This window comes from Homarus americanus, unplaced genomic scaffold, assembly GCF_018991925.1.
Source record: "Homarus americanus isolate GMGI-L3 unplaced genomic scaffold, GMGI_Hamer_2.0 scaffold53693, whole genome shotgun sequence".
Taxonomy (NCBI): domain Eukaryota; kingdom Metazoa; phylum Arthropoda; class Malacostraca; order Decapoda; family Nephropidae; genus Homarus; species Homarus americanus.
The window spans coordinates 86,016-158,104 of NW_024723245.1; the positions used below are offsets into that span (position 1 = coordinate 86,016).

The 72,089-nt window shown below is 45.8% G+C and overlaps 1 protein-coding gene across 1 annotated transcript; it reads left to right on the forward strand.

Annotated features, from left to right (window-relative positions):
* The first annotated feature begins 7,875 nt into the window (after positions 1-7,875).
* LOC121863380 (neprilysin-1-like) lies at positions 7,876-39,582 on the forward strand. The gene is given in 15 exon segments (XM_042361998.1): positions 7,876-7,884; positions 8,005-8,101; positions 10,614-10,775; positions 15,336-15,419; positions 16,517-16,722; positions 20,084-20,169; positions 24,310-24,404; positions 25,914-26,081; positions 26,084-26,126; positions 29,476-29,686; positions 30,421-30,600; positions 31,016-31,178; positions 33,038-33,224; positions 34,501-34,630; positions 34,869-39,582. Coding segments are annotated over 15 exon segments (2,094 nt in total). The 3' UTR covers positions 35,142-39,582.
* Positions 39,583-72,089: the final 32,507 nt, after the last annotated feature.

Sequence of the window (72,089 nt, forward strand, 5' to 3'; positions counted from 1 at the left end):
TAGATGAATAGACAGGAGAAGGAGAGGTGAAGAAGGTGGGGATAGATGAATAGACAGGAGGAGGAGAGGTGAAGAAGGTGGGGATAGATGAATAGACAGGAGGAGGAGAGGTGAAGAAGGTGGGGATAGATGAATAGACAGGAGGAGGAGAGGTGAAGAAGGTGGGGATAGATGAATAGACAGGAGGAGGAGAGGAAGAAGGTGGGGATAGATGAATAGACAGGAGGAGGAGGAGAGGTGAAGGTGGGGATAGATGAATAGACAGGAGGAGGAGAGGTGAAGAAGGTGGGGATAGATGAATAGAGAGGAGGAGGAGAGGTGAAGAAGGTGGGGATAGATGAATAGACAGGAGGAGAGGTGAAGAAGGTGGGGATAGATGAATAGACAGGAGGAGGAGAGGTGAAGACGGTGGGGATAGATGAATAGACAGGAGGAGGAGAGGTGAAGAGGTGGGGATAGATGAATAGACAGGAGGAGAGGTGAAGAAGGTGGGGATAGATGAATAGACAGGGAGGAGGAGAGGGTGAAGAAGGGGGGATAGATGAATAGACAGAAGGAGAGAAGAAGGTGGGGATAGATGAGACAGGAGGAGGAGAGGTGAAGAAGGGGATAGATGAATAGACAGAGGGGAGAGGTGAAGACGGTGGGGATAGATGAATAGGCAGGAGGAGGAGGAGAGGTGAAGAAGGTGGGGATAGATGACAGGAGGAGGAGGAAGAGGAGGAGGAAGAGGAAAGGAGAAGAGGCGAAGAAATTGGGGATAGATAGATAGAGAGGAGGAGCAGGAAGAGGAGGAGAGGAAGAGGTGAAGTTGAGGAGAGAGAAAGAGAGAGAGAGAGAGAGAGAGAGAGACAAGAGAGAGAGAGAGAGCAGTGAATCAGTAACATAACTTGACGAAGCTGTTCATCTTTTCTGTTCGTTTTGTTCCCCGTATCCAAGGTGTAAGCCGCCATTTTGAACATTTATTGTAGGCTAAACTATACATTCGTAGCACTTATTCAGTAAAGCCTCTTAATTATATGTAATCAGTCTTTAGCTTGAAATACTGTACCCGTAGTTCTGTAACCATAGAGAACCGGACTTGTGTTCATAAAATATTTTTGACTGGAAATAACCTCAAAAATAAACTACTGAGGTATTGACATAAACTCGTACTCGAGGGTTTAATTTCCGACACAACATTGAGTTATTTTTACCATAAACTACAAAAACTAGAATGTGTTAAATGTACCAAATGTTTGTTTGTTTTTACCGTGGGAGGTAGAGGCTGGGGAGGGGGAGGGGGGAGGGAGGGGGAGGAGGGGGAGGGGAGGGGGAGGGGAGGGGGAGGATATTTTATGTTTGGTCTTTCAGGTGTAGAAGGTCGAGGGTGATGGTGTAGCACATGATGTTCTTCTGGGCAAGATACGACTATAGTCTGGGTCTTGACACGTACCTGGCATTCTCTGTCTCTCTCTATCTCTCTCCTCGGGTCTTCTGGCCCAGGTAACAACGCTGGCTGTACTAGACCATGACGAAAGGAGTGATTAAGGGCCGCCCAGCCGCCCACAAACTAGGGCGGCGGGCGGGCAAGGCGTAGAAATAGGGGTTCGAGGTGGTCCCCTTTAACTGGTGGCTCCCGAGGGAGGAGGTATCAGCCCTCCCGGAAGCGGCCCCCCTCCCCCTGACCTACTCCTCCTGCTCCTCCTCTCCCTCCTGCGACAGGCACAGCTCTCGCCTTCCTGCTGTGTGAGACTCCGGGTACTAGGTCCTCATGCGACAGTCACTGCTCTCTTTCTCTTGGTCAGGTGTCGGCAGTGTACCACCACCAGTCCTCTTCTTCCTCCCCGCGACAGATATGTCTCCCTGCCCCGTGTTGGTAAGCCTGAGTACTGTATGAGGTTCCTCCCCCAACCTTCTACGTTAGGCCTCCCCCCGCCCCCTCCTGCTGTTTGCTGTTAGCGAGTCACTGTAAAAACTCCTCTTCTTCCTTTCAACTTCTCTCCTGCTGCAGGGGACATTATTTTACTTCCTGCTGAGAAGGCCCTGCTCCTGCTGTGACAGGCGCTGCTCCCTTCACTAGTTGGGTCAGACACTCAGTACTGTGCCTGCCTCCCCCTCCATCTCCTCTCCCCCCTCCTGTGATAGACACTCCTCCTTCCTGTCTGCTGAGCGTGACTAAGAGCTTCAACAACTTCCTCCTTCAGGAACAGACACAGGCTGTCTCCCTCCTACTGGGGAGAGACTCGGGGTACCATCCTCCTGCTAAACACAGCTCTCGTCCTCCTCCTGGTGGGGGAGAGGAGGGGACTCAGCAGCGTGATGAGGGTCACCTAGACGAAGGGAGCTGCATGGTGCCCGAGGAGGGGGGCACCGACAACAGTGTGTGGACTGTGATGATGGTGGAGTGGTGGTGATGGTGGTGATGGTGGTGATGGTGGTGGATGGTGGAGTGGTGGTGATGGTGGTGGATGGTGGTGATGATGGTGGTGGTGGTGATGGTGGTGATGGTGGTGGAGTGGGTGATGGGGATTGGTGATGATGGTGAGTGGTGGGTGATGGTGGTGATGTGGGTGATGGTGGTGGTGATAGTGAGTGGTGGGATGGTGGTGGAGTGGGGATGATGGTGGAGTGGTGGTGGATGGTGGTGATGGTGGAGGGTGATGGTGGTGATGGTGGTGATGATGGTGGAGTGGTGGTGATGGTGATGGTGGTGGAGTGGTGGTGATGATGGAGAGTGGTGATGGTGGTGATGGTGGTGATGGTGGTGATAGTGGAGGGTGGTGATGGTGGTGGAGTGGTGGGTGATGATGGTGGAGTGGTGGTGATGGTGGTGATGGTGAGTGATGGTGATGATGGTGGAGGGTGGTGGTGATGGTGGAGTGGTGGTGATGATGGTGGAGTGGTGGTGATGGGTGGAGTGATGGTGATGATGGTGAGTGGTGGTGATGGTAGGAGTGGTGGTGATGGGAGGGTGGTGAGTAGGGTGATGGTGGGAGTGGTGGTGATGGTGGTGGAGGTGGTAGGATAGTGGAGTGTGGTGATGGTGGAGGGTGGTGGGATAGGGAGTGGTGGTGGTGGGTGATGTGGTGATGGTGAGTGATGGTGATGATGGTGGAGTGGTGGTGATGATGGTGGAGTGGTGGTGATGGTGGTGATGTGGAGTGGGAGGATGGAGGGTGGTGGTGATGGTGGAGTGGTGGTGATGGTGGAGTGGTGGTGGATGGTGAGTGATGGTGATGATGTTGGAGTGGTGGTGGTGGGTGGTGGAGGGTGGTGGTGGTGATGGTGAGTGGATGGTGATGGTGGATGATGGTGGTGATGGTGGAGTGGTGGTGATGATGGTGGAGTGGTGGTGATGATGGTGGAGTGGTGGTGATGGTGGAGTGGTGGTGATGGTGGTGATGGTGGAGTGATGGTGATGATGGTGGACTGGTGGTGATGGTGGTGATGGTGGAGTGATGGTGATGATGGTGGAGTGGTGGTGATGATGGTGAGTGGTTAGTTTTAGGTCTGTACGGTGTGTTGTGTATGTACTGTGTGTTGTGTTGCGTTGTGTTGTGTCTGTACTGTGTGTTGTGTTGCGTTATGTTGTGTATGTACTCTATGTTGTGTTGTGTTTGTACTGTGTGTTGTGTTGTGTCTGAACTGTATATTGTGTTGTGTCTGTACTCTATGATGTGTTGTGTTGTGTTGTGTTGGCGACAAACACGATGTAGGTAGAGGAAGTAACCTGAATCACATTAAAGTAGCTGGTTATTGAAGTATCGATTCAGTACCTAGACGGTGAACGCTGGTGGATGGATGGATGGATGGATGGGGTGTAATTGAGTGATGGATTTTTGATAAGGTGGATTTCATGAGGGTGGATTGAGGTTCCTGCACACACACACACACACACCAACACACACACACACACACACACACACACACACACACACACACACACACACACACACACACACACACACACACACACACACACACACACACACACACACACATGATGAACTTATTTAACATACCAAAAGTACGGTTACGGGAACTAATTTTAGACCCCGTGAAGCGAGAATGTAGTCTATTTGTTCATTTGTTCAGCTAATTACCGGTGTCTAATTTTAGCATAATTGGTGGTGGTGTGAGAGTGAATCAGGCAGCACATGTGTCTCAGGTGTGGTAAAGAGATAATACACACCTGGATGCACATGTGTCTCAGGTGTGGTAAAGAGTATAATACACACCTGGAAGCACATGTGTCTCAGGTGGTAAAGGATATAAAACACACCTGGCAGCACATGTGTCTGTAAGGTGTGGTAAAGAGTATAATACACACCTGGCAACACATGTGTCTCTGTGTGGAAAGTATATAACACACACCTGGCAACACATGTCTCAGGTGTGGTAAAGAGTATAATACACACCTGGCAGCACATGTGTCTCAGGTGTGGTATGAGTAAATACACACACCTGGCAACACATGTGTCTCAGTGTGGTATAAGAGTATAATACACACCTGGCAGCACATGTGTCTCAGGTGTGGTAAGATATAATACACACCTGGCAGCACATGTGTCTCAGGTGTGGTAAAGGATATATACACACCTGGCAGCACATGTGTCTGTAAGGTGTGGTAAAGTATATGATACACACCTGGCAGCACATGGCTCAGGTGTGGTAAGAGTATGATACACACCTGGCAGCACATGTGTCTTGTGGTAAACTATATGATACACACCTGGCAGCACATGTCTCAAGTGTGGTAAAGTATATAATACACACCTGGCAGCACATGTGTCTCAGGTGTGGTAAACTATATGATACACACCTGGCAGCACATGTGTCTCAGGTGTGGTAAAGGATATAATACACACCTGGCAGTATTGAGGAAGACGTGGAGTAAGGTAGATATAGAGAGCCCTCCCTCCTGGTGGTGCCACGGCCCTCCCTCCTGGTGGTGCCACGGCCTCCTCCTGGTGGTGCCACGGCCCTCCCTCCTGGTGGTGCCACGGCCCTCCCTCCTGGTGGTGCCACGGCCCTCCTGGTGGTGCCACGGCCCTCCTCCTGGTGGTGCCACGGCTCCCTCCTGGTGGTGCCACGGCCTCCTGGTGGTGCCACGGCCCTCCCTCCTGGTGGTACCACGGCCCTCCCTCCTGGTGGTGCCACGGCCCTCCTCCTGGTGGTGCCACGGCCCTCCCTCCTGGTGGTACCACGGCCCTCCCTCCTGGTGGTGCCACGGCCTCCCTCCTGGTGGTGCCACGGCCTCCCTCCGTGGTACCACGTCTCCCTCCTGGTGGTGCCACGGCCCCCTCCTGGTGGTGCCACGGCCCTCCCTCCTGGTGGTGCCACGGCCCTCCCTCCCTGGTGGTGCCACGGCCTCCCTCTGGTGGTGCCACGGCCCTCCCTCCTGGTGGTGCCACGGCCCCTCCCTCCTGGTGGTGCCACGCCCTCCCTCCTGGTGCCACGCCCCTCTTGGTGGTGCCACGGCCTCCCTCCGGTGGTGCCACGGCCCTCCCTCCTGGTGGTGCCACGGCCCCTCCTGGTGGTACCACGGCCCTCCCTCCTGGTGGTGCCACGGCCCTCTCCTGGTGGTGCCACGGCCCTCCCTCCTGGTGGTGCCACGGCCCTCTTGGTGGTGCCACGGCCTCCCTCCTGGTGGTGCCACGGCTCCTCCTGGTGGTGCCACGGCCCTCCCTCTCTGGTGCCACGGCCTCCCTCCTGGGGTGCCACGGCCCTCCCTCCCAGGTGCCACGGCCCTCCTCTGGTGGTGCCACGGCCCTCCTGGTGGTGCCACTCCCTCCTGGTGGTGCCACGGCCCCTCCTGGTGGTGCCACGGCCCTCCCTCCTGGTGGTGCCACGGCCTCTTGCTACGTTCTCTTCCTTCCTCCCTTCGTAGTCCTTTCATTTGCCTCGCCTCACACTGATGATTATCACAACACACACACACTATATTTCTGCTCTAATAATTATCGCCTCTCTTTATCTGTGTCTGGGTCAGGTTAGTGTTAGCTTAGGCAGATCACCTTGTCCCTGTTTCGCCTCCCTCCCTTCCACCCCACATAACCTTCTTGAACCATCTTGGTGATTACTACTGACACGTTCACGGCCCTGCGCCACCTCCACCCATCTTACCTAGTGACTTGATCTTAGCCTTACTTTTCCTCCTCCTTATTCTTCTTCTTCGTCCTTTCCTCCTCCTCCTCCTCCTCCTTCTTCTCCTTGTTTCACTCATTATTATCACTATTCTTATGTTGTGTGGATAGTGGCAGGAATTCTTTTTAAGCACATTGTTGAGTGTCTTGTTTGGTAAGTAGTTCCTGTTTCATCTTATTATCTTCCTCTTCCTGTCTTCTCTCCTGGTCTTCCTCTTCTCCTCTTCTTCTCCTCCTCCTCCTCCTCCTCACTCCCTTCTTCTCCTGAACGTAATATTAGGACGAAACAATAATAAAACTGAACGATGCCAAGTGATAAATATACGTAGCAGTGAGTTGTGTCTTGGTCATCAAACTTGGAGACGACACATTTTTTTTTTTTTGGGGGAGGGATATTTTTTTTTACATAATTTCAATTAATTTAAACACTTTAATGTAGGTTCAAGTTTTTTGTTGTTGTTGAAGACTTTGAACTTGGAGGGAACAGACAGTCCATACGAGTACGAACTGATCGCTATAAGAACAGCCCAGTCCTAACCGTCGTAAAAAATTATCAATAACTTGTAATCAACCAGTGTATTCACTCCCAGTCAATCTTACTTTTTGCACTGTCACTATGCTGAAATGTCCTGTAGTATGACCTTCTCCCCGCCTAGTTTATTATATATCATATTTGTATCACTTATGTTACTTGTATATTATTTGTAAATCAAGAGACCCATTCCCCAATTATGTAACTGTCTATTTTTAACCTTCCGGCTGCCATGCTCTTTCAATAAACCTTTAATTATTATTATTTATTATTATTATAGACGCTTTGCGCCCACACACACACACACACACATACACACACACACACACACACACACACACACACAATCCATCAGCGGAAGCATGAAATTATAGATATATCAAGAAAACAAAGAAACGGTAAAGAAGGTCACACGTTGAATGACATAAAACACAGGAAACATAACCGAGAAAATGGTAAATTATAGTCTTATGTAAACCTGTTGATTAAGATGAGAGAGAAGCATTCAGAGAGACAGAAGGGGTGGAGTTGTCTCTCTCTCTCTCTCTCTCTCTCTCTCTCTCTCTCTCCGGGGATGTTGATGGGGAGTAAGAGTCGACCTGACACGTAACAGAAGCCAAATCAAATTTCAGAGAGCAGCGCCATCACTCCCCAGCTGTTAGTAAACAAGACTCAGTTTATGGGCAGAACCACTCACCCTGTGTGTTGGTAATCATAAATCACCTGATTGGACACTTACCACCATGTGTTTGGTGTAAATATGGTATCAGCTGACAGGCAGATGGGCTCATCGCCTCTCTCTACAGTGTGTTTGTATATAAGTGTAGTATCTCTATCTCTTGCTGTTTCTTCATCACTATCCTCCTTCTGTCTGTCTGTCTATCTGTGTCTGTCTGTCTTTTTCGGTGTCTTTCTCTCTTATTTTAGTCTCTCCCAGCATCATTAGGGGTAACACACGCTGCCCGTCACCTGACACACATAATGGCCATTACCTGTATAAAAGGTAATCACAGCCTACTTACCTGCTGTACTTCCTGGTTTACGACCTACAGACTCTCCTGGTTCACCCTGGAGCTTCTTGGTGCACCCTGGAGCCTTCTGGTACACCACTGGAGTTTCTGGCACACCCATAAATTTCGTGGATACACCCTGAGCCTCCTGGTACACGCTGAGCCTCCTAGTACACCCTGAACCTTCTGGTACACACTGAACCTTATGGTACACGTTGAGCCTCCTCGTTACACCCTGGAGCCTCCTCGTTACACCCTGGAGCCTCCTCGTTACACCCTGAAGCTTCATGATACACCCTGCTGCATGTTTTAGTAATTAGGTCAAATATATCAGTGTCATTATACACCTATAATTAACTCGCTAATATATGTCTCTCTCTCTATTTCAGACACGTCAAGAATATGTCTGACGGAAGACTGTGTAAAGACTGGTGAGTGAGTTATCTTGTTATCTTTAGTTCACCAAGAGGACTGTGTGAAGACTGGTGAGTGAGTTATCTTGTTATCTTTAGTTCACCAAGAGGACTGTGTGAAGACTGGTGAGTGAGTTATCCTGTTATCTTTAGTTCACCAAGAGGACTGTGTAAAGACTGGTGAGTGAGTTATCCTGTTATCTTTAGTTCACCAAGAGGACTGTGTGAAGACTGGTGAGTGAGTTATCCTGTTATCTTTAGTTCACCAAGTGGAAAAAACAGGTAAAGCGAACTTTTACACAATTCTGTTATCCTTGTATAATCCTCTTATCATGATCACGAGTCTGTTATCCTTATAGAGCTCTGTTATCATGATCACGAGTCTGTTATCCTTATAGAGCTCTGTTATCATGATCACGAGTCTGTTATCCTTATAGAGATCTGTTATCCTTATAGAGATCTGTTATCTTGGTAGGTAACCTCTATTGATTTTATTATTAACTAGATAACACATGGACCTGATATCCTGGTAACTAATTTTCCTATTTAGTAGCCGAGTGATCTTGTTATCTCGGCAGCTGAGGGCTTTTGTTATCTTATGATAAAAGGTATTGATAACGTGCCTGTTATGTGAGTAGGAGCTGTTATCTTAATAGGGCATGGTATTTTAATTGGACCTGTTATCTTAGTAGGGAATGTTATCTTAGTAGGGCCTGTTATCTTAGTAGGGCCTGTTATCTTAGTAGGTGTTGTTATCTTAGTAGGGCCTGTTATCTTAGTAGGGTCTGTTATCATAGTAGCAACTGTTATCTTAGTAATTTCTCTTATCGTATTTGTGACCGTTATCTTTGTGAAGGAATAGAAGAGTTGTTATCGTTATAGAAGAAAGCTGCTATCCCTTTAGAGTAAGCTGTTATCGTTATAGAAGAAACTGTTATCTTAGTAGAGGAAACTGTTATCTTAGTAGAGGAAACTGTTATCTTAGTAGAGGAAACTTTTATCTTGGTAGAGGAAACTGTTATCTTGGTAGAGGAAACTGTTATCTTGGTAGAGGAAACTGTTATCTTACCTGCACGAGTTATCTTAGCTGGTAAAAATCATATTTGACGGCCCACCATTATATTACATCCGGGTTATGACCTTGATAAATAAGCTGGATTGATGGTTCCTAGTTAGCCTCGTGACAGCTGGCCGGATATTGTGCTGGGCTGGATATTGTTGGTGATGGATGGCCGGATGTTGTACTAGCCCAGATATTGTTGATGGAGGGCCGGATATTGTACTAAGCCGGATATTGTTGATGATGGATGGCCGGATGTCGTACTAGGCCGGATACTGTTGGTGATGGATGGCCGGATGTTGTACTTGGCCAGATATTGTTGGTGTTGGATGGCCGGATAATTTGGGTGACGGATGGCCGGATACTGTACTAGGTTGGATATTGTTGGTGACGGATGGCCGGATATTGTGCTAGGCCAGATATTGTTGATGGATGGCCTGGTATATAACTAGGCCGGATAATGTTGGTGATGGGTGACCGGATATTGTACTAGGTTGGATATTGTTGGTGATGGATGGCCGGATACTGTACTAGGCCGGATAATGTTGGTGATGGATGGCCGGATGTTGTACCAGGCCAGATATTGTTGGTGATGGATGGCCGGATAATTTGGGTGACGGATGGCCGGATACTGTACTAGGTTGGATATTGTTGGTGACGGATGGCCGGATATTGTGCTAGGCCAGATATTGTTGATGGACGGCCTGGTATATAACTAGGCCGGATAATGTTGGTGATGGGTGGCCGGATGTTGTACTAGGTTGGATATTGTTGGTGATGGATGGCCGGATACTGTACTAGGCCGGATAATGTTGGTGATGAATGGTCGGATATTGTGCTGAGCTGGATATTGTTGGTGACCGGCTAATGCGCTAGGCTAGATATTGTTGGGGATGGATGGCCGGATAATATTGGGGATGGATGGCCGGATAATGTTGGTGATGGATGGCCGGGTATATTACTAGGCCGAATAATACTGGTGATGGATGGCCGGATATTGTTAGTGATAGATGCCCGGATAATGTAGGTGATGGATAGCCGGATATTGTAGTAGGCCGGGCAATGATGGTGATGGATGGCCGGATATTGACTTTATACCACGGGTGACGGCCGACCGGATATGTTTATTACGTCATAAATAACACATACTGCCGGAGCCTATACTAACATAATTATTTTATGTTCTGGTTTGCGACGATTTGGCTGTTATGTTTATCTTTTATATATTTTTGTATACTCTCAAGAAGCAAACAAAACAAACAAACAAACATACAAACAAACATAAACAAACACACACAACCCATAGACGTAAACAGTGACCCCCCTCGGCACTAACAGGTCCTTGCCATGACCTCAGATGACCCTGAAGACTTAACACAGTGACCTCTCCTTCTTCAACCACTACTATGGCCTCACAACAAACCCCTTCCCTCAACACCCAGGCACTAACAGGTCCTGACCCTTCTACAGGTGCGTCACTGCTGGCGGCGATGGACCAAACGGCGGACCCCTGCACCGACTTCTTCCAGTTCGCGTGTGGAATGTGGAATAAGAAACACGTTATACCTGAAGACCGCGCCTCTATCAACACCTTCGAAGTGATGGCTGACCAACTGCAGAAAATCCTTAGAGGTGGGTGGATGACCTGATGGCTTGGCTTCATCCTTCCTTCCTTCCTTCCTTCCTTCCTTCCTTCCTTCCTGCCTTCCTGCCTTTCTTCCTGCCTTTCTTCTGTTATTCTTGTTGTTCTTATTTTTCTTGTTGTTGTTGTTGTACTTCTCCTTCTTCTTGTTATTCGTTGTTGTTGGTCTTCGCCCTTTTCTTTTTCCTCTTGTTCTTCTTCCTCTGTGTGGCCTCCGTCCTTCCCCTTTCTCCGCCGATTTTTTCTCAAGGGTGTTCTCTCATCCTCCTTCTTCTTTTCCTCCTCTTCCTCCTCCATCCTCTCCCGTAGCAATGTTTACTGTCTTCTTATTATTATCATCATCATCATCATCATCATCATCATCATCATCATCATCATCATCATCATTATTTATGTATACAAATGTATCTGATGCTGGTCAAATGATAACATTCTCAGACTAACACACTAACACACCGTCTAACACACTAACACACCGTCTAACACACCATCTAACACACCATCAAACACACCATCTAACACACCATCTAACACACCATCTAACACACCATCTAACACACCATCACACCATCTAACACACCATCTAACACACACACACATCTAACACACCATCAAACACACCATCTAACACACCATCTAACACCATCACACCAACAACAACACACCATCTAACATACTAACACACCATCCGACACACCATCTAAACACACTAACACACCGTCTAACACACCATCACACCAACACTCCAACACACCATCTAACACACCATCACACCATCTAACACACCATCAAACACACCATCTAACACACCATCTAACACACCATCACACCATCACACCAACACACCATCTAACACACTAACACACCATCCGACACACTATCTAACACACCATCACACCATCTAACACACCATCACACCAACACCCCAACACACCACCCGACACACCATCTAACAACTAATACTACTACTACTACTTTGCTGTCACTCGGAGTCGAGTATGTCGATCATCCAGCTATGATACAATGATATGAGTTATTAGGGATGTCACCTTCATTGGTGAGTTTTGAGGTGATTAAAGAGGACGTTACGTGACCGGCAGAGTCGTTCACATTCTTTGCACACGTGGAGGGCTGTATCTAGTGCGGGAGGGGCGGTGGCAGCGTCTATCCGGCGTTGGCGCTTGTGTGTCTCGGTTTGCAATCGGACTAACTCGAAATTATTGACACCTCGTGTGGTGCTCCTCCAAGCGTTACGATGTGGAGTAATCGACTCCCAGGTGAGGGGGTCGATTTGGCATTTTTTTCAGGTTTGTCTTTAGACTATCCTTATATCTTTGCAATTGCCCTCAGCGTTACGTTTACTATTACTTAGGTGACTGTAAAGTAGCTGCTTTAGTAGTCTACTGTCGTCCATGCGGGTAACGTGGCCAGTCCAGCGTTCATGGATAATGGTAGCATCAATGCTCCTACAGTTGGTGTCAGCAAGAATACTAGCATTTGTTCTCTTGTCTTCCCAGCGAACCCGGAGGATGGGACGTAGCCTATGTTGGTGAAAGTTTTCAAGTGCCTTGAGGTGCCCCCTGTATGTGACCCATGTCTCACTGCCATATAGCAAAGTGGGGAGGACCACTGCTCGATATACGTGCAGCTTTGTAGATAATTTCAGCTCCTTACAGCTGAAGACACGGTTTCAGAGTCTGCCAAAGGCTTGAGATGCACATCTGATCCGATGCTGAATCTCTTCATCGATGTCTGCGGTGGTGGACAGGTGGGAGCCGAGATACCGAAAGTGGGTAACATTAGAGAGGGTAGTACCGTTAAGGTGGTTGGATGGCTGGAGGTGTGTCTGAACCAGGGGCAGGTTGAAAGAGAATCCGAGTCTTAAATACAATCACCTCAAGGACGAAGTGTGCATACGCATTTGCATAGGTGTTCAGGATCTCCTGTAGGTCGTGTTCAATGTAAGCAACAAGGGTGAGGTTGTCTGCATACCGAAGTTCAGTAATGGAAGCTGCCGACAGCTTTGTTCTTTCACCGAATCGTCTTAAGTTGAAAATACCCTCCTTCACCGGGTACTCGATGTCCACCCCGCCTGCTAAATTGGCACTGGCACGAGTAAGGAAGGCAGCAAAGAAAATGGAAAAGAGAGTTGGTACTACACGCTTGTTTTACCCCCGTTTGGATGGGGAAGAACTCAGACTGTGTGCCGTTGTGTAGGACGCTGCCGTTCATGCCATCGTGGAGTTACCTCACAATGGCAATGAATTTTGGTGGGCAGCCAAAACGGCTGAGAGTCCACCAGAGGGCTTCAGTGTTGACCGAGTTGATGGACTTGGTTAGGTCGATGAAAGCCATGTACAGGTCCTGGCTCTGTTCTCTGCACTTTTCCTGTATCTGGCGGGCAGCAAAGATCATGTCAGTGGTGCCACGTGATGGTCTAAAGCCACATTGAGATTCTGGGAGGAAGTTTTCCGCCTCAGGTAGAAGTCTGTTTAGGATGACTCGGGCGATAATCTTGCCAGCTATGGAGAGCAGCGAGATCCAGTGGTAGTTACCACATTCTGACTGGTCTCCCTTGTTCTTATAAATATTGACGATGGAGGCGTCTTTAAGAGCGTGGGGGATTTCCTCCTTTTTCCATATATTCTCCAGGAGAGAGTGGAGACGGCTGGTAAGCAAAGGTACTCCTGTTTTTTACACCTCGGCTGGGATTCCATCAGACCCTGAGGCTTTGTTATTTTTCATCTGTTTGATGGCAGTAGCTACCTCCTCCAGGGATGAAGGATAGCTGAGGTTGGTCAGCTCTGGATGCTGAGGGCCTGCTGGGTAGTCAGGACATCCTCGTCGGTAATTCGGTTGAGCAGTGAATGGTAGTGCTCTTTCCAGCGCTGAAGGAGGACTTCATTGTCTTTAATTATGAAGTTACCAACGGATGAGCGGAGGGGGGCTGCGTCACGAGTGATTGGCCCATAAAATGTTTTAGTGGAATTAGCAAATTCGCGCCTCTTGTGCTGATTTGCAAATTTTTGCGTTTCACATGCTTTATTTTTAAACCTGTCGTTTTTTAGAATGCGAAGTTCCCGCTAGGCCGCCGCTTTCGTCTTGCGGAAGGTATCAGCTTTGGTCCGAGACCGAGGGTTGTTCTGTCAGTTAGTGAAAGCAACATGTTTATCATCGACGAGTACATTGATTGCCGGGTCATTTTCATCAAACCAGTCCTAGTGTATTCTTTCGATCTGGCCGAGGGTCTCTGCAGGTTTTTGTCATGACAGTGTTGAGAATATCCCATTCAGCACTTGGATTTGCGTTGTTTGCTGTTGGGTTGTTTATCAGCCCACGTTCGAGCTGCTCTCTGAAGGCATGTGCTACCGCTGGATACTCCAGACGCTTAGTGTTAAAACCTCTTCTGGAGGCTTGCTGCCTTAGTCGTATTGGGGCGCCGGGAAGTGAGAGCTTGGCTCTGACAAGCTGATGATCAGTGTCACGGTGGTCTGAGCCACGTATGGCACGGGTGATGAGGACATCTCGGCGATCTCTTTCTCTGACAATGATGTAGTCAATGAAATGCCAGTGTTTAGAACGTGGGTGTTGCCACGAACCTTTAAACTTGTCGGCCTGCCTAAATAAGGTATTGATGATAGTAAAGTTGTGTGCAGCACACTTGCTGAGGGAGTGTAGGCTGTTGGGAATACATTTGCCTAGTCTATTTCTCCCTATGGTTCCCTGCCAAATGTTAGCATCTCTGCCAACTCTGGCATTGAAGTCACCAAGGAGCACAACCCTGTCTTCTCTGGGGATGGAGGCTAGCACTCTGTCGAGGTAGGCATAAAAGGCCTCCTTAATATCATCCTTTGCATCTAGTGTTGGGGCGTATGCACTGACCAAAAAGACATGACGTGAGTGATTCAGTGGGACTGGAAGTGTCATGAGGCGCTCGTTGATCCCAATAGGCATTTCAGTTAGCCTGTGTAGGATGCGTTGGCGGATAGCAAAGCCACCTCCATAAATGCGGTTTCTCTCTGCAGCAGGCTTACCCTTCCAGAAGAAGGTATAGGCAGACCCCCGTTCTGTGATTTGACCCTCATCTGGGAGCCGGGACTCACTAATGGCTGCTAAGTCGATGTTATACCTAGCCAGCTCTTTTGCCACAAGGGCAGTTCTTCTTTCAGAATGCTCAATTGTGCCAGTATCCAGAAGGGGTCCTGATATTCCATCCAGCGACCATAAGAGGTTGTATAGTTTGTTTTTGATTGGAACTGTGATTATGGTTGTGTTTTCGACCGCATAAGGATGACCCTACTGGGTGCGATTGCCCAGTCAGATTTGCATTTTAGGCAGGCTATGTTTAGGGCACCTTTTCTAGCCCCCTCCCCATGTGGGGTGACCAGAGTGGCTCCTCGAAAGGTCTGCTCAGTCGCACAGACAGGACCGGATTGCACTGCTGCCTAGATCACCATCTAACACACCACCTAATACTTCAACACACCATCTAACACACTAACACACTATCACACCATCTAACACACACTAAATTCTGTCTTCCCCCACAGGCTTGTTAGAGGAACCTGTCTCACCTGACGAAGGAGAAGCGACCAAGAAGGCCAAATTGTTCTACTCTGCCTGTATGAATACCAGTAAGTCGGGTGGAGGGTGTGGGTGGAGGTTGATGGGTGTAAGTGGAGGGTGTTGGCAATGGGTGGGGGTGGAGGGTTTGGGCGGGGGTTGATGGGTGTGGGCGTTGGGCGGAGTGTGTGGACTGTGGAAGTTGTGATCCGTGGATGGAGGGTGGAAGTTGTGGGCAGTGGATGGAGGGTATGGACGGTGGGTGGAGGGTGTGGTTGGTGGGTGTTTGCGGTGGGTGGAGGATGTGGGTGAAGGGTGTGGGAGGTGGGTGGAGGGATAGTGGAGGTGAAATGTGGATGGGATGGAGTTGGCGCAGAGTTAGGTGGAATTGAATGATGGTGGGTGGAGAGATGGGTGGAGTTGGATGGTGGTAGGTGGAGGGAGGAGGAACGAGAGAGTGAGGGTGGAGTAGGAAGAAAGAGATAGGAAATACAGGGAATAAAGAAAGTAAAGTAAAGGAGAGAAAGAGAGTACACTCCCTCCCTCTCTTCCCACTCCCCCTCTCTCCCCTTTCTCCCCCTCTCTCCCCTTTCTCTCCCTCTCTTCCCCCCTCTCCTTCCCTCCCCCTGAACTAGTATGTGACCTTGAGGGTAATAATGTCCAGGGCCGGTGTTGATAGCCCTGATGACCCTAGGGAGGGTATAGCCTTAAGACGAACACGAGAGAGATGGTAGTAAATAGCAGTGAGGCGGCCAGAACTAGGTTATCTCTCTCTCTCTCTCTCTTTCTCTCTCTCTCTCTCTCTCTCTCTCTCTCTCAGTTGGGAGTACATTATTAAAATACGCTGAGGTAAAGACTTATTTAGGGTGAAGTAGAAATGTGTTGGGCGTAGTAAGGTGAAGCAGCCATGAAGTATAATGTCCCACGTCTTAAAGTGCAATAGAACGTTAAGTAAGTAATAGAAGATAGTTAAGAAATAATCTCCTGTGTATAATAGAGTCTTAAGTAAGCTGCAGTAAAGTGTTTTCAGTACTTTGTCTTCTAGTTTAAAGTGCAATAGTATTTTAAGTAAGTTGTAGTAAAGTGTTTTGAGTAGGGGTTCTTATAAGCTAAAAGTGCAATACAGTTTTAAGTGAGTTGTGTTAAATTAACTTCATGCACCCGACAGGTGAGATCGAGACTACGGGAGATGCACCTGTAATCGCGGTACTGAACTCTCTTGGTGGGTGGCCTGTGACATCTCCTAACTGGACGCTGCCAGATTTTTCGGTGGAGACCCTCATAGGCAGGATGCGGGGGCAGCTCAACCAAGGAGTGCTCATCGACCAGTGGGTGGGGCCTGATGACAAGAACTCCTCCGTCAACGTCATACAGGTGAGAGACCCTACCCCCCCCCCCTACCCCCGAACACCTGGGTGACACCTGTCTAATTAGTGGTATTGTAGTCGTTTCAGGCTGTATTATGGTTTGTTATAGTTCAGAATTATTTAATGGTTGTTGTTACTTTATGTTACATGGTTGGTTATTAGGTCACAGATTAAAGGTTATATTATATCACAAGTGTTATTTAAGGTTACATTATATCAGTGTTGTTAAAGGTTGTTATATTATGTCACAGCGTTATAAAAGGTTCAGCTCATCATAGTTTACATCCTGGCTAGCACAGTAGTTAAAGCAACCTCACTACTGTAGATGGCGTTGATATACAATTGTTGACTCACTTGGAAATACAATCTTGGTGTTATTTCTGAGTAGATTCCCTAGAAATAACTGTATTTAATCAATCACAAATAAATGGCGTAGAATTAGACATGCATTTGTTTACTAATTTGAATGTAGTTGTATCACTTCCCAATAGATGGCGAAGCGATAATTTGTATTTATTTATTCATGTTTGGGTGATAAAGAGTTCTCACAAAATGGCCTCACGGTTTATTTAGTTGAATTTAAATGTACCAGAAAGACCGGAAGTGACGTCCTCGGGCCTGAAGTGACGTCCTCGGGCCTGAAGTGAGTAGAGACAGAGAATGAAACTCAAAACACAAAATTTCTAGGCGGGTGTAAATAAGTGTAAATATACCAGAAGTGGTGTCAGAGAATCTCCAGTGACATCACCTAGCAAAAAGTGACGTCATTGAATCTCCAGTGACATCACCTACCAGAAAGTGACGTCTTTGAATCTCCAATGACATCACCTGCCAGGAAGTAGCGCCACAGATCCGGAAGTAGTGTTGGTCTTTCAAATTAAATAGCTAGATATCAAGGCCGTTCATTTTGTGACATATTCAAGTGAGTTTTGCAGTGTTGGTATAGAGATGTGCGTATGATTTCAACAAGTGTTATCTAGTGTCAACAAGTGTTATCTAGTGTCAACAAGTGTTATCTAGTGTCAACAAGAGTTAACTAGTGTCAACAAGAGTTAACTAGTGTCAACAAGAGTTAACTAGTGTCAACAAGAGTTAACTAGTGTCAACAAGTGTTATCTAGTGTCAACAAGAGTTAACTAGTGTCAACAAGAGTTAACTAGTGTCAACAAGTGTCAACAAGAGTTAACTAGTGTCAACAAGAGTTAACTAGTGTCAACAAGTGTTATCTAGTGTCAACAAGAGTTAACTAGTGTCAACAAGAGTTAACTAGTGTCAACAAGTGTTATATAGTGTCAACAAGTGTTAACTAGTGTCAACAAGAGTTAACTAGTGTCAACAAGAGTTAACTAGTGTCAACAAGAGTTAACTAGTGTCAACAAGTGTTATCTAGTGTCAACAAGTGTTATATAGTGTCAACAAGTGTTATCTAGTGTCAACAAGTGTTATCTAGTGTCAACAAGAGTTAACTAGTGTCAACAAGAGTTAACTAGTGTCAACAAGAGTTAACTAGTGTCAACAAGAGTTAACTAGTGTCAGCAAGAGTTAACTAGTGTCAACAAGTGTTATCTAGTGTCAACAAGTGTTAACTAGTGTCAACAAGTGTTAACTAGTGTCAGCAAGAGTTAACTAGTGTCAACAAGTGTTAACTAGTGTCAACAAGTGTTAACTAGTGTCAACAAGTGTTAACTAGTGTCAACAAGTGTTAACTAGTGTCAGCAAGAGTTAACTAGTGTCAACAAGTGTTATCTAGTGTCAAGTGTTATCTAGTGTCAACAAGTGTTAACTAGTGTCAACAAGTGTTAACTAGTGTCAACAAGTGTTAACTAGTGTCAGCAAGAGTTATCTAGCGTCAACAAGTGTTAACTAGTGTCAACAAGAGTTAACTAGTGTCAACAAGAGTTATCTAGTGTCAACAAGTGTTATCTAGTGTCAACAAGTGTTATCTAGCGTCAACAAGTGTTAACTAGTGTCAACAAATGTTAACTAGTGTCAACAAGAGTTAACTAGTGTCAACAAGAGTTAACTAGTGTCAACAAGTGTTATCTAGTGTCAACAAGTGTTATCTAGCGTCAACAAGTGTTAACTTGTGTCAACAAATGTTAACTAGTGTCAACAAGAGTTAACTAGTGTCAACAAATGTTATCTTGTGTCAACAAGTGTTTTCTAGCATCAACATTTTTTATATATTGTTAATAATTGTTATGTAGTGTCAACAAGTGCTATCCAATATCAACAAGTGTTATCTCGTGACAACAAGTGTCAACAAATATTAACAAGAGTCAAAAAGTGACAATAAGTGTCAACAAGTGTTATCTGAAGTCAACAAGTGTTATTTAGTATCAGTAAGTGTTACGTAGTGTCAGCAAGTGTTATCCCGTGTTATCTGGTGTCAAAATGTGTTAGCCTGTGTTATCTATCAAGTATCAACAAGTGCTGTACCGTGCTATCTAGTGCCAGCAAGAAGTGTTATACTGTGCTATCGCGTGTCATCAAGTGTTATACTGTGTCAGCAAGTGTTATCCTGTGTTATTTAGTGTCAACAAGTGTTATCCTTAGTGTTATCCTTTGTTACCTAGTGTCAACAACAGTTATCCTGTGTTATTTAGTGTCATAATTTTCTTTTTGTCTTCATTCAGTAATTTTATCCTGTTTATTATTATTATTATTATTATTATTATTATTATTATTATTATTATTATTATTATTATTATTATTATTATTATTATTATTATTATTATTATTATTATTATTATTATTATTATTATTATTATTTAAATGTTTGCCCTTACTATTACCTTTAATAACTTGTAATACCATCTAATAATTCTGTAACCTATAGTTATCCTGTAATCTGCAATGACCTGTAATTATTCTGTGATCAGTAATGACATTTATACTGTGACCCGCAATGATTCATTGGCCTGTAATGACCCTGTGACCGCTAATTATTCTATGACCTATAATGGCCTCGATTGAGTGTGACCTGTAATGACCTTTAATTGTACCATGACTTGTAATGACCTTTAATTATTCTGTAACTTGTAATGGTTGGTTCTGGTATAGACAGTACAGTGTTGACTTCTAACTACCTGTAGTGGCCCATGATGAACTGTAATAACCCACGATGACCTGTAATGACTCAAATTGACCTGCAATGTCTCACGATGGCTTTGATTACCCAGGATGACCTGTGATGATCACTAATGACCTCATATAACCCACGAGGATCTGTAATAACTTTAGATGACCTGTAATTACCCAAGGATGACCTCTAATGACCCTAAATGACCTGCAATGGCGCCAAATGACCTGCAATGACGCCAAATGACCTGTAAGGACCAATGATGACCTGTTGTCCTTCTCTCCAGCTAGACCAGATGGCTCTGGGTCTCTCCAGCCGCGACTACTTCTTAAGGACTAACTCTACCCGCCGAGCCCTCGATGCCTACGTCAAGTATGTACTAGAGTGTGACCTTGTTTGAGGGTGACCTAGTGTGTGGGGGTGAAGTGTTGTTATGGCGACCTTGTCTGAGGGTGACCTAGTGTGTGGGGGTGAAGTATTTTTAGGGTGACCTTGTTTGAGGGTGATCTAATCTAAGGTTAACCTAGTCTAAGGTTCATACACACACACACACACACACACTAGGATGTAGGTCAGAGTAACAACCGTAATTATCAGAAGCAAGACCAGAGGGAGGAATGTAAAGTGTGTGTGTGTGTGTGTGTGTGTGTGTCCAACTTTCTATTCTATGAATGTGTGTTTGTAAATAAAAATAATGATGTAATAATATAAATAATTAGCTAAATAATAATAATAATAATAATAATAATAATAATAATAATAATAATAATAATAATAATAATAATAATAATAATGGATAATATTAATGATAATGGATAATAATAATGAAAATAATAATGATGATATACTGATAGTGATGATGATAATAATGTTGATTATGATGCTGATAATGATGATATTAATAATGTTGGTGGTGGTAATAATGATGATGATGATGATAATAATGATGATGATGAGCGGTTTTTTGACAAATACACCAGTCATGAGCTGAACGTATACAGAAGATATGGGGAGGGTCACTTAACAAAGAATACCACCACAGTTACAGTATACAAATGAGATAGGCAAGGAGTGAACACACAAGGAGTGAACACACAAGGAGTGGTCACACAAGGAGTGAACATACAAGGAGTGAACACACAAGGAGTGAACACACAAGGAGTGAACACACAAGGAGTGAACACACAAGGAATGAACATACAAGGAGTGAACACACAAGGTGAAACACAAGGAGTGAACACAAAGGGACACAAGGGAACACAAGGGAAATACAAGGAGGAACACAAGGGGACACAAGGAGTGAACATACAAGGAGTGAACACGAGGTGAACACACAAGGGTAACACACAAGGAGTGAACATACAAGGAGACATACAAGGTGAACATACAAGGAGAATATGAGGACACACAGGGTGAACACACAAGGAGGACACACAAAGAGGAACACACAAGGAGTGAACATACAAGGGTAAAAAGAAACGGAAACAAATGAACACACAAGGGTGAACACACAGGAGAACACACAAGGAGTGAACATACAAGGAGTAAACACAAGAGTACAAGAAGAAACACAAGGAGGAATACAGGGAACACACAAGAGAATGGCACACAAGAAGACATACAAGGAGGAACACAGGAGTGAACAAGGTGAACACACAAGGGAAGGGACACAAGGGAACACGAGGGAACACAAGGAGGAACATACAAGGGGTCAAAAGATACAAGGGAAGGGAACACAGGGGAAAAACACAAGGAGGAAGACACAAGGAGTGAATATACAAGAGTGGTCACACAGAATGAACATACAAGGAGTGAACACAAAGGTGAACACAAGGAGTGAACATACAAGGTGTGAACATACAGGAGTGAACACACAAGGAGGAACACACAAGGAGTGGTCACACAAAGTGAGACACACAAGCAGTAAACATACAAGGTGAACACACAGGGTGAACACACAAAGAGTGAACACACAAGAAGTGAACATGCAATGAATAAACACAATGTAACAAAAGGGACACAAAGTGAATCAATGAATGAACACATACAAGGATGAACAGGAACACAAGGTGAACACAAGAACCGGTGAACACACAAGGAGTGAACACAAAATATCTACGAGTTATTGATGATGATGTGTACAATGGTTGGGGTGGGGCTGTTCTTTAAGCGGTCAGTACGTGGTCGGTGGGGGTTGAGTAGCAGCCAAGGGAGAAGACCAGGCAGGGGAAACATAGTCGATCAACTATAGGAAGTATGTACTGTACGGTGATCTCAGACACAGGAAGTCCAAGACGACGAAGGAGGTGGAGAGGATAACGGCATGACTTAACGGCTGTACAGTGATTTCCAGTTGTTTGTTTTCTATAGTGACGCCGAGGAGCTTGGTGGAGTCCACAACTTGGAGAGTGTTGATGTGCATAACCTTGGTCTTGGTGTGGTTAATGGTGATATGGTTTGTGGTAAACTAATTTGTAGATTTTTCAGTGTGTGTGTGTGTGTGTGTGTGTGTGTGTGTGTGTGTGTGTGTAACAAAATTCATCGCCATTGTGAGGCAACTCCACGATGGCATGAACGGCAATGTCCTGCACAGTGGCACCCAGTCTGAGTTCTTCCCCATCCAAACGGGGGTAAAACAAGGATGTGTACTGACACCAACTCTCTTTTCCATTTTCTGGCTGCCTTCTTACCCGTGCCAGTGCCAATTTAGCCAAGGGTGAATATCCAGTACAGGATGAAGGGTCTTTTCAAAATAAGATGACTCCAGGCAGGAACAAAGGTGTCGGCAGCTTCCATTACTGAACTTCAGTGTGCAGACGACCTCACCCTTGTTGCTCACACTGAACGTGACCTACAGGAGATCCTGAACACCTACACAGATGCGTATGCACACTTCGGCCTTGAGGTGAATGTATGTAAGACTCGGATTCTCTTTCAGCCTGCCCCTGGTTCAGACACACCTCCACCATCCATCCAGCTTAATGGCACTACCCTCTCTAATGTTACCCACTATCAGTATCTTGGCTCCCACCTGTCCACCACGACGGACATCGATGAAGAGACTCAACATCGGATCAGATGTACATCCTGAAGCCTTAGGCAGACTCCGTACCCGTGTCATCAGCTGCAGGGAGCTGAAATTATCTACAAAGTTGCACGTATATATAGCAGTGCCCCCACTCTGCTTTTTATGGCAGCGAGACATGGGTCACATGCAGGAGGCACCTCAAGACACTTGAAAACTTCCACCAACGTATTCTACATTCCACCCTCCGAGTTCGCTAGGAGAACAAGAGAACAGTTGCCAGTATTCTTGCTGACACCAACTGTAGGAGCATTGAGACTACCATTATCCATGAACAACTACTCTGGACTTTACAGTCACCTAACGAATAGTAAACGCAATGCTGACGGACAACTGAAAAGGTATAAGGATAGTCTTAAGATAAACCTGAAAAGTGCCAAATCGATCCCCTCACCTGGGAGACGATTACTCCACACCGTAATGCTTTGAGGAGCACCACACGAGAAGGTGTGTCGAGTTAGCCCGTCTGCATACCGAGGCAGACAAGTGCCAACGCCGGAAAGACGCTGCCGCCGTCCCTCCCGCACTAGATGTAGCCCTCGACACGTGCAACGTCTGTGGACGACCCTGCAGTTCCCGTATCGGCCTCTCGAGTCACCTCAGAGCTCACCAACGAAGGTGACATCCTTAATAACTCGTATCATTGTATCATAGCTGGATGATCGTTATACTCGATTCCGAGTGACAGCAAAGTAGTAATAGTAGTAGTGTGTTTGTACTAGTATGAGTAGGACGTATGAGAGAGAGAATCCAGAACGTGGATCAAGGCAGCTTCACCCTCTGTTCACAACCTCTGGCAGGATGGGGGCCTAGTGCAAGGTGCTTCTACGAAAGACTGGCCGAGTTGATAGCAGAACAGAAGCAGCAGCCCAGAAGCTACGCATTGGCTTGGTTGAGGTGTCGCCTAAGCTTCCCTCTACTCAGGTCTGCATTGCTCTGCCTCAGGGGAACAAGATCATATGTCCATAAGCCAACAACAGTCACAGACATAGACTACGAGGAAACAGTCACTGAATGCTGAATAGATCTGTGGCTTGACTAATTCAGCTTTGTGTTACTTGTGTATTAGAATAGTTAGGTGATAAAATGGTGGAGAAGGTATGGCTATAAGTGGAGGTTGATGACATTAAAACAGTAGTAGTAGCAGTGTGTGTGTGTGTGTGTGTGTGTGTGTGTGTGTGTGTGTGTGTGTGTGTGTGTGTGTGTGTGTGTGTGTGTGTGTGTGTGTGTGTGTGTGTGTGTGTGTGTGTGTGTGTGTGTGTGTGTGTGTGTGTGTGTGTGTGTGTGTGTGTGTGTGTGTGTGTGTGTGTGTGTGTGTGTGTGTGTGTGTGTGTGTGTGTGTGTGTGTGTGTGTGTGTGTGTGTGTGTGTGTGTGTGTGTGTGTGTGTTCCAACTTCTGTATTCACTGTATGTGTGTATGTCTTCAGGTTCATGACAGACGTGGCGGAGCTGGTGGGCGCTGATCGGGAAGAAGGAGCCGAGGAGTTACAGGAGGTGCTGGCCCTGGAGACACGCCTGGCTATTAAGACTTCCTCCCTCCCTCCCTCCCTCTGACCTCTTCCCTCCTCCCTCTGACCCATCCTCCTCCCTCCTTCCCTCCCCTCCCTCCTTCCTTCTGATCCTCCCTTCCTCCCGCCCTCCATCCCTCTGATCTTCCTTTCCTCTCCCTTCTCCCTGACCTCCTTCCTCTCCCTCTCTCCCTCTGACCCTTCCTCCCTCCCCTCTTCCTCCTCCTCCTCCTCCTCCTCCCTCCTTCCTTTCTGATCCTCCCTCCTCTTCCTCTGACCCTCCTTCTTTCTCCCTCTTCGGTTCTTCTGCTTCCATACTCTCCTCCTCCTCCCTCCCTCCTTCCTCCTTCCTGATCCTCTCCTCTTTCCTCTGACCCTTTCCCTCCTCGGTTCTCTGCTTCCCATACCTCCCTCCTTCCCATCCCTCCTCCTCCCAGCCGTGGTACTCTTCCTGGTTTGTGTCTTACCCTGTGTGTGTGTGTGTGTGTGTGTGTGTGTGTGTGTGTGATCTCTCTCTCACATATTAAACAATTGACACTTGTTAATTGGTCAGTAATTTTGTTGAGTCTCTATTCACCCTAACAAGTCCATAACCCCTGAATCTTCATTATCAACCCTTAAAAAGTTTTCAGTATTCAACCTCAACAAACACCCGTCAACATCCACCAACACCCAACAGCACCCAACACACACTATCACCCACCAACACCCGTCAACACTAACTAACACCCACCAAAACTCAACACCCGCCAACACCGTCAACACTCACCAACACCCGTCAACACCTGCCAACACTCATCAACACCTGTCAACACCACCAACACCCACCACAACTCACCACCCGCCAACACCTGTCAACACCCACCAACACCCGTCAACACCCGCCACACTCCGTCAACACCCACTAACACCTGTCAACACCACCAACCCCCATTAACTCCACCAACCCCATTACCACTCCACCAACACCCATTTCCACCCACCAACTCCATTAACACCCACCAACACCTATTTCCACCCACCACCCATTACTCCACCAACACCCATTTCCACCCACAAACACTCATCAACACCCGCCAACACCGTCAACACCCACTAACACCTGTCAACACCCAACAACCCCTATTACCACCCACCAACACCCATTACCACCCACCAACACTCCATTACCACTCCACCAACACCCATTTCCACCCACCAACACTCATCACTCGTCAACACCCACCAACACATCAACACCCATCACAACAACACGTTAACACTCAACCACAACTCACTAACATCCACTCAACACCCACCAACACCCGGCAACACTGACCAACACTCACCAACACCCTTCAACATCCGCTAACACCGACTAACACCGACCAACACCCGTCAACACACCAACACCGACCAACGTCAACACCGACCAACACCGACCAACACCCGTCAACACCGACCAACACCGACCAACACCCGTCAACATCCACCAAAATCCGTCAACACTCAAAACATAATAACATCTTCTACCTCACCCCTGTAGGCGACGATGCCGGAGGCTGACCGTCACGACACTGGGAGTAACTACGTGAAGCTCAGTTTGGCGGAGTTGATGGCGGAGGTGCCGGAGTTCAACTGGTTAGACTACCTGTCCGCCTTCCTCAAAGAGAAACTGACCCCACACGAGCCAATAGTCGTGTACTTCATGCCCCACTCCAAGCCTCGGCTAAGATAATGGTCACTACTGATAAGAGGTAGGTGAGGTGAGGCAGATGGTGGTGAGGTGAGGCAGATGGTGGTGAGGTGAGGCAGATGGTGATGAGATGAGGTGAGGTAGGTAAGGTGGTGGTCATGAAGAGAGGGGTAGGTGCATGAGTGGTGGTGGTGGGTGATGGGGTCGGATGGGAAGGTGATGGTGGGTAGTGGTGGACGGGAAGGGATGGAGGTGGTTGGGGAATAGGTGGTGGAGGGGAGAGGTAAGGGGTGGTGTGGGTGGTGGAGGGAAGGGGTAGGTGGATGGGTGGTGGGGGAAGGGGTAGGGTGGATGGGTGGTGGAGGGAAGGTAGGTGGATGGGTGGTGGAGGAAGGGCAGGTGGATGGGGTGGAGGAAGGTAGGTGGATGGGTGGTGATGGGAAGGGGTAGGTGGATGGGTGGTGATGGGAAGGGGTAGGTGGATGGGTAAGGGAAGGTAGGGTGGATGGGAGAGGGAAAGGGTAGGTGGATGGGCGGGGAGGGAAGGGGGAGGGTGTGGAGGGAAGGATAGGTGGATGGGTGGTGGAGGGAATGGGTTATGGGATGGGTGTGGGGAGGAAGGGGTAGGTGGATGATGGTGGAGGGAAGGGGAGGGGTAGAGTGTGAGGGAAGGGGTAGGGATGGGTGGGGAGAAAGGGGTAGGTGGATGGGTGGTGGAGGGGGTAGGTGGGAGTGGTGGGAGGGAAGGTAAGTGGATTGGTGGTGGGAAAGGGTAGGGATGGGTGGTGGAGGGAAGGTAGGTGGGTAGAGGGTGGAGGAAGGGGTAGGTGGGTGGGGTGGAGTGGAAGGAGGGTGGATGGGTAGGAAGGGGTAGGTGGATGGGTTGGAGGAAAGGTAGTGGATGGTGGGTGGATAAGGTAGGTGGAATGGGAGGGAGGGTAGGTGGAATGTGGGGTGATGAGTAGGGTAGATGGGTGGTGATGGGAAGGGTAGGTGGATGGGTGGTGGAGGAAGGGGTAGGTGGATGGGTGGTGATGGGAAGGGTGGTGGATGGTGGTGAAAGGAAGGGTAGGTGGATGGGTGGAAAGGAAGGGGTGGGTGGATGGGAGGTGGAGGGAAGGGGTAGGTGGATGGGCGGTGGAGGGAAGGGTGGTGGATGGGTGGTGGAGGGAAGGGTAGGTGGATGGGTGGTGGAGAATGGGTTAAGTGGATGGGTGTGGGAGGGAAGGGGTAGGTGGATGGATGGTGGGCAAGGTGTAGGTGGGAGAGTGGTGGAGGGAAGGGGTGGTGGATGGGTGGTGGAGGAAAGGGTAGGTGGATGGGTGGTGGAGGGAAGGGTAGGTGGTAGAGTGGTGGAGGGAAGGGTAAGTGGATCGGTGATGGAGGAAGGGGTAGGTGGATGGGTGGTGGAGGAAGGGGTGGGTGGTAAAGGTGGGAGGAAGGGGTAGGTGGATGGGTGGTGGAGTGGAAGGGTAGGTGGATGGGTGTGGAGGAGGGAAGGGTAGGTGGATGGGTGGTGGTGGGAAGGGTAGGTGGATGGGTGGTGAGGGAGGGTAGGTGGTTGGGTGGTGGTGAGGAAGGGGTAGGTGGATGGGTGGTGGAGGAAGGGGTGGGTGGATGGGTGGTGGAGGGAAGGGTTGGTGGATGGGTGGTGGAGGGAAGGGTTGGTGGTTGGGTGGTGGTGGGAAGGGGTAGGTGGATGGGTGGTGGAGAAGGAGTAGGTGGTTGGGTGGTGGTGGGAAGGGGTAGATGGATGGGTGTGGAGGAAGGGGTAGGTGGATGGGTGGTGGGAGGGAAGGGGTAGGTGGATGGTGGTGGTGGGGAAGGGGTAGGTGGATGGGTGGTGGGGAAGGGGTAGGTGGATGGGTGGTGGAGGGAAGGGGGTGGGTGGATGGGTGGTGGAGGGAAGGGGTAGGTGGATGGGTGGTGGTGGGAAGGGGTGGGTGGATGGGTGGTGGTGGGAAGGGAGGTGGTTGGTGTGGTGGTGGGAAGGGTAGGTGGATGGGTGGTGGAGGGAAGGGGTAGGTGGTTGGTGGTGGTGGGAAGGGTGGGTGGATGGGTGGTGGAGGGAAGGGAGCGGATGGGTGGTGGAGAAGGGTAGGTGGATGGGTGGTGGTGGGAAGGTGGGTGGATGGGTGGTGGTGGGAAGGGGTAGGTGGATGGGTGTGGTGGGAAGGTGGGTATTTATTTAAAATATTAATTTTGCACTTAAGCAGCTAGTTTGTGCACTTATACTCATCTTGTGAGCGGTAGGCAAAGTTACAGAGTAGAGTTTACAAAGGGTGGGGTGGGGTGGGTGGTGGAAGAGGGAGGTATGAGAGGCGGAAGGAGGGTAGGTGGGTGGGTGGTGGTTGGTTGGGATCGAGAGGGGTGAAAGAAGATTAGAGGTGGGGGAAGAAGTTATAGTTTGGAAATTGAAGAAATTTGGTTGGGGGTAGGAAGAGGGAGGCTTGACCCTGGTGTAAGTTAGCTAAGCTAATAGTGTGTTAGGGTTGTGTCCTGGGTTTGTCATTGTCTGTCGTACAGGCACTAGACAGCCACCCTATTCAATATATGGATGTTTTGAGGCCTTATTTCATATTTCCTCCACCCTTACTGGCGGATGCTGGTGAGGAGGTTGTCTATTGCCTGGCCGTATAGATCGGGGGTGGTAATGGACCTTTTGATTGGTAACCTTTTAGGACCCATGTATGGTTGTTGTTGTTGTCTGGCGTGAGTCTTTGAAGGAGTTCTTCTAGATCGTTCTATCTTTTGCCAGACTCTGCTGGCCAAGTGTGCAGCTGCTGGTTGATGGGTTTTATTCTCTGATCTCTTATGTCATCTGTATGGTTCAGGTGAAGGGGTATCTTTCACCTGTGACGAATCTCAGGCTTCAATTTGCACTACCTGTAATTTTAATAATTGGATGGTGCTCATAGTATGAAGAGGTACTGCTGGAAGGTTAATATCTGTATGATAAGTGATGTAACCAGGCGGAGTTTTTTCTCAGGAAACGCATTAAGACGGTATAGTTTTTTTTCAGCTCTCTTTTTTGCCTTTTCCTTCCTGGTGTGGACATAATGTGAGTAACCTGTCGTGGATATATTCAGGCCCAGGAGGGTGCCTCTATTTGTAGGTGGTGGTGATGGTGGTTGGGTGGTGTAGTGGTGGAGTAGATGGTGGGTGGGGTGGGGTTGGTTGTGTTGAGGTGGGATAGGCGGTGGAGGGGAGGGATAGATGGGTAGTTTTAGGTGATAGTAAAGAGGGGTAGGTAAATGGGTGGTGAGGTAGGATAGGAAACAGAGGGGAAGGGGACGTCATGAGGGAAGAGTAGGAAGGGAATGGTAGAGTAAGGAGGGGCTGGCTGGTATTGACAAAGAACAACACCAGGTATACAAGACCCACTGACGAAAGCCTCACTCCTCCTCCAGAGTTTTGTGGAACTACGTGTTATGGCGTCTAGTGCTAGAGTTCCCACACCTAGTCGAGCTTACCAGGCCAGGAGACACGAGTTCCAGAAGGTGTCTCGGCATCCAGTCTGATAGAAATCGCTGGAACCTCTGCATCGAATGGACCAACAAGCGTCTCGGTATGGCTGTCGGCGCCTTGTTTATCAAGGATAACTTTAACCCGGAGAGTAAGGTGAGTGGTGGAGTGTGTCAGGAATTTTTCAAAAATGATTTACGCTTATACATTGATGGTTGGTTGGCCTGCAGATCCCGTGGTAATACAGGAGGTAAAAATACGAGACCTTACTCCATTGCAGCTAATAAACTTAACAGGCTACATTATCAAAACGTGAAAGGTTACGTTTGATTGCTGTTGAATTATTATAATTGGAGTCGTCGTCTCAATATATTTTATTACTCGAATCTACGTTACACCATCATAATATGAATTGCACCTGCATATAAGCACCAGTGACAACTCAGCTTACATCTCAGGTAAACAAAATTACCTGTACTATCATTTCCTCGAATTCAATACTGTATTTGATTTAGGTTTTTAATTACTCTTAATGATATACCTCACCTCTGATATATAAAATAAAATAAAAATTGTGAAGAAAGAAAAATATTAGTTAAAAACATATGAGCAATATTTCATAATTATATATTTTATTTTGGTCCACTGATTGTTGTTAAATGGACGTATCTAGTTCAAAGGTGATTATTTTAAAGTTAACACGTAAACATTTAGAAATATTAGTTTGTTATTTCTTCCTCTTTATTCTCCCTTTTTTCTATTCTTTCCTTCTATATTCTCTCAACTCCATTCCCCCTCCTCTATTCTATACTTCCTCTGTCCCCCCCTTCTATGTCATCCCTCCTCGATTCCTCCTCCTTTCTTGCCACTAACTGTTCTTGCTACTGCAGGAGACGGCGCTGGAGATGATTCACACGCTAAGGTCAGCCTTCTCAGACCTACTGGAGGAGAACGATTGGATGGACGATGAGACGAGGTCGGTGGCTCGAGAGAAGGCCAACGCTATGAACGAGAAGATCGGCTACCCTGAAATGCTTACTAAACCCAAAGTTGCAGAGGAGTACAGGAACGTAAGTCTTTCCTCTGTTGGGGGAGTACCTCTGTGTGTGTGTGTGTGTGGACAGCTGGTGGTATATGACTCCAATAACGAAAGTAAAGTTAGTCCTGAGGTTGAAAATAAAAGTTATATAACTCTTGTTTTGCAGAACACAGGTAGTTAGTGTGAGTATTGTATTACCTGTACGTGTTTTATCATAAGCTGTACAATACAGGTAATGGTAGGTTGAGAATTACTTGCACATGACTTCTGTATGTGTATTTACCCGTTGCGTTACCTATATTACCTGTTGTGTTACCTGTATTTACCTGTTGAGTGACCCTGATTGACCTCTATATATGTACTTCCCTGTTGAGTGACCCTGATTGACCTGTATACGTATTGTATATGTGCTTCCCTGTTGAGTGACCTGTATTGACCTCCGACAGCTGACCGTAATGGAGAACCAACACCTTCAGAATATGTTCAACTGGCTGAAGTTCGACGCCAGCAAGAACTTGGGGCGCCTGAGGGAGAACGTGAACAAGGCCAAGTGGTCAACCGCACCTGCCGTCCTCAACGCCTTCTATAACCCGAATTTCAACGACATAGGTGAGACCAGGTGTAGGTAGAGACCGCGGAGGGTAGAAGCAATGTAAAGTAGAGACCGTGTAGGGTAGGAGTGTTTTACGTAGAGAATGCATATGATAGAAGAAGTGTGTTAATGTAATGTAATGAGTGAAGGTACAGTAAGAATTTTTAGTAGTAGGATTGCAGAGTGAGGAAAGTTGGTGGCGTGGCCCAATAGTTATTTAACTGTTTTAACTGTTCATAGGGGATATCTGCTAAACAACAATTCTAAGTACAGCTATTTATTAGATAACTGAATGGCGTGGCCACATTACTAGATCATTATATTGACGTTACTAGACAATGACTCCCGGACACAAACATGAAATGGATACACTTCCCACCCTCTGGATCGCTCTGACAATAACTCACGTGTGACCTGGGGAAGGCCCAGCAGCTGGGGACTCTGAATGCAGGGCCTGGCAAGGCTGGGGAGGGTGGTTCCAGCAGGCGCTGGACACTCTCCTGTGGGAGACTCTGCCAGCTGGGGACTCGGTCCTGGGAGGGAGGTCCTCCTCCCGACCTCGGAACTTGTGACTGAGTGTGACTCCGTCAGGCTCTGGGTTGTGTTTCTCTTGGAAGAAACTGTAGGCCCCTTTTATTGGAGATCTCAGGCCGGCAGGTGTCGTCTCCTAATTATTACTGATCTGGGTGTGTTTGGACAGGTGTGTGGTGCTTGGGGGTCACGGGGTGTGGTGTGCTTATCGTGGTACGTAGGCCGGTAATGCCTCCTAATTATTACCAACCTGGGTGTGTCTGGCCAGGTGTGTTTATTCAGGTGTTGGTTTACTGACTGGAAGGCAGTTTATTGGATCAATAAGGTCATGTGGCCTGTTCTCCCATCACACGGTGGCGAGAACTCCTCCCTTCCTGACCTTGACCTTTGTTGGGTCAGTTCTTAATCTCATTTATTTACTGTAGGATGGATCGACTTCAGTGGATGTACACTTGCTCCATTAGTTACTGCTATATATATTGTTGTTCTACTGGGCTGTACGCTTTGATCTGATACACAATCATTACACCTCCCGCCAAGACCAAAGCTTCCATACCAGAGAACTGATGACACATAAAGACAGTGATCATGGTAATATCATGTGCAGTATCTAGAATAGCCCCTGAGGCGATAATGCAACCTCACAATTTGCAAACAATAACCGCTACTGCTTCCCTTAGAGTTAATGATATGTATGTTATTTTACTGGCTTGGGAGGTTTGATCTGAAAAAAACTCACTATAGTAAAGTAGAAACCGCGTAGGGTTGACATTATACCAAGCATACTGTAGGTAGAAGCCGTATTAGTGTCTGGTAGAAACCGTGTAAGATTGAAAACATGTAAAATTAAAGTGAAAGGTAAAGCCAATATGTCAGTGTAAATTAGAAACCGTGTCCATGCCAGATAGAAACCATGTCAGTGTCAGATAGAAACCATGCAGGTGCCAAATAAGAAAACACGCTAGAAACCCTGCTAGAGTAAGGTTGAAACCATACCACATTAATGTAAAGTGAAAATTTTGGTCAACATAGGTAGGAATCACGTTCATTTTTTTAAAGTAGAAACCAGATCAGTGTTCAGAAAAAATAAACGATATCATTTACGTAGATGTCTTATTAATGGTTCTCTTTATCTTACCACTTCTCTCTCTTCTTCTTCTCTCTTTATCTTTTACAATTTTTCTCTCACTCCCTCCCTCTCTCTCCTTTTTCTGTTTGTCTGCTATACCTTCTCTCTCCCTCCTTCTCTCTGTCTTTCTCGTTCCCTTAGTCTCCCTTATAGCCATGTCAACACCCATTACCCACAACATGAAGACGTAACACCGCTTGCTCGCTCTCCTTCCAGTGTTCCCGGCAGGTATCTTGCAGCCTCTCTTCTACTCCCAGCACCTGCCCAAGTCCCTCAACTATGGGGGTATAGGGGTGGTGATCGGGCACGAGATGACCCACGGGTTCGACGACAAGGGGCGACAGTTTGACAAGGAGGGCAACCTGAAACAATGGTGGAACAACCGCACCATCCACGCCTTCAGGTGAGCTGGAAGAGCTTGAACGAATCATTGAGGTATTTAGAAATAAGTGATGTGCACCTGTGATTATTTGTTACACACAGCGCGGCTAGTGTGCTGTAACTAGAGTGTACTGTAACTCTTGTAACTTGCCTTGTAGTTTCAGCTGGCCAGTTAATGAGTCACTAATAATATCTGTTTGTACTTGTTCAGATTATTTGATGCTCACGTGAACATTCCTTCCTTTATATATTTATTATAAAAATACGCGGTGGAAGCGATCCCTGTTCACACGCAGAGGTCCAGGGTTCGATATGCATTACACGAATTAATGAAATAATGGGCAATGAAGGACAGTTTATCAATTCCTTCTCACGCGCCAGATGACATTCACATGTTCTCCCCACACGTCTAGTTTCAAGGGTCAGCCCTGAGTGGGGAGAGGGCCGGTTCACATTTCCATAATTAGTACTGTCTATTTGTTGACAGAGGCTAATACAGGAACAGTCTCTCTCTTTTCTGTTAGTAAGCTATTCCACCTGCCAGCATTCATGAAACGCCATTATTAGTGCGGACTGGCGTAGGAAAGAGAGTACAGCTGCAGAATTAAAAACATTGCTGAATTCTCGACGACCATCACACAGGGAATTATCTGGGTTAATAGAAGAGCGTGTGAAGGTAGAGGTACTCAAGGGAGGAGCCTATTCTTACGTAGGGCAATCACTTACCCACATTATCTTACAGAGAAGGACCTCAGCGACGCCAAACACCTCGCTTGTAAGTCCCTGGAGAGTTACACTGTACTTGGTGGAATTACAGTAAAGGCAAGAGGGATGCTTTGTTGTCATTTCAGCTTTGCATAATATGACTTAGAATATCTCCGGTCCAGGACAACACCTCAGGTTTCAAAGTTTCTGACACTAATGGTAAAACAGCTCAGAGATATGACCACTTCCTGCACCTGTATAAGGCTGACTGTGGTAAAACTCTCTCTCTGTTGTTGGTCGTGTCACCACCGATCACTGATACTGTCTCGTCCTTCTGGAAGACTGGCGAGGACTGTGTGGCCAAGCTGAGAGGCAAGGAAGGCAATATAATTTTAATGGGATTATTGGGAGTTGTTGAGATCTTGTAATTGCATCATGATTGTAGTTGTGTCCTCTACTCTGATCACAGTCTCGTCTTGCTGCGTTATGTCATCTCTATTCATCCATTTAAAGGATGCCAGGTAGAGAGTGTATGTAATTATTGTGACTTTTTCAGTTATAAATCAATATGTAAACAAAGTGTTATTCCACAGGAAGCGAGCACAGTGTATCATCGACCAGTACTCGGGGTACGAGGTGGAGCAAGTAAACCAGTTCATCAACGGCCGCATGACCCAAGGGGAAAACATTGCTGATAACGGAGGCATTAAGCAGGCGTACAGGGTAGGTCAAAGGTCATGGAGGCACGGTGAGTAGGTTAGGTACTAGATACGTTAAGCATTGCCACTCGTAATGCTAATACCAGGGTAGTGTGAGAAGGTGTGTGGGATTATCATAAAAAACTAAAGGGATATCAAGATGTGTCTGGAGGTATCAGGATGTGTGGAAGAATATCACGACTTGTCAGGGTCCTTCTTAGAGCCTCAGGAGCCATAGTGACACCCCCTTCTCCTCCTTACAGGCGTACCGTCAGTGGGTCAAGAGGAACGGTGAGGAGAAGTTGCTGCCAGGGATCAAACTCAACCACGACCAATTGTTCTTCCTCAACTATGCCAGGATCTGGTGTGGCACAATGCGACCCGAGGACGCCCTCTCCAAGATCCGGTCCTCTGTGCACTCCTTAGGGCCTATCCGAGTCCTGGGACCCCTCTCCAACTCCGAGGACTTCGCTAGGTCTTACAACTGCCCCGTCGGAAGTAAGATGAACCCAAAAAAGAAATGCTCCGTGTGGTGAAGAGTTATCTTGAAGAAAAACAAATAAGAAAAACAAGGCAATCCACTCGCGTAATTTTTTTCATGAACGTGAAAATTTCCAGTCGGGGAATAGATGTTTGGTGGCCGGTTGGGTGTTCCTTGATATATAGAGAGATTTAAAATCAACTTCGAAGTTGGATGAATATTTTTTTTTATGGTAGCGAGTTAAGGAGCTCTGAAGGGGTCACAGAAGGAGGTGACCAAGAGCTTTATCCTGGGTCTTGTCTCAGTGGTTGGCTGAAGACTGACCAGGATGAGAGGAAGTAGAAAATGAGAAGATAAAAGATAAACTGAGGGAGATAAGAAGACGGGAAGAAGAAATGAGGAAGATCAAACCAGAACATATTGATAAAGACAAATAGAATTATGAAGTTAAACGAAGACCAAAACAAAATCCTTTGAAATTGCTTAGTTAAAAGGGGGGGGGGGGTAAGAGATGATGGCATGTTAAAGAAGAGAGAGAAAGAGAGCAAAAGAAAAAGAGAGAAACAGGAGGGCTGGGACAGTGTTTTCAAGATAGAGTACTGAGTCTTCAGGTAGACAGGGGTAAGTTGGCAATACTGGGGGTGTTGGGACTCTGGGAACTTAACAGGAAGTCTGGGAACTTAACAGGAAATCTGGTACCAGGAAGTCAGGGAACTTAACAGGAATTCTGGGGACTTCTTTGAATGTAAAGTTTGGTGTAATAAAAATGCTACGAGTTTTTCTTAACGTTTCTCCAGTTTAGTAACTTAGCACCTCAAAAAAATAAAATAAAATAAATAAAAACATGAAAAAAGGCATTACTTCAGGGGTTAGCTTGTAAAGACGCTACACTAAGAGTACAGAAACTATACTACTACTAATAATTACTAATAAAATAAATAATAGACTAACTATGCTCCTATTTAGTTAGACATATTTACCTAAAGAAAAACTAAAATAAACTCAAAGAAAAAAATATCACTTGGTGCTGAAAGAAGAAAAGGTAGATTTTTTTGAATTAATATATATTGTCCTTGGGTACTTTTTTTGGGGGGGTGGGGGGGGTCTGATTTTTTTATTTAATTTTTCGGACGTATTTTTAATGAGGAAAAAATTTGGGGCTGAAAAATACGACTGTTCACTTAATGGGAGCATCATTCTTGTGTACATATCTCTCTCATGGATACTCAAAGATGCGTTTTCTATTTTTACGTAGTATTATCTCACTTGTCGACGATGGTTCTGTCTTGATGTCGTCTCAATATCTAAGATATTTTTTTTTCTCTTCATATTTCGAAAGTTTTTTTTCTCTCTCTCGCTGTGTGGGTTATTGTGACTTAGTAGTGAGTAAGTGTAGTGGGCCGGGAGGATGTAGCGGATTCTACGTGTATGAGGGTAAGACGTGTGGTGATTGGTCCGTCCGTTCGTACATCCGTCCGTCCCAGTCATGTTATGTTTCTATTCCCCTCTACACCTAAGATGCTAACCTCACTTAACCTGGCCTAAATTATCCTAACCTAACCTACCTGACGTGTCCTGACCTGACCTAGCGTATCCTGGCGTATCCTAATCTAACCTAACCAAGCATACCTGAACCTAGCCAAACCTACCCTAAATCTCATCCAGTCTTATCATACATGAAATAGCCTTTTACCTCAACCTAACCTAATCTAACCTAACCTCTCTTACCCATAGCACTAGACAGCGGCGGTAGGCAGCGTATCAGACGACAGTACGTGTGGGGACCAATCAACGCACTTCATATGCCCGGGTACACGTGGATCTTGCTCTGCATTATGAAGGGGGGGGAGGGGGGTCCTCGCCCACAACCCACCTTCCCCCCACCCACTCTTCCCCCACACTCATATTTATTATTTTCATGGTCGACTAGAGTTTAGTGATGATGGAGAATTTATTGATTTAAATGACAAAGAGAAAGGTTTAGACTAAGACAACATTATAAAAAAAAATATTAAGTGAAAACACATATCATATTTTGTGATGTCGGAAAACCCATCTCTCGGTACCTTGAGGTGAAGAACCCCGACTGGTCCTTCCTCTTGTGTTATAACGTCGAGTTGAACCGCAAATGGTTCTCCCTCCTGTCTGTTATAACGTCGAGTTGAACCACGAATGGTTCTCCCTCCTGTCTGTTATAACGTCGAGTTGAACCACGAATGGTTCTCCCTCCTGTCTGTTATAACGTCGAGTTGAACCACGAATGGTTCTCTCTCCTGTCTGTTATAACGTCGAGTTGAACCACGAATGGTTCTCCCTCCTGTCTGTTATAACGTCGAGTTGAACCACGAATGGTTCTCCCTCCCGTCTGTTATAACCGCGTTGAACCACGAATGGTTCTTCCTCCCGTCTGTTATAACGTTGAGTTGAACCACGAATAGTTCTCCCTCCTGTCTGTTATAACGTCGAGTTGAACCCCGAATGGTTCTTCCTCCCGTCTGTTATAACGTCGAGTTCTTTCATACATTTTTTATCCCGTTTACTTATAATAATTCTCTACTACCTCTATATCGCCTTTTTCTCGTCCCTCAGCACCGAGCTATACACTACACTACACTCTGGCCAGGTAGGTCGGCCTCACTTGTCTCGTTGAATATTGATGATTTTGTAACTTAAACCGATCATACGACTGAGAGGGGACACTCTATTGCTTTTGAAATTCGTGGTGTTAATTTACCAACAAATGCTCCTCGATAGTTTTTGATTGGAAATTGTGAGAGGAAGCCAAGACAGTAATATGTAAATCATTAACATTTGAATAGGTAAATAAAGAGTAAAATTCAAGGAAAATAATGAAAATGTCTTGATTCCCTGCGTCAGCCTGACCTTAGTTGGGGTGTGACAGTATGGCTGGGTGGCGCTGTGTTATGCTTCCAGATGGCTCTTTGTGCTCTCTGGTCAACGCCTCTCCTCTCTCTCACTACTTATTTTCTTCTCTTCCATTACCACGCCTTTAATGTCTTCCCACTTACCCTCCTCATCTCTCTCCCCTTATTTCCAGTCACCCTGTCACGACCCGTCATAAGTGAGGCAAGACAGCATGGTACTGACTGGACTATGAGAGTCACGTGTCAGGTGAAGGTGACAGAAGTGTCCAGTAAGCCAGGCAAGTCACAAAGTCGAATGGTCCAGCCGCTTTTCTCATTGGGTCGAGGTTCTTAGGCTGCTGTTGTCACATTGTCTCGTCTGCACATGAAGGCTGCGTCTCCCTTGCTCCGTAAAGGTGTTACCGAGATGCTTTTGATAATTACCTTTTTTTTTGCCAAGGAAATGTTGTTTTGCTACAATATCAATGAAGGAACTTCTTAAGTAATCTCTTGTAAACACACACACACACACACACAGCGGCACACACGCAGACAGACACACACGCAGACAGACACACACACAGACAGATAGACAGACACAATCACACTCACACAAACACACAGCCCTGGACAATTTTCAAGGACGACCAGTACAAAGAAAATTATTTGTTTTTATCAGCTATAAGAAAACACGAGCGACAGACAGCGAATCACCCACCAAAACTCTAATTTGAAACATTTGCGAGTCAACTCACGGCGTCAGTCACATTGGTGCAACATTACATATCACAGGTTTTGACACAGCTAAATGTAGCTTGACACTTCTGAGAGTGTCTTGACCCCGACTTGACACTTCATTCTCTGGTTTGACGTCCCTGAGGCTTATTTGACACTAGATAGATACTTATAGGCCTGGCTTGTGATACCCTGGTTTGGCTTGACACTTGTAATGCTGGCTTGATACTCCTGGACGTGGTTTGGCAGTGCGCCGTCTGGCTTACTGTCGCCTGTCTCTCTCTCTCCTGTCCTCCCTGATAATGTAACAGGTGCGGTGGGCGTTACCTGGACACACCTCACTACGTATTAACAATTTGTATCATAAATTCCTGTTAGACAGTTAATGTTATGGTGTTGTTCCTCCTCTTATTAAATCCTCTCGGTTTATTGGTTCATGATCAATATTTCTTGAAGGTCATATTATATGTCATTAGGATAATTCACCTTCTGGTCAGGAGTTCGTTGATTCGTCAAAACACATCCCGTTTAACCAATCAACGCCGCCCCTGACGTCATGAAATTGAGTAATAGTGACGTCATCGATCAGCTGGTGAGCTATCCCTCATCCTAATCAAAACCACAGAATTATAAAAAAAAAAATCATTCCATATCATTTTTCGTGTTTCGTTTTTACAACAATCCACTTGGTGACTGTTTCTGTTGTCGATAAACAGACTCATAGACTCTAGTTGTATGTGACGTCATAAAGAGAAATATTTTCATTTTATACTGCTTTGTAACGTGAAAAATATAAACAATGAAGATTTTTATTGCACAAATTATTGCTTTGTAAATATCTGATGCAATTATTGTCACCAGTTTAGGACATTCACGAAATTAAACGTCAGAATATTGGAGTATTATTTTATTTATACTACCCTGGTGATGGCGATGATGGTGATTATAATAAAAAATAATAATCACAATAACAATGATATAATACAATATATTAACCCGTTCGAGGTAAGTAGTAGGAGAGAGGAAAGGGAATACTGTGCTGAAGATGTTGACGAAGATCTGTCACCACACCAACACACACACCCCAACAAGACGGCTCCTAGTTGACATTCTCCAAGCCAAGCGTAACTCCGCCCAGACCTTTGATCAAATCCTGACTGTGATCCCCATAATTCGGCCCTGTACAGTACCTCAGCCTGGATGGTTCACCGTACCAATAAGGAAGCTCCATCAGTATAACAGTGTTGGCGGCTGAGGGTCTTATCAACCGCCTCGTGAGCCAACTCAGTGATCGCCTTCTGGCTCCCCCCGTTGAAGCTCACTGCATAACATCTCCCTACAGTAGGTTCTATCCTTAGCTGGCTGGCGACTTATAGAAATGGATCAAGAAAGAGTACGGTACCCAGCCCCCCACAGTGGATGATGAACGTATGAAATGGAAATTTAGGGTCAAGATTGGCCCTATCCCTCCCCATGGTGACCTCACAGATGACCTCCCTGTCTATCCATCTCATTGCCACCAAGTCCCTGATCTAACTTTCTGCCTCGTTTACACACAACTGCAGGGTCTCAATTGTTTCTCTTACTTTAACAACACAACTTACATATATTGTTTCTAACTCTTGACATTCTTTTAATTGTTGCATTTATTTATGGCTATTATCATCATCATAATCATTAGCTATATTTTATTATATTTTCATCCCCAGACCTTAATGTGGGTCATTGAAAAATACCTGAGCCCGGATGAGCTAATGCCCTTAAAAAAAATAAAAAAAAGATATATAACTATCTATCTATCTATAGGGAGGATGACCCAAGGACTAACACAGTATATGGAGGGTGACCCAAAGCCTAACACAGTATATGGAGGATGACCCAAGGACTAAGACAGTATATGGAGGATGACCCAAGGACTAACACAGTATATGGAGGGTGACCCAAAGCCTAACACAGTATATGGAGGATGACCCAAGGACTAAGACAGTATATGGAGGATGTGACTAACAAGCCTAACACAGTATATGGAGGATGACCCAAGGACTAAGACAGTATATGGAGGATGACCCAAGGACTAACACAGTATATGGAGGGTGACCCGAGGACTATCACAGTATGGGCGGAGGATGACCCATGACTAACACAGTGTATGAAGGGATGACCTGTGACTAACAACACAGTATATGGAGGTGACCCAAAGCTCAACATTGTGCATATGGAGGGATGACCCAAGGACTAACACAGTGTGGGCGAAGGATGACCCTGTGGACTAACACAGTGTATGGAGGGTGACGCGAGGACTAACACAATATATGGAGCATGACCCAAGGACTAACACAGTGTATGGAGGGTGACCCAAGGACTAACACAGTATATGGAGGCATGAGGACTAACAGAAGTATATGGAGGGTGACCCCGAGGACTAACCCAGTATACATGGAGGGGTGACCCAAGGACTAACACAGTGTATGGAGGGTGACGCGAGGACTAACACAATATATGGAGCATGACCCAAGGACTGATGCGCGGAGGGTGACCTGCTGACTAACACAGTATATGGAGGATGACCTATGACTAACACAGTGTATGGAGGGTGACGCGAGGATCAAATACAGTATATGGAGCATGACCCAAGGACTAACACAGTGTATGGAGGGTGAATTCCCAAGGACTAACACAGTATATGGAGCATGACTCCAAGGACTAACACTGTATGGAGGGTGACCCAAGGACTAACACAGTATATGGAGTGATGACCCAAGGACTAACACAGTGTATGGAGGTGACGCGAGGACTAACACAATATATGGAGGGTGGACCCAAGGACTAAGACAGCATATGGAGGATGACCTGCTGACTAACACAGGTAAGGAGGACGCGAGGACTATCACAGTGTATGGAGGATGACCCAAGGACTAACACAGTGTATGGAGGGTGACCCAAGGACTAACACAGTGTATGGAGGGTGACCTGCTGACTAACACAGTATATGGAGGATGACCCAAGGACTAACACACAGTGTGTATGGAGGGGGTGACGCGAGGACTACCACAGTATATGGAGGATGACCTGGCTCAAATACAGTGTATGGAGGGTGACGCGAGGACTAACACACAATATATGGCATGACCTGCTGACTAAGACAGTAATAAGCGGAGGATGACCCAGGAATAACACAGTACATGGAGGGTGGCCCGAGGACTAACACAGTATATGGAGCATGACTCGAGGAATAACACAGTACATGGAGGGTGACCCGAGGAATAACACAGTATATGGAGGATGACTCGAGGACTAACACAGTATATGGAGGATGACCCGAGGACTAACACAGTATATGGAGGGTGACCCGAGGACTAACACAGTATATGGAGGATAACTCGAGGACTAACACAGTATATGGAGGATGACTCGAGGACTAACACAGTATATGGAGGGTGACCCGAGGACTAACACAGTATATGGAGGATGACCCGAGAACTAACACAGTATATGGAGGATGACCCGAGGACTAACACGGTATATGGAGGATGACTCGAGAACTAACACAGTATATGGAGGATGACCCGAGGACTAACACGGTATATGGAGGATGACTCGAGAACTAACACAGTATATGGAGGATGACTCGAGGACTAACACAGTATATGGAGGATGACCCGAGGACTAACACAGTATTTGGAGGATGACTCGAGGACTAACACAGTATATGGAGGATGACCCGAGGACTAACACAGTATATGGAGGATGACCCGAAATTAACACAATATATGGAGGGATGACCCGGGGACTAACCCAGTATGGGATGACCCGAGACTAACACAGTATATGGGTGACGGAGACCTTACAGTATATGGAGGGATGACCCGAGGACTAACACGATATATGGAGGATGGCCGAGGACTAACACAGTATGGAGGATGACGGGGACTAACCCAGTGTATGGAGGGATGACCCGAGGACTAACACAATTATATAGAGGATGACCGGGGACTAACACAGTATGGAGGTGACCCGAGGACTAACTGAGAATATATGGAGGAGGCCAAGGACTAACCCAGTATGGAGGATGACCCGAGGACTAACACAGTGTATGGAGGATGACCCGAGACTAACAAGTATGGAAGAGTGACCCGAGGATATACAGTATATGGGAGAGGGTGGCCGAGGACTAACACGAGCTCTGGAGGTATTGGGATAACACAGTATATGGAGGGATGACCCGAGGACTAACACGGTATATGGAGGATGACCCGAGGACTAACAGAAGTATGGAGGTGACCCCGAATAACACAGTATATGGAGGGTGACCCGAGGACCTACACAGTATATGGAGGATGACCCGAGGACTAACACAGTATATGGAGGGTGACCCGAGGACCTACACAGTATATGGAGGGTGACCCGAGGACTAACACAGTATATGGAGGGTGACCCGAGGACTAACACAGTATATGGAGGATAGCTGAGGTGCCGACGTGCAGGTACCGGTCTAGTGGCCCTCCTTTGGACATTTTCAATCAACCGACCGTTACTATACCTCGAGGACCAGACGGGGTGACAGTTCCCCATGACCAGTACTTGCAAAATAGTGTGTAACAGAGACGTAACCGAGCTCCCAAGTTTCTTACGAACGGATTAGTTGTAAAGAAGATACAAGTTAAAAACATTATAAATTAATTCACCCGAGCCTAAAGTAAATTACGAGTGCTAGTTAACTCGTACCACTCTAGGGAAGAAATCCGTTGTCCGTATACGTTTATCACACCAATTATATTTAACAGTAATAATAATCCATCACCAATATGTATACATTTATACAAGTAAATAATGGATTACATAATTCATATATATATAAATTTATGACTTATCCCTGACAACAAACACATTCAACTAGGAATTATTACGAAAGCTGAGTCACAACTAATCAAAGACACACAAGCAGACTACAGAAACCCAAAATCTTTTTGGATCAAGGTTAAAAACTTCATGGGAACTAGTTCAGTGGACAATAGTTACCTTATAGACAGCAGTGGACAAAAGGTCACACATCCCGAACTCAAAGAAACAATATTCACAATCTTCTGGAGCGGCATATACAAAATCACGGAGGACGACACCAGAAACTTTTGCAGAGACAGATGGCGAGAATACACCTGAATCAGAACACAGAGAAATGGTAACCCTATAGGACAATCAACCTCAACACATTAGATAACAGCAACCCACTAATTACCCCAATAACCACAAAGGATATTGGAAAACACAATAACCAGCTTTAAGAATAAGTCTCTGGGAATTAGCCAAATAAACAAAACCGGACTGCTAAACTTACCACCACCAATGATCAAACAACTTGCAGGAATTTTTAATGACACACCAGCTGCCAGATTTTTCCCATCAAAATTTAAAACAGCAAAGGTAAGGTTTATGCTCAAACAAGATAAAAACCCAACACAGGCAGAGAACTACAGACCTACAGAACATCTCTACTCGAGACACGCGGCAAAAACTTGGACAAAATAATTAACAACAAAGAAACTACTTAGACTACGAAGATAAATATAACCCGAGGCAACACGGCTTTCGAAAAAACCGAGGTACAAACTCTGCAATAGCACTAATTTACGAATCCATAGCAAATGCAGCCAGCAACAGACACCAGTGCAATGCAATACTGAAAGACCTCAGCAAAGCCTTCGACAAGCTATGGCATGAAGGACTAAAATACAAGATTACTTAACTCGACATGCCACCAAACATCACGGCTCTTTGCAACTTTTTAGACAACAGAGAAGCCAAATTCATCATCGACCATTTTATAGGACAATCCTTTAACCCTTATAGTGGAGTGTCACAAGACGGCGATATATCACCCACCTTATACACTATTTATACAGGGGACATGCCTAAACCAAGGAACTCGGAATACGTGGCATATACAGACCATGTAACCCAAATTATCCAGTAACCAGGAAAATCAAAACGAATGATAGCAAAACGAATTGAGACCATGAACAACTATGAAAGAAAATGAAAAATAAACAAACAAACACGCAAAAACTCAAAATAATACATATTACAAAAAAAAACCTTTCCATATTCGTAAACAACCAACACATACCATATGCAAACAACGGAAAAATCCTCGGCCTTAAAATCACAAGAAACGTTATCCTCACACACATCAATGACCAAACTGCGACGATCCCACAACCTAAACACCGAAACATAACTACACCTGTACAAAGCACTCAACACAATATAAAAAACAAACAAACAAAAACTACAGATCATGCAAAAAACATAGCCCTAAGAAGAGCAGTTAAAACACACTTCCACATGCACAAACAGTCCAAGATATACACACAGAACACAAAATAGACAGACGCACTCAACATCAAAACACACGCCCAAGCAAAGGCAATATGGGAAAAAATTCCAACAAACACAAACCCCATACTACACCAAATAACACAATAACACACACGCAACTGGTGGCCAAAAAGTATAAAGACCCAACAAGAACCAGATCCACTAGAAATATACACACAATTAAGAAAAAGAAGAGACTTCTCCCCCCAGAGACACAGGGACCTGGAGGCTCCCCCCAAACCAAACACAAGACCCTAGATGGCACCATCGATAGCTTAGTTTACCTAAGATTGTCAACCTTGCCCCCATGGACTTCAATATCGTGCCCGCCAGGTGGATAGCCCACCTGCTTTAAATATCTCCCTGTACTTCCCTCTTCTAACTTTACCTTACTCTTACATCTCCTTGTATCTTGAGAACCTATAAGGTTTCCTTCCCTCCATCTAGAGACCGACCGACCGACCCCACTATCCCCGCATACTAAGACGCAACAGAGCTCCTGCCGGCAAGATGCACAGCGGCATTAATCACATATTCTCGGTGGAAATATCCGAAATAATCTCAACAAGCGAAGAGGCTAAAGTAAATTCATGTGGCCGAGTATGTTTGAAGAAGTATACCAAAAAATATTCAGAGAAAAGTAAGAAGTCTACAATCAAAGAAAACGAATCTCTTTCGGGCTAACTTAAGGAAAATATACGTGCTTCACTTTTCTTCACATCCGAGTTTTAAAAATGAAATTATCATTTTGTTTCCCCTTACTTAAAACCTAAGGGTAATAAAATACAAAGATATAAATAACACTTTACTATTCATTATAACAAAAGAGAAACAGTATTTACATATTTCCCTACAGACATGATTGTGACCGCAACAAGTATTTAGCATACATAAATTATATACAATGCAAGCAATGTTCACCTTAACTGTAGGTATCTATGTTCACATAAATGAGCACAAGAACAATGATGTTTACACTATCTATTGCAGGAACAAGGAAGTAAACGTATTTCATCAGGCATAAAATAACCTTATGTTCAAAAAATATTGTTTTTGATATTTAACGTCCTGTGTATTGTATGAATGCTTGACATCAAAATGTGCGAACATAGGAATAACTGTACAATATTTACAAACAAACTCCAATACAACGAGGGCCAGCGGCTGGCTAGCAACAGGAGGGGAGGAGGGAGAGGAAAAGAGAGGCATTCGATAATTACATATCTCAACTTTTGTTCTGTTATGTTTACCTCAAGTCGTCTCCACCCACTCGCGTTAGCACAGGAATAAACCGAATTATCGGATTCCTGAGGCTTCATAGACAAGGAAAACAGGAATTTTAAATGTGTATCAAGGGCAGGAAATAAGGGAGTGGGAGGGAGGGAGGGAGGGAGGTCATATCAAGAAGTGGACTGAGACGCTATGATGATGGTAACGACACTCTTCAGCAGCTAAAATAAAGATAAAAATTATAATCTGTCATTTCTTTGAGGATCTTTGGTAAAACCACTTTTTACTGCAACCCGACGGTCTCTCACTAGAGGGGAGGCGGCCTGGTGGAGCGGCAGGGTCATGATGACGGTGGATGAGTCGCCTGATGCCACGGCTAATTTTCTACTGCTCACATCATGATTAGGTCGTGCGGCCAGTCCCACAGTCCCCACCTCCTGGCCACACTGCGCCGACCGCTACACCACCGTGTTCCCTAGAAGGATGAACCTGACTTGAAAATAATATTGTGTTAATTGTACACAGTCCCGGGGCACCTCCAGGTGCTGCAAGAAGCGTGTGACCTGATTATACGAATTACGAAAACCAGGAGACTAAGTGGTTGATCCAATTGTTTGTTCAATTGGAATCTTACGTGTCCAGGCAATAACTCAGGCACTTTTTGAGCCAAGAAACTGAAATTTAGACATTTTTGTTCGTAGTATGGGAGGGGGCGGAGAGTACACTCAACTTACCACTGCTTGTGCATGTGCTCTGGATAGGCAGCATACCCAAAGAAGGGCGCTGAATCCCCTGACATAACACGCGACTACTTGAAGTATACATTACCAGCCCGGGTTACATGCTCATTTGTCGATCTTTGGCTCTTACCACTACCTGTTTTATCAACACCCATAACAATTCGTCTGTATCATTTTGCGTTGATTTATAGAGGCAGCTGTTACTGTCACACCACTGTGTAAGTTAATCAATTAGGAGCACACACACACACACACACACACACACTGAGGCACCTGAGCAAGAGTGTACAGGTAGGTGTTGAGAGACTAGCTATGGAGGAACACAGCCCAGCACCCCGGCCCGGACCAACTACACCAGGGGTTTGGGTTTGTTTACATCTCTCTCTCATTCTTTTCTGTTTACTTCCCCATTCCCCTGTTACCTTCTCTTCCTCTCCTGCGATACATCTCCTTTCTCCCTCTCCATCCTTGTGTACATTCTTTCTTGTCATTGTCTCTCACTCCCTTCTCTTTCATTTCCTTTTCATTCCTTCTTCCCTGCCATCTTTTCCTTCTCTCTTTCCTCTTATGTCCTCCGTCCTTCTTCCTAATCATCACACAGTCCTTCATCTTCATCTCCTCTTCCTTTCTTTTTCTCCGATTTTCTCCTGCTTTTCCTATTAACATCCTCTTATTCCCCCTTTTTCCATTCTTACCGTCCACTTCTCTATCTTTCTCCATAATCTATTCCTTTTCGTCCTCCTCCCCAATCCCTAGCAAACTCTCTCTCTCTCTCTCTCTCTCTCTCTCTCTCTCTCTCTCTCTCTCTCTCACCATTTATTAATATATTTTCATTCCTTCTCCTCATCTCCCCAACATGTCCTCTTCCCGTCCTTCACCAATTCCTCTCTTCCATCTCCTCCTCCCTATCCCACCCTTCCCTCTCCTCCTCCGGATCATCACATATTAAAAGAAATGTGATAACTGCTAAGGAGAACAACTTTCGTATTGAATTTGTGTGGATCCCGTCCCATGTTGGGATTAGGAATCATGACCGTGCTGATAGATTGGCCAATGAGGTATGTAAGAAAGAAAATGTAGACCGGGACCTTGGCTTCTCCAATGCTGTAATTAAAAACATACAAGTCAAAATCTTGAACTCTGATCTAGAAGAACTGAAAAATGCAGAGAGACCTTTCAGTTGCAGCATTAGTAAATATGACAAATTTTGTGACAAGAGGTGCCGGTATGGCCAGCATTAGGACAGAACCAGACAATGTGATGTAGTTGTGGCCAGAATTAGGCTAGGATACAGGCACATCTGCCAAGTTAGTTAGTATGTAAACTTTGTGATAAACCTTTAAAGCATACACTTGAACATTATATTATTGAATGTGATAATGTCAAGACTTTAGGGCACCTGGCTTATTGTATCATGAACTATGTAATTATTGCATTGAATCAGGAGTGCTTGAGGACATTCTTGCTGTTTATCCCAAATTTGCTGCCCCACACTGATTAGTCCTCAAATAGAATATGACTTCTACTGTATATGAACCACTGTCCTGTGTGGCAGTGAACAGTGATAGCATTCTAATAAATATGACCCATACTATTAATGAATATGATCTATGCTGTTACCCACTTTGTGCATGAACCTCTGTCCTACGTGACAGTGAGAAGTAATATCACTCTCTGTGTCAAGACCTGACTGAACTACGTAGAATAGGCAAACTGTACTACAAGCTTTGCCAATAAATTTGTTAACCGTTAAACCCTCTCCGGATTCTTTCTCTGCTTCTCCTCATCTTCCAGTTTCCTCTTCCTACCCAACTCCTCCTCCTCCTCCTCCCTGAAGCGGCTAACACATAAACATCGCCCAGGTCCAGTTACTCACACTCTCGTTACTGGAGCGTCGTTGTTTAGGGCCCTCGTTAGCCCTGGACATCTTCACTATATTTTGGTTAGGTAAATCTGGCGAAGGAGCGACAAGTTAACGAAGCGGCTGGACGTCACTACCCTCCCAGTTTATCGGAGAACACCCCTGGAGGAGGTCCTTTCATCACCTTCTTGTGGCGTAACGAGTTAAAGAAGGGAGCTCTCTCTCTCTCTCTCTCTCTCTCTCTCTCTCTTTGTCTCCTCTACTCATCTTTCTCTCACTTAGCCAACCACTTCTATCTGACTATCTCTCCCTCTATCTGTCTTTATCTCACCTTTATCAGCCGCGTGTCTCTTGTTGCAGAGGAAGAGAGAAGCCACGCCCAGGGCCACCACTACCACCACGGCTACACCCACCACCACCATCACCACCGACACTCTCTGCCTGCTGTAGGGGGAATAAGATGACGTTAGATCTAAAAGAGAAAGTGTGTGCGTGTGTGTGTGTGTGTGTGTGTGTGTGTGTGTGTGTGTGTGTGTGTGTATGTGTGTGTGTGTGTGTGTGTGTCTTTCTTTGCATGCTTATACGAAAAGAGATATATGCACAAATTTATATATTTTAATACTATATATATGAGAGAGAGAGAGAGAGAGAGAGAGACATATTAAAACACACTCATCCCAATAGTCTTCCAAAAAACACACTGAATGCCTGCACCCCCTCCTTTAACCCCCTCACTGACACCTCACCCCAGCACCCCCCTCACCCCAATACCCCTCACCCCAACACCCCCTCTCCCCCAACACCCCTCCTTTATACCCCTCCCCCAGCACCCCTCTCCCCAACACCCCAACACCCCTCTACCCCAACACCCCTCACCCCCTCACCCCAACACCCCCTCACCCCCAACACCCCCTCACTCCATGCCCTCTCCCCCAACACCCCCTCCCACCCCAACACCCCCTCACCAACACCCCCTCACCCCAACACCCCCTCACCCCAACACCCCCTCACCCCAACACGTCAAGCACCAACCTTGATGGACCAGCGACACATATTCTACCAACTGATAACTGAGTCTTAACCAGGCACCAATGTATCCTTTCAAGCACCAATGTATCCTCTCAAGCACCAATGTATCATTATAGGAAGACTTAATACCTCAGAGTACAATGATCACCTGTTGAAAGACACCTGTGGGAGTCATTACTTGAAGCCCTATATACTTAATGTTATACCTTCGGCAAGTGTGAGGTAATGGTGTGTGGTGGTGATGGTGTGTGGTGGTGATGGTGTGATGTGTTTAGGTGGTGTTAATGGTGATGTGTGGTGATGGTGTGTTGTGTGTAGGTGGTGGTGGTCATGAGATGTGAAGGTGATGGTGGTAGTATTTGTGGTGGTAATGGTATATAGTTTGGAGGTTGTGGTAATAGTGGTGGTAGTAGTAGTCTGTGGTTTGAAGGTGATGATGGAGGTGTGTGATGGTGTGAAGGTGGTATTAGTGTTATTGCTGGTGTTGGCAATGATGATGTTGGTGGTGGTAACGATAATGGTGGTGTGTGATGATGGTGTGTGGTGATGGTGTGTGGTGGTGATGGTGTGTGGTGGTGTGTGTTGTGTGGTGGTGATGGTGGTGATGATGGTGTGTGGTGATGGTGTGAGGTGGTGATGGTGTGTGGTGATGATGGTGTGTGGTGGTGGTGTGTGGTGGTGGTGATGGTGTGTGGTAGTGGTTGTGGTGTGTGGTGGTGTGCGGTGATGGTGGTGTGCGGTGGTGGTGGTGGTGTACGGTGGTGGTGGCTGTGGTGTGTGGCGGTGATGTTGGTGTGAAGGCGGTAGCGGTAAAGGTGGTGTGTGATGGTGGTGGAGGTAGTCTATGGTGCTGTGGAGTGTCTGTGGTGTAATAGTCAGCAGCCTCGCCTAGCAAGCGAGCAGACCCGAGTTCGATACTCGGCCAGGGTGAAATTATGGGCAAGTTTCTTTACGCCATTTGTCTCTGTCTACCCAGTAGTAATTAAGAACCTGGATTTTAATCGATTTGCGAATCGTATTCCGGGTTAATGGTTAGCCAGTGCAGTTGGCGAGTTATCCGGTCTTCTCGGACTATTCCTTGACACTGGGTCATGCAGCTCGTTAACTTGGGGTGTGGTTGTTGTGTTGGCGACAGCTTCTACACCTGAACAAATTCACGCCTAGGAGGCCCTTGGGCCAGCAATCCTCGATTTCGAGGGGCTTCCATTAGTGAAGATGATGGTGTCTGTGTCTGCTTATTATTATTATCTACAGACATAAAGAACAGTGTCTCTCTATGTGAACGCTCGTTACGCACTAACGCAGTTTTAACGCAGAAGGCTGAAATTTGCTATGGTTATTCATTATATGTGCGCTGAATTTTGGCCAAGGTCGGATATAGGCTATGAGCTGTCCCTTTAATAATAATAATAATAATAATAGTAATAATAATAATAGTAATAGTAATAAATATAATAATAGTAATAGTAATAATAATAGTAATAATAATAATAATAGCAGCAATAATAATAATAGTAATAGTAATAACAATAATAGTATTAGTAAAAGCAATAATAATAATAATAATAATAATAATAATAATAATAATAATAATAATAATAGTAGTAATAATAATAATAGCAGCAATAATAATAATAGTAATAGTAATAACAATAATAGTATTAGTAAAAGCAATAATAATAATAATAATAATAATAATAATAATAATAATAATAATAATAATAATAATAGTAATAATAATAATAATAATAATAGTAATAATAATAATAATAATAATAATAATAACAATAACAATAACAATAATAATAATAATAATAATAATTTACCACCCAGGTTCACTCTACCATTCAAGGATATAACTCCCTCACGCAAAATGACGGAAAAGAAACTATCAGTCAGTCAGGAGAGGAAGAACTAAACCTTTAACTTTGTAACACAGATTAATTATATTTGTAAACGTGTTTTATACGTCGGGTCTTTTTGTAAGTAACGTATTTGTCTTTTTCATAAGTCGGATCACGTGAGGATTAGACACCCCAGCTTATTTCACCTGGAGCTTAGACACCCCAGCTTATTTCACCTGAAGATCAACCACTCTAACGCTACCTGGGGGTCTAGGTTAGGTTAGGTTAGGTTAGGTTAATCTTCAGGTGATCCTACAATCTAATACAGTGGGTGGCAGGATATCGTAATCTCAGCCTCACGGTGACATAAACTACCAGAGGGAAGGGAGGACTCCAGGCAAGAGGTAATATTGACAATTACACTTGAGAAATGAGACGATTTGGGTTAATTTTCATCAGGAAGAAAGTGAGCGAGATGAGGGGGAGGGTTAGGGTAGGTGATGTGGGGGAGGGTTAGAATTGGGTGATGTGGGGGAGGAGGGTTAGAATTGGGTGATGTGGGGGAAGGGTTAGGGTGGGTGATGTGTGGGGGAGGGTTAGGGTGGGTGATGTGGGGAGGTTAGGGTGGGTGATGTGGGGAGGGTTAGGGTGGGTGATGAGAGGAGGGTTAAGGTGGGTGATGTGGGGGGAGGGTTAGGGTGGGTGATGAGGGAGGGTTAGGGTGGGTGATGTGGGGAGGGTTAGGGTGGGTGATGAGGGGGGAGGGTTGGGGTGGGTGATGAGGGGGAGGGTTAGAGATTGGGTGATGTGGGGGGAGGGTTAGGGTGGGTGTTGTGTGGGGGGAGGTTAGAGATTGGGTGATGTGGGGGTTAGGGGTGGGTGATGTGGGGGAGGGTTAGAGTGGGTGATGTGGGGGGAGAGGGTTAGGGGTGGGTGATGAGGGAGGTTAGGAGTGGGTGATGTGGGGGAGGGTTAGGATGGGTGATGTGGGGGAGGGTTAGGGTGGGTGATGTGTGGGGGGAGGGAGGAAAGAGTGAGGAAGGACAGGAGGGGATGGACAGGAAGGAGGTTGGAGGTAGGGATGGAAGGGAGGGCCACATAGGAGAAGGGGGAGGAAAGGAGTGGGAGGAAGGGGAGGGTCAGGTGGAGGGAGGAAGGGAGGGGGGACTGAGGGAAATAAAAAAGGAGGGAGGAAAGGGGAAGGTCAGATGGGAGAGGGATGGGGGTAAGTCAGATGGGAGACGGGAGGGTCAAGTGGAGGGAGGGATGAAATATCAATCACAGTTTCAGTAACTTATGAGAGACGGAGCCATAAACATTGGCCAAGTTGTCGACAGAGTCTCTCTCTCTCTCTCTCTCTCTCTCTCTCTCTCTCTCTCTCTCTCTCTCTCTCTCTCTCTCTCTCTCTCTCTCGAGTTTGTGTGTGTGTGTGTTGTCACACACAGGGTGGTGTAATGTGTCTAGAGTGGCAGCACTATGTTAGCGTTAAGGTGCAAGCACTGCTTGCTCCCTCTCGCTTTCAGCTACCGCCGATGGCTAGCCCTCGTGGCGAACAGGGAAGCAACTTGCAGAAGTCTTCCCCTGCCAGTAAACAGCCTCCTCACCATCAAGACTCCTGCTGTGCCTCCTCGTGGCAACACACGGTAACTGGGTGCCTCGTGGGCCCAGGCTAGATCAGCAGGGGATCTCGGAGTACCAGTGGGCCCCAGAGGGACGGCGCATACGCCCATTGACATGTGGACACGTCCTGGCGCTTACCAACCACCGCCCCACAGCCTTGCGGATTAACCTTGGTAGGTATAAGGCTACGGAAGTACGCCTCAAACGAAAAATCTGCGGTGGAGCCCCGCATCAGGCAGACATGCTTACAGGGCCCCAACAAGGCCACAACGGCAGTGTAGGTGGAAGAGGTGACCACCATGGAAACCAAACGACTACACCGGTGGACGGAGGCAATGCCTGGTGGACAGGCTATTTAGGCGAAACTCAACAAACTGGACGATCGGCAGTCCATTGCGACTCTCCCTCTCCCCAGTCGTTTTAACACTTGCACCACTGGATCAGGAAAAGGAAAAGCCAAGATGTATGGATGCAGCCTGCGCTCCTGCCTCACCACATAAATCAATTAACGTGCAGCCATCATCCAGCACATCATACCTCTCATCATCATCAAAACCCCTAGACCCCCAAAAGTCCCATGGCGATGGACGAGTGGCGACGGGGACAGGCAGAGATGACTGCCGGGAGTCTCTAGTCACAACTCTGCACCATCTTATATGTGCCATATAAGATGGTCGTTTATGCACTGGGATCTAGGCAGCAGTGCAATCCATTCCTCTCTGTGCGACTGAGCAGCCCTTTTGGGGAACCACTCTGCTCACCCCGCATGGGGAGGGGGCTAGAAAAGGTGCCCTAAATATAGCCTGCCTAAAAACCCAACCTGACTAGGCAACTGCACCCAGTAAGGTCATCCTTATGCGGTCGAAAACACAAACAAAATCACAGATCCAAACAAAAACAAACCATACAACCTCTAATGGTCGGTGCATGGAATGTCAGGACCCCTTCTGGATACTGGCACAAATGCATGTCCTAAAAGAAGAACTGCCCTTGTGGCAAAAGAGTTGGCTAGGTATAAAATCGACATCCCAGACAAAGGTCAACTCACAGAACGGGGGTCTGGTTATACCTTCTTCTGGAAGAGTAAGCCTGCTGAGGAGAGAAACCGCATTTATGGAGTTGGCTTTGCCATCCGCCAACACATTCTACACAGGCTAACTGAAATGCCTATTGGGATCACCGAGCGCCTCATGATGCTTCGAGTCCCACCGAATCACTCACGTCATGCCTTCTTCATCAGTGCATAGGCCCCAACACTGGATGCAGAGGATGGCATCAAGGAGACCTTTTACGCCGACCTCGACAGAGTGCTTACTTCTATCCCCAGAGAGGACAAGGTTGTGCTCCTTGGTGACTTCAATGCCATAGTTGGCAGAGATGCTAACATTTGGCAGGGAACCATAGGGAGAAATAGACTAGGCAAGTGTATTCCCAACGGCCTACTCCTCTTCAGCAAGTGTGCCGCACACACCCTCACTATCACCAATACCTTGTTTAGGCAGGCCGACAAGTTCAAGGGTTCCTGGCAACACTCACTATCCAAACACTGGCATCTCATTGACTACATCACCCGTGCCATGCGTGGCTCAGACCACTGTGACACTGATTATCGACTTGTCAAATCCAAGCTCTCACTTCACCTCGCCCCAAAACATCGAAGGCAGCAAGCCTCCAGAAAAGGTTTTAATTCTAAGCGTCTGGAGGATCCAGAGGTAGCACATGCTTTCAGATAGCAGCTCGAACATGGACTTATAAACGACCCAACAGCAAACAATGTGAATCCCAGTGCCGAATGGGATACTCTTAATACTGTTATGACAAAAACCTGCAGAGACCCTCGGCCAGATCAAAAGTGCCAAATCGACCCCCTCACCTGGGAATCGATTACTCCACATCGTAACGCTTGGAGGAGCACCATACGAGAAGGTGTCAATACTTTCGAGTTAGTCCGACTGCAAACCGAGGCACACAAGAGTCAACGCCGGAAAGACGCTGCCACCGCCCCTCCTGCAGTAGATGGAGCCCTCCACATGTTTAACGAATGTGAACGACGCTGCAGGTCCCGTATCGGCCTCTTTAGTCACCTCAAAACTCACTAACCTAGGTGACATCCCTAATAACTCATATCATTGCATCATAGCTGGATGATCGTCATACTCGATTCCAAGTGACAGCAAAGTAGTAGTAGTAGTGTGGGTGTGTGTTTTTTTATTATTATTATTTTTTTAAGGGCATTAGCCCACCCGGGCTCATCGGCTGTTTTGGGTGTTAAATAATGCAATGATTTGAGACAGTTTAAAGCGTTGACTGCATTATTTTACAGTAGCTTCACCTTGCCAGGGTAACGGCTCGCGGGAAGGGTTTCATCCGCTCAGATGTCTCTCTCATCTTACTGCCTTCCTCTCCCTGCTCTCCTCCCTTCTACCTCTCTTTTCTACTTCTCTCCCCAGCTCTCCCTTCTATTTCTCTCCCCAGCTCTCTCTTCTACTTCTCTCCCCAGCTCTCTTTTCTACTTCTCTCCCCAGCTCTCTCTTCTACTTCTCTCCCCAGCTCTCTCTTCCACTCCGCTTCTTACATAAATACCCAAAACGGGAGGACAAAACAAGGTTACAATCTTAAAACCTTACTTAATATAACTTAATCTGACCCTAACCTAACTTAATATAACTTGACCATCTAACTAAACCTGACCTAATCTACCTTAACCTAATCTAAGAAAATTATCCCCACATATCTTAATCTGGCCTAATCAAACTTAACCCTACCGTCTCCAAGTTGAAAACACAGTAATAACCTAACCTAACCTAACCTAACCTAACCTAACCTAACCTAACCTAACCTAAACTCGATCGCTCTCGTAAAACCTATCCCTCTGTTCCAAGTTTTCTCCCACGTTAAACGCAATCAATTTTCTTGACCATTTCCGTTAGACCAATTCCTCTTCTCTCGACTCACGCTGGACGGACAGACGGACAGACAGACAGACAGACGGACGGACGGACTTCTAAGGGCCAAACTCGGCTCGGGTTCACCATTTTCCACCGACGTGAACCGCAATCCGAGTTTCACGTAAGTTGCCACAGTGTTTGACGAGAATCGCTGGAAGGGGATGTAGCCAGTAGTCGAGTGGCGGTATGTGGTGGTATGTGGTGGAGGTATGTGGAGGTGGTGGTCTGTGGTAGTGGTGGTGTGTGGTAGTGGTGGTGTGTGGTAGTGGTGATGTGTGGTAGTGGTGGTGTGTGGTAGTGGTGGTGTGTGGTAGTAGTGGTGCGTGGTGGTGTGTCTCAGTAGGTGTTGTGTGGTGGTGGTGTGGGTAGTGTGTGATGGTGCGTGGACGGTAGTGTGTGATGGTGCGTGGTAATGACGGTGGGTGGTAGTGATGGATTATGGTGATGCATAGTGGTGTGCGTTATGTATTGGTGGTGTATGGTTGTGAGTGATAGTGGTAGTGGTGGTGTGTGATGGTGTGAGATGGTATGTGGTGGTGTGTTGTAGTGTGTGGTGGTGTGTGATTGTGGTGGTTTCTGGTAGTGATGGTGTGTGGTGCTGGTGGTGGTGGCGGTAGTGGTTGCGTGTGATGGGGTGTGGTAGTGGTGGTGTAATGGAGTGTGGTAGTGTGTGGTGGCGTGTGGTAGTGATGATGTGTGGCAGTGATGGTGTGTGGTAGAGGTGGTGCGTGGTGTGTGTGTCGGTGGCGGTGGTGGCGGGATGTTGTGTGGTTGTGATGTGGGTTTGTTATGGTAGTAGTTGTAGTAGTAGCAGTAGTAGTAGTAGCAGGGGAACGAGAGCTTCTGCCCCAACTCCGACAACTGCTGCAGATATTGACTATGAGGCTACTGTCACTGAATGCCACATAGATCTGCGGCTCAACTAATTTAACACAGATAGGATAGCTACATATGTATTAGGATATTTAATATTAAGGTAATTAAATGGTGGCGAAGGTGTGGCTATTGGGGGAGGCTGGAGGCCACGTTAAAAAAAAAGTAGTAGTAGTAGTAGCAGTAGTAGTTATAGGATATATAATAGTGGGTTCTGGTAACGTGGTCCACACATAGGGTAGCACTCAAATGCCAGTGAATCCTTCCTCATTGTGAAGCCAGAATACAACGACCGGGTTTTAGAGGTCTTCAGCGGGAGTTTGGTCAAAATAACACCCAACAACATCAATTATGCCTTGATATGAAAGAAAGGAGGTTTTGTTTGCATGTAGCACGGAGAAGTAAGGGACCTCACAGCAAATCTGTTGAAGGAGATATGTTGCGATGTCCCTGTGGAACCGACTCCCCTCCCACTGGATGGAGAGCGTTGCCTTCATTGGACTGTCAACAAAAAATGAAGCCAGTGTGAATGTCAGTGCTCGAGGATTCTGTACGAGGAGACAGTGAGCCTTCTCTGATATCAGGATATTCGATTTCCTGGCCGCAGGTCACCGTGACCTGACTCTCGAGGCTACACACAGGAGAAACGATTACGAAAAGAACAGAGCATTTGCACAGAGAATCCAGAATGTGGAGCAAGGCAGCTTCACTCCTCTGGTGTTCACAACATAGAGTGGGATGGGACCTTGTACAAAGTGCTTCTATGCCAGACTGGCTGAGGTGTTATCAGAGCAGAAGCATCAGCCCATAAGTTACATCGTGGTCTGGTTGAGGTGTCGCCTATCATTCTCTTTGCTCAGGTCTGCTGTGCTGTGTCTCAGGGAAACAAGATCTTCGGCTCCTAAACCTACAACAGTCGCAAACAGACTACGAGGCAACAATCACCGAATGCCGCAGAGATCTGTGGTATAACTAACTCACCTGAGGAAAATACTTTTGCATAAGGATAGTTAGGTAAAATAATGTGCGAAGGTATGGCTATAAGGGGAGGTTGGTGGCCATTTTAATTAAAATAAATATAGGAGTATTAATGGTGATTGGAAGAGGAAGAAACATTATGATTTTTTTTTCGTTTGGACACAGATGAAAGGCACTTTATTATGGTAGATACATAGACAGATTGATAAAAATAATAAGGATACAGAACTTTCCAGGGGAGAAGAAAACTTGTATCTCTCAGACTATTCTAGATTTAATAATACACAAACACAAATGAAGAACAATGTACAACAAAAAACGGAACAAATTTAAAAAGGAAAACTAAAGGGTTAGGTGACGTCTGGTAATTATTCATAACGCGGCTAACTTTTATAAACTGATTACACCAAGTTCCCGCCACCTTCCTCAACAATATGTCTCCCAAATTTCAACACTCAGACTCACGAGTATAAACACACACACACACACACACACACACACACACACACACACACACACACACACACACACACACACACACACTCTTGGAGGATGAGAAGACAGGGGGGGCGTCGACACAAACACACACGAGAATAATAATAGAAGTGTCTGTGTCTGTGTGTGTCTGTGTGTGTCTGTGTGTGTATAATAACGTTGATGAGTTACCTGTGACCTCGTTTCCCACTGTATCATAGGTTAAGGTTTGTCCTTCAACCCTTTCCGTTTTTGGTCACGACTGACGACTTGACCCCCACCACAACAACAACCACTACAACAACCACCACCACCACCACCACCACAACAACCACTACCACCACCACAACAACCACCACCATCACCACAACAACCACCACCACCACAACAACCACCATCACAACCACCACCACAACCACCACCACAACAACCACCACCACCACCACAACAACAACAACCACCATCACCACCACCATCACCACAACAACCACCATTACAACCACCACCACAACCATCACCACCACAATAACCACCATTACAACCATCACCACTATAATTCAGACGATACTCAACCATGTGTGGCACGACGGGAACCGCATAAAAAGAGGTAAATATTTCAGTAGTCGACGTAATGGTGATGTAGCGAAGGAAGGAGTGGGGGAGAGATAGAGGATAGGGAGGGGATATGGAGGGATAAGGAGAGGTAGGGGGGAACTAAGCACCGTCCTGGTAGGTTCCTGGTGAAATATTCAAAACAATATCACTCCCCCGTCACTGTCCGAACCTGGTGAAGACGGAAGTGTCGCGTCTACTGTCCATGAAAGCTCTCTAAAGCTGAAGTACAGGTGATAATTAATCAGGGAACTGTGGACATTGTGTACCAGCATAGGTTAGGTTAGGTTGGGTTAGGTTAGGTTAGGATTATGGTGTAGAATATTTATTGTATGTGCTTAGGTTATACATACATACATACATACATACATACATACATACATACATACACTGAAGGTGGGTGGGTGACTATGCCGACACACACACACACACACACACACACACGTGAAGGTATATAACAAACAACACGAATCTGAGGAAGTGTAATTGTCGTCGATTTCGTCGTCGTAAGCGGAGAAGGAAGAGATAGGGAAGGCGGAGGAGAATAAGGAGGAGAAAGACGACACGAATGGGGAGGAGGAAGAGGAGATAAGTGTAGGAGGAGGACAAAGAGAAGGAGGAGGATAAAGAGGAGGAAGAGGATGAAGAGGAGGCAGAAGAGATAGGGTAGGAGGAGGAAGAGAAGAAGAAGCAGAAGGAGGAAAAGAAGAAGCAGGAGAAGGAAGAGGAAGAACAGAATAAAGGAGGACAAGGAGGAGGAGAAGCAGGAGAAGAAAAAAGATAGGAGGAGGAGGAGGATGCGGAGAAGGAGGTGAAAGAGAACAATAGGGGGGGAACAGGAGAATTAGGAGGAATAGAAGAAGGAAGAAAAGAATGAAGGGAGGGAAGAAGAGAGGGGGAGTAAGAAGAGAAGAATAAGAAGGAGGAACAGAGGAAGAAGCCCTGGTTGGTTTGCGTGTCCGACCTGTTGTATATTACTCAGAGCCGTGTCATCTTTGTGTATTTACGGGGCGTTGGGGCGAGTTTATGAGAGGCAGCACTCTTAGGTGTTATCGCCGGGGTAACACACACACACACACACACACACACACACACACACACACAGACCTAACTCAGTATGTAATTCACTCAGTCCCATCATATTATCTGTATGGCCACATTCACGTGCACACACATTAATAAAAAAAATTATCTTTACAATTTTGTGTTAGACAATATGACACAACGGACGAAGAATTTTGACAACCCTACCGAGACAACAGGAGTCACAGTGTTCGTTTTAAAATCCACAGTAAAGATACTTTTTTGGGGGGATTGTGTGTTCATTAACCTTTGCATATTAAATAGTATCTCTTCTGGGTTTTCAGTATTCACTTCTGGCTATACTGACACACCACAACACATTATAATATTCTTAAAACTCCTATTTTCTTTCCCTGACAAACTCTTTCATGTCTATATTCACGCCTGACGTCACCCTTTGTAAACCTATCTTGAAATTCCCACAGTCTCCCCCTGTTGCTCGTTTTCTGTGGTCATGTTTATACTTTACGACCTCTTGTGTTTTCAATTCTGTTTCTTTCTTTTTTTTCTTTTTTAGTGCGAATTCATGATGGAAACTGAAAAGCTGACTGAATTGAGGAGAATGAACAAGTTTTCGTAATTTAGATGGAATGAATAAACTTGCGTAATAGAAAAAAAGAATGATTAAGTTTAAATATAAGATAAGGAATGAATAAGCTCACGTAATTAAGAAAGAATGACTAAGCGTACGTAATATAAAAATAATGAATAAGCTTAAATATAGAAATATTAAATAAGCTTAGATAAAAGAGAAACGATGAATACGCTTATATAAAAGAGAAAGAATGAATAAGCTTGCTTAATAGAAAAAGAATTAATACGCTTACATAAGGGTCGCTGATTTGGGCCCAAGGCACTGCTAGTCCCCCACTTGTAAATTAATACCTGGCTTTACAGTTGGGGAAGTGAATGTGGTTAAGTGCAGTGTCGACCATGCTGCCTCCTTATGTACCGAAGGCTCGGCTGTATTTCCACTGTTCCTAACGGGATCATATTCACGAAATAAAATAATTTATATTTTTGAAATGCGTGTTTTAAAGATCCGGTTAAATAAAGAGTTAGCTAGGATTAATCAATGGCATTCTGGTGACATGTAAATTTGGTCTGTACGGATAAAATGGCTTAAAGAATAACCGGACTCTGACATATCCGGAATATACAAAATAACAAGCTTGAATAATAGGCCTCTAGAATAAAGCATCAAATAACAGGATAACAGGATAGTGTAATAAAGATCCCGTATAAGCGGAAAAGTTTGGTGAAATAACCCGAATTATGTCACTATAAATCGTCCGGTTATCACCAGCACTACAGAATAACTTGATAGTGAATCACAACCGATAATCTGTTTACACTTTCCTCACTGTTAACTACGTAATCTAAATAATACTGTAAGTTATTTTCAATTACTATTTTTAAAACGATATAGACAATTCAGCCTACCTCCCGCCTTTCCTGACTCGACTAATGGATGTTTTTAGTGATTGAGGTAGTTCATTGACTGTTTTTGGTCATTTTTTGCTTGTGTGTTTCAAAGTCTTGTGGGAACGCTAGTGGAAACTTGGCTGAATTTACCAAAAGCCATTTTTTATTATTATTATTATTATTATTATTATTATTATTATTATTATTATTATTATTATTATTATTACCGTCATTTTCGTTGTCGTTAGTGGTAGTAGTAGTAGTAGTATTAAGTACAGGGTATTATATTTTTCCTATAATTTCAATATTTCCACCTCACTCAACATAACGAAACACCTCACTCAACATAACGGAACACCTCACTCAACATAACGAAACACCTCACTCAACATAACAAAACACCACTCCAACATACAACGAAATGACTCTCACCAATATAACAAAACACCTCACTCCAACATAACGAAACACCCCACCATAACAAAACACCTCACTCAACATAACGAAACACCTCACTCAATATAACGAAAGCACTCCCACTCAACATAACAAAACACCTCACTCCAACATAACAAAACACCTCACTCAACATAACGAACACCCACTCAACATAACAAACACCCTACTCCAACATAACGAAACACCTCACTCAACATAACGAAACACCTCACCAACATAACAAAACACCTCACTCAACATAACGAAACACCCTACCCAACATAACAAAACACCTCACCCAACATAACGAAAACACCCCACCAATATAACAAAACACCTTACTCAATAACGAAACACTTTACCAACATAACAAAACACCTCACTCAACATAACAAAACACTACTATAACGAAACACCTCACTCAACATAACAAAACACTCACTCAACATAACGAAACACCTCTACTCAACATAACAAAACACTTACTCAACATAACAAAACACCTCACTCAACATATAACGAAACACTCCTTACTCAACATAACAAAACACCTCACTCAACATAACGAAACACCTCACCAACATAACAAAACACTTACCTAACATAACAAAACACCTCACTCAACATAACGAAAAACACCTCACCAATATAACGAAACACTCACTCAACATAACGAAACACCTCTACCAACATAACAAAACACCCTTACCCAACATAACAAAACACCTCACTCAACATAACGAAACACCTCACTCAACATAACGAAACACCTCACTCAACATAACAAAACACCTCACTCAACATAACGAAACACCTCACTCAACATAACGAAACACCTCACTCAACATAACGAAATACCTCACTCAACATAACAAAACACCTCACTCAACATAACGAAACACCTCACTCAACGTAACGAAATCGATATATTTTCTCACGAATATAAAAATACGCTATAATGAATTAATTGAACGTTATAGATAATTATTTCACACGGTATATTGTCTCTCTATAACAAGTAATAAAAACAAATGGACAGATAAAAGAAAATAGAAAGGTTATTATGTGATATTGTGTTGCTACGAAAGAGGGAAACAGGTAAACAATCAAAAGAGAGAATAGAAAATAGCAGAAGATGTAAACAATGAGGTAAAGGAAGACAATTAAAAGGGAAATGTAAACAGAGGAAGAAATTGGCACAAAATGTAAACAAAATAAACATCAAGGCGTAAACAGAATAATAATAAAAAAAAAGAATATAAGGAATTATAAAAAAATAATCAAAAGAAGGAATAAGCAGAAGAAATAAGGAAAGAAAGCCAAAAAAAATAAGAATAAAGATTTAACAACACGTGTAAACAAAAGAATAGTAATAAGACAAAAAGAAGGAAGAAGAAGAACACGAAGAAGAAAAACAGAACAAGAACAAGAAGAACAACAAGAAGGGAGGATAAGAGCATCAGAAACCAGACGACATAAAAACTTGGGGTAGTGTGGCGGGGCGGGGCGGGGCGGGGCTGGGCGGGGCTGACTGTGCATGTTGATGACAGAAGGGACACAAGGAAGAGCTTGGCCAACTTGTTCTTTATGGTAGTTCTCCACATTACCCCAGGGGTCCTCCTCAAGCGCACTGTGGGGATGTTCCGTAAGAGGGGGGATGAGGTGGTTGTTCCGTAAGAGGTGGAGGATGAGGTGGTTGTTCCAAAAGAGGGGGGATGAGGGTTGTTCCAAGAGGGGGGGATGAGGTGGTTGTTATGTAAGAGAGGGAGGGGGAGGGTTGTTCCGGTAAGAGGGGAGGGAGAGGTGGTTGTTGTTCCGTAAGAGGGGGAAGAAGAGGTGGTTGTTCTGGGTAAGAGAGGGGGGGGTTGAGGTGGTTGTTCCGTAAGAGGGGGAGGGTGTGGTTGTTCCATAAGAGGGGGAGGAAGAGGTGGTTGTTCCACAAGAGGGGGGATGTGAGGTGGTTGTTCTGCAAGAGGGGAGGAAGAGGGTGGTTGTCTGCAAGAGGGGGGATGAGGGGTGGTTGTTCCGTAAAAGGGGGGGATGAGGTGGTTGTTCCGTAAAGGGAGGGGGGTGAGGTGGTATGCCGTAAGGGTAGTTTTTATGTCCCACGATCTTTTTGTGTTTTTTTTCTGAGAGCCAAGTTCGATATCCGTGTGTGTGTGTGTGTGTGTGTGTGTGTGTGTGTGTTTTAATATAGGTTTTAGGTAAATTTATTGTTGGCTTAATATTTTTTTAAGTTTGAGACCATTTTGATTTCCTCACAAAAAAAAATAAAAAAATTCCTGTGGTTGAATTAATCATTATCTCTCGGTCATGTAATTGATGAGATTAATTCTAACTTCAATTTACTACACAAGACGCTGAAATAAATAATTAATTTGGTGAAGAAACTTTATTTCGAGTCCATGGATGATTTTCAGTCCAGTGAAGTGGAATTTGTAATGTGTTTGAGGCCAATTTTTTACACGAATAGGATTTTATTTTTGTAGGGTGAGGACCAGATTCTCTCCTTATGGGTGAAAATAAGGAAAAATTTCCCTTACCTCCCTCCCAAGATGTCGAGGCCAGTTTTCACCCTCCCTCCACTAGAGATCGAGGGCAGTTTTCACCCTCCCCCCACAAGAGACCGAGGATAGTTTTCACCCCCACAAGAGACCGATACCAATTTTCACCCTTCTCCCCAAGAGACCGAGGATAGTTTTCTCCCTAGTCTCGGTCGTCGTCCCAAGATGGAAGCTCGACAACTTGTCTTAACTCTGGTCATCTCGTAAACCTTCCAAGACTCCCTACAAGTTTTTCCTTAGGGACAATCATGATGGATTTCCTGGGAGGGTTACGTAGCCAGTCAGCCAGTCACTCCTACAGTCAGCCAGCCACTCCTACAGTCAGCCAGCCACTCCTACAGTCAGCCAGCCACTCCTACAGTCAGCCAGCCACTCCTACAGTCAGCCAGTCACTCCTACAGTCAACCAGACACTCCTACAGTCACTTCTACAGTCAGCCAGTCACTCCTACAGTCAGCCAGTCACTCCTACAGTCAACCAGTCAACCAGTCAGCCAGCCATCTTATGTCAGCCAGTCACTCCCTACAGTCACTTTGTACAGTCAGTCAGTCACTCCTACAGTCAGCCAGTCACCCCCACAGTCAGCCAGCCACTCCCACAGTCAACCAGACACTCCTACAGTCACTTGCCAGTCAGCCAGTCACTCTACAGTCAGCCAGTCAACCAGCTGTGTCAGCCACTCCTCAGTCAGCCAGTCACTCCACAGTCAACCAGACACTCCCACAGTCACTTTACAGTCAAAATAGTCACTTCCACAGTCAGCCAGTCACTCCTACAGTCAGCCAGTCAACCAGTCAGCCAGCCACTCCTACAGTAAACACTACGACAACTGTAACGGGGGTTGAGTCACAGGGGCATATTGGAGTGATCAGGTGGTGAGTCACTTCAGTAAGGGATATAAGAGGGTTGAGTCAGGACAGCAAGGGCTCTAGGAGGGGTGAGTCAGGACAGTAAGGGCTCTAGGAGGGGTGAGTCAGGACAGTAAGGGCTCTAGGAGGGGTGAGTCAGGACAGTAAGGGCTCTAGGAGGGGTGAGTCAGGACAGTAAGGGCTCTAGGAGGGGTGAGTCAGGACAGTAAGGGCTCTAGAAGGGGTGAGTCACTTCAGTCAGGGATATAGGAGGGGTGAGTCAGGGCAGTAAGGGATATAAGTGGGGTGAGTCAGGAGAGTAAGGGCTCAAGGAGGGATGAGTCAGTTCAGTAAGGGCTCAAAGAGGGGTGAGTCAGAACAGTAAGGGCTCTAGAAGGGGTGACTCAGGACAGAAAGGGCTTAAAGAGGGGTGAGTCAGCGCAGTAAGGGCTCAGAGAGATGAGTCAGGAGAGTAAGGGCTCAGGGAGAGGGCCAGTGAGGGCTCAGGAGACGGGAAGAAACAGCAGGAGGCAGCAAGCATATATCAGTGTTGTGTACCAGAGTTATACCCCAAGTTCCCAACCCGTAAACTCTCGTAGATACACCTGAAGTCCTCTCCTCTCCTCTCCTCTCCTTCTCCTCTCCTTCTCTTCTCCTTCCCTCTCCTCTCCTCTCCTCTACTCTCCTCTCCTCTTCTCTTCTCTTCTCTTCTCTTCTCTTCTCTTCTCTTCTCTTCTCTTCTCTTCTCTTCTCTTCTCTTCTCTTCTCTTCTCTCTCTCTCTGTTTCATTATGTTTTTCTCCTTTCTCTTTCCTTTCCTTTTGCCCTGAAAGGATCTCACTAGACCGTATGGAGACTTCTTTATAATTATTTCCCTGGTTCTTGCTTAGGATGAGAGAGAGAGAGAGAGAGAGAGAGAGAGAGAGAGAGAGAGAGAGAGAGAGAGAGAGACGTCAAAAAATATTAAGATACAATCAACATCCAAACACAGACTACAGACACCCCCTTGACCATTAACTAAAGAAAAAATAAATAGAACGAACAGAAATAAATAGAAACACTGGATGAGATACAGATAGAGCCAGAACACAGACATCCACTCGACCACCACCATCAAATAAACACAATGTAAACACAACAAAACACACGGACACACAAAGGCAGACACAGACGGGATCTGAGACAAAGCCAGAACACAGACGTCCTCTTGACCACCACCACCACAGCCACCAGCTAAAGACAGTGTAAACACAACACAGTGAGAGAGAGACACTCACACAGGGGGGACTCACCTTGAAGCCACCAGCCATTAGTCTGATGAAAGTGCCACAATCACGGGCTGGCGGCTTGTTACCGCAACTTGTACGTGTGTGTCAGACCTTTGATCACCCCGCCACTGCCTCTACTGCTACTTGTAATAGCAGGGACGCCACTACCCACTGCTACTACCACCACTACCACCACTACCACGACAACTGAGGCCAAGTCTAGTATTGAACATCGCTGACCTATTGGGAGTTGGTTAAGAGATTTTAGTGAATAGAAAAACAAAGTTTAACTCGGAGAATTTATGGCATTTCCCCCCCCCCCCTCCCATTGTTCCCACTCCATCACCTACTAATCTCCCCACCTCCCTTTGTCCCCACTCCCTCATCACCTCCCTTTGTCCCCACCTCCCCACTCATCATAAACACAAGCAGGTTAATGAAACAGGCAGTGAGGTGTGTGGAGATGAGCCTTGGGCCGGCCAAAGAGGGTTTTAACGTATGCAAATGAGGAAGTAGTGAAGCTGTTTGGGTATTATTGGTCTGCCGGACTGAATGACGCATGACTCCCTCCACTCCTGCCCTATACTGAGCCTTCCCCGCCTCCCGTAAATTTCCCCTACTTTACGTCCAGTCCCCTACTTTATGTCCAGTCTCCTACTTTACGTCCAGTCCCCTACTTTACGTCCAGTCCCCTACTTTACGTCCAGTCTACCGTCCAGTCTCCTACTTTACGTCCAGTCTCCTACTTCGTCCAGTCTCTACTTACGTCCAGTCCACTTCTTTACGTCCAGTCTCCTACTTTATGTCAGTCCCTACTTTACGTCCAGTCTCTTGCTTTACGTCCCCCCTGCTACGTCCAGTCCCTACTTTATGTCGGTCTCTACTTTACGTCCCAGTCTCCTACTTTATGTCCAGTCCCTTTATGTCAGTGTCCCTTTACCCCAGTCCCTACTTGCGTTCCAGTCCTACTTTACGTCCAGTCCCCTACTTTACGTCAGTCCCCTACTTTACGTCCAGTCCCCTACTTTACGTCCAGTCTCCTACTTTATGTCCAGTCCCCTACTTTACGTCCAGTCTCCTACTTTATGTCCAGTCCCCTACTTTACGTCCAGTCCCCTACTTTACGTCTAGTCCCTCATCCACCACCTTTACCTCCTGCTCTACTCCTTGCTTTCCACACTGCCCTCCTGACCTCCTGACCTCAACCCTCCTTTCTGCCTTCCTCACCCTCCCTCCCTACCTCCTCTGACGCAGGAGACGGACTACCTCTCCAGAGGACCTTAATTACCTCACCTGCAGGAGGGGAGGGGGCAAGACCCACCTGCTGGGGACTGATCACAGGGCTTTATCTGCTCCGCTTCCACGCCATTTGTTTACTGAAGGTGCACCGAGGTTCCTACTGCAGCGGATCGCCAGTGTAGGCATTAACCGGGCGATGGTTCGACTGGCGTACCTTCTACAACCGTATCATTGAGGGTTTTAATGGCCAGAGGACAAGTGTTTCTCTGACGGAGCTTCCACGAGAGAGAGAGAGAGAGAGAGAGAGAGAGAGAGAGAGAGAGAGAGAGAGAGATCCTCGTTCCCTAACACACACACTGTGCAGAGTCGTGTATTGGTACTCACTGGCCCTCACAAGTCTTGATGACCTCTTTGTCCCACCCTCCCGCACCACCCACCCGCACCACCTACTCATCCACTCTAAAAAAATTAATTATACAAAGTATTTATCTCCAACACACTGCCAAATTGAGAGCTCTTGAACACATACACACTCTACAGACTGATGATAATATCACACAGACCATCTACACTGATGGATCTCTAAACACCGCCTGTGAGAGGGCTGGAAGTGCTATTGTTGTGACTCAACCTGACGGTAATATAATTGACAAAGGAGTTAGAATTAACAACTGGGCATCTTCTCTACAAAGTGAATTAGTTGCCATACTCACAGCTATTAAATTCATTGAAACCACTGTCACTGACAGTCTCATCATCACTGACTCTCTATCCTCACAACTTGCCCTTGACACCCTCGACTCAAGTTGTCACGCTCTTGTCTCTGAAGCCAGACACAAATATGCGAGCCTTGTTGACCGGGGTGTCAAGGTCAAACTGTTGTGGATCCCCTCTCACATAGGCCTCATAAAACATGACAGAGTTGATGCCCTCGCCAAACTCGCGTCTAACAAAGACACTGTTGAATACAATTTGGGTCTGTCAAAAAGAACCCTTAAAACTGTAATTAGGAAAGAACTTATTGCCAAGTTTGACGCAAGTAGACTAGTGCAAACAGGCACTAGTCGATCCACAGTTTACCATGATGAGATGTATCAAGTGAAACATGTATATGGAGCAAGTAACAAGATCATTAGATTACAAGATGTTGTTACCGCTAGACTAAGGTTAGGATATAAGTACCTCTGGCAGTATGTTCCTCAAGCAGATGTGAACAAGACTAAATGTAAAGTGTGTGGCCAGACATATAGCCACACACTTGAACACTACATCCTCGACTGTGTGAAGATAGAACCTTTTAGGGACAGGTCCAAGCGCACTGTGTGTGAAATGGCACAACACTTCATCTCTACTGGCAAGATAGCCGAGATATTAAGATTGTATCCACTTTTTTGCACTTAGTAACTATATCAGTTCTCGTGTACAGAACCAAATACACAATGTGCTTGAATACTTCTCACGTAAATGTGAATAACAAGGTGTGAGGCCAGACATACTGCCTCACACGCCTGTACTCACGCATTTGTGAATAAGTTACCCTTTATGTATAGAACTAAACAAATAATGTAATTGAAATACTGTGTAACATTCAGTGCCATAATATCCTGACAACGGGGGTTAATTATTACGACCCGTTGTCAACTCTACTCTGTAATCCTTTTGCGCTACCGCTCACAGGATGAGTGTGGGGTGCACAATAAAGTAGCCGCTGTAAGCGGCAAAATCAAAATCAATCATCCACCCACACCAGTCACCCACCATCACTACCCTTTCACCATGCTTCCCACCCACTCACCACCCTCCCTACCCACTCACCATCCTCCCCACCCACTCACAATCCCTCATCACCCACTAGCCCACCCTCACTACCTAGTAATCCTTCCTCACCACCCACTCACCACCCCTCATCACCAACTAACCCACCCTCACTACCTAGTAACCTTTCCTCACCACCCACTCACCATCCCTCACCACCCACTCACCCACCCTCACTACCCACTAACCCGCCCTCACTACCCACTCACCCTTAGGGGCAGGTCCAAGCACACTATGTGTAAAATGGCACAACACTTTATCTCTAATGGCAAGACAGCCGACATATTAAGATTGTATCCACTATTTTGCACTCAGTAGCTGTATCAGTTACCATGTACAGAACCAAACACACAATGTGCTTGAATACTTCTCACACAAAGGTGAATAACAAAGTGTGTGGCCAGACATACTGCCTCACACTCCTGTACTCACGTAGTTGCGAATAACTTACCCTTTATGTGTAGAACTAAACAAAGAATTTATTTTAAATACTCTGTAACATTCAATGACATAATATCCTGACCACGGGGACTGTTATAAACATCCTTTGTGACCTCTACTCTGTAATCCTTTTGTGGTGCCGCTCACAGGATGAGTATGGGGTGCACGGTGAACTTAGCCGCTGTGCGTGGCCAAAAAATAAATAAATAAATAAATAAAAAATTACCCGTATTCCAATTTTCTCACCACCCACTGATCATACCTCACCATACCTCACCATCCCTCACCACTCACTCACCCACTCTCACCACCCAACATCTGGCTCCAGTACTTCTCCCTCTCTCCCTCCCTCCCCACGCAGCGTCTGGTTCCAGTACTTCTCCTTCCCTTTACAACATCTGGCTCCAGTACACCACCGGCCCCTGAACCGGATATAACAGCTCTGTGTTTTCGGTGATCCAGGGAGGACTCGGAACTACCTCAAAGGGAGACCGCCCGTGTGTGGGTCTCTCTCTCTCTCTCTCTCTCTCTCTCTCTCTCTCTCTCTCTCTCGCTCCGTATGTGAGACAGACAGACAGAGAGAGAGGAGGAATGTAAAAGAAAAATAAATAAAACAGGATGAAAAATGAAAGAAAAATTGAAAAGTAGACAGAGAAAACACAGGTGAAAAGTATAGTCAACACACACACACACACACACACACACACACACACACACACACACACACACACACACACACACACACACACACACACACACACACGGGTCAATAAATAAAATATAATGATCAGAGTTTGTTAAGAGAGTTAAGTCGTTTAGAAGAAATGCGATAATATTACGATACTGCCAGCCATCTTTATTATTATTATTATTATTATTATTATTATTATTATTATTTTACATAAGAATAACAACCATCACCATTACTTCCACCACTAACCACTACCACTACCAAAACTACTCCTACCGCCACTACCCTCTACTACCACCACTACCACCCTTACCACCACCACTATTCCTTACCACCACTACTACCACCACTACCACAACTCACTCTTCTCATGCAGGCGAATCATCTTACGGGCTACGCCATACTCGTTGACCACAGAACAGTTGTACGCTCCGAAGTCATGCGTGTCCACTTGATGTATTACCAGTTGGTTCTTCACTTCCTCCTGCTTACGGTCTTCTACAACCTCGTATCTCGGGTCACCTGAGGGAGAGAGAGAGAGAGTGACGGAGTGAGAGAGACTGGGTGAAAATGATTGGGGGAGTGGGTGGGTGAATGAGGGTGAAGTGTGGGAGAAAGAGTGAGTGAGTGAGTGAGTGAGTGAGTGGCTAGTTAAGAGTGAGAGTGAAGAAGAGATTATGAGGAGTGAATAAGAGTGAGTGAGGGTGAGAATGTATGAGAATGCGGGAGAGTGAGAAAATGTATGAGAGAGAGAGAGAGAGAGAGAGAGAGAGCAGCTGAGTTAGCACAAGACACACGCTGCTCAGCAACTTGGGGACCACCCATGACACCAACTTGTAATTACAGCGTCAAGCTTGTAGATTAGTTCCAGGTGTTTAGGTCATAATATGTCTTACCCACAGGACGAGAGGAGGAGGATGTGATGGTGGAGGAGGTGATGGTGGAGGAGGAGGTAGGAGGAGGTGATGGTGCAGGAGGAGGTAGGAGGAGGTGATGGTGCAGGAGGAGG